Here is a 69,957-nt window from a genome sequence, read left to right on the forward strand (position 1 = left end):
CGAAAGGGCCACAGGAGACCAATGGAGCTAGGCAGGGATAGAAAAGACTTCCCTTCCCTTCCCAAGAGTCCCGTTAATCTCACTCATGGGACGTTCCAGCACCGGGTGGGATCAAAGCACCAACCTTCCCCTCAGCAACGGAAGGGGGAACCAGCTCTATCACATGGAAGGAGGCTCCCCACCTCTGCTGCTGCCATCCTGCAGCCTTTAATATAGATTTCTTTTAGCTAATGCAATCCCCTCCCCCACTAAACCACCCATGAAACATGGAGACAAGCTGCTGAAAATAAGATCCAGTGGTGCAATGGGTTAGTGCCTGGTACTTACAGAGCAGTGCTAGGTGGAGTCATGCTGAGGTTGTGAGTTCAAACCTCACCTACAGCACTAGCTTCCTTTAAGCAAATGGCTTCTGCCAATCATTTTGCCCTGCAGAAAATACAATTGCAGCTCAGACGACACCAGCGACCCCTTGCTTTACAGAGAGCAGGGCAGATTCCACAGATCTACCAGGCTCTGCTCTCCACCAGCCGCCTGTGTCAGGAGGGGTCAGGCAGAGCCCAGCGCACTGCCCCCGACTCCCCCTCAGTCTTTGCTCCCCAAACCACCTGTGTGCTCTCCCTCTTCGCTGTGAGACTCAAACCCTGCCTGGCTTTCTGTATGTTGGGGGGTTTTTTTTGTCTGTCGTGTTCATGTGCATGTGGGTCCTGTGTGATTTTTGTAGATGCCTTGCATAGTTTTGTGTGAATGCATGGGTGTCTGTATGACTTTTGCATGCAGATTGTTTTTTGCTAAGTATTGTTTTGGTATGTGGTTTTTGTGCTTTCCTGTTGTGGGCTTTTGCTGTATTTTTTTGGTTTGGATTTGTTCTGTTTTGTGTGGCTTCCCCTTATGTGTATATGGCTCTGTGTGCTGTGTGGGTTTGGTTTTTGTTTATGTCTGTGCTGTCTGTGATGTTCTCTTTCTCTCTATTTGTCTCTCTGTTTGTATCTTCATGTGTAAATTCACTGGAACTTTTCAAACTCTCCACAGCTTTGCCAATTTTCACCAGGAATTTTACTCATTAACAAATTCTCACTTGTTCCCTACCAGTTGGTGACCATTGCCCCAGGGGCCTGTCAGTCTCAGGGTCCTGATTTCCCATTGACCCTTCCCCCTTCTATTGGGACTGGGAACTAGCCAACCAAAAAAACCCCACTCAGTTTTAGTAAAGGGCCAACAGTCCTGGGTCTGTGAGGGAGGGAGAGCTCAGTGGTTTGAGTATTGGCCTGCTAAACCCAGGTGTGTGAGCTCAGTCCTTGAGATGAGCCATTTAGGGATCTGGGATAAAAATCTGTCTGCGGATTGGCCCTGCTTTGAGCAGGGGGTTGGACTAGATACCTCCTGAGGTCCCTTCCAATCCTGGTATTCTATGATAGGGTCACCAATGTTCAGAGAAACTAGCACAAGCTGGGCCCATGGTGTAATGGTTGGCATGCTGAAATCTGAGTTCAAATCTCAGTGGGACCTTGTGGTAAATCCCTGGAGATCCAAGCGCTTTTCTATCTCCAGCTGTATAAAAATGAGTTGTTTACCTTTTGCTGAGTGACTCATACCCACTGGAGCCAGGTCTTTGGTTGGAATGGGGTCTAGAAGTGGCTATGGTTTGACTGGGTGTTTGGGATTTCTGATGCCCACAAGTTTGGCCCTTGTGCTTTCTACCACACTTTTCCTCTTGCCCACATGGCGCTTGAAGAAAGGAGTGTCAGGGCCAGGTTTCATAGTCAGGGAAAGGCAGGAGGGAGGAAGAGCCCCAGGCTGGAGCTTGCACCCCAGAGCCCTCACCCCCGTGCCCCAGCCCAGAGCTTCCTCCCACACCTGGAACTCCTCATCCCTGCCCCCACCCCAGAGCCACCACCCCGTCCTGGACCCCGACCCCCTGTCTCAACCCACAGCCCCCTCCTGCACTCTGAATCCCTCGGCCCCACCCTGCAGCCTGGAGCCCCCTCCTCCACCCCAAACCCCTCATCTCCCCACAGCTCCCACAGGCAGACCCTGGAGCTCCCAGCAGCCATGGGTGGCCGGGGAGCCCCCACAGCCCCACCCCACTGCCTATGGACCCTGCAGCTCCTAGGAACGGACCCCAGAGCTCCCAGCCGCTGCGGATGGACCCAGGATTTCCCAACAGGCCTTGATGGCGGGAGGACCCTGCAGCCCCACGTCATTGCTAACAGACCCTGCAGCGCCGAAGCCCCTGGAGCTCCCGGCCGCCCCAGGCAGGAGAGGAGCCCCCAGCGCTCAGACACCGCAGGCAGAGCCCGGAGCTCCCAGTCACCGGGGCGGGGGGGTGAGGAGAAGCCGCAGCCCCCGGCCAGTGCAGGTGGCCCCGCAGCTCCCAGCCGCCACGAGCGGGCGGACGCCAGAGCCCCCAGCTGCCATCGGGACCCCCCGGCCGCCCCAGGCAGGACCCGTCACCCCGCGACCGGCAGGAAACAGCCACGCGCGGAAGCGCCTCGCGCCCTGTGACCCCCCCCCCCGTACTGCGGCTTCTCGCGGGCGGCGCTGAGCTCTGAGCGCACAAGGCCCTGGCGGCTCCACCCCGCATCGCTGTCCGACAACGTCACCAATGGGAGATGAGCCTGTCAGAAACGTCAGTTGGGGAGGGCCCAATGGGAGACCAGCTTTCAGAGACCCGCCCCGCACAAGGGCTAATGAGAGATTAGCTGTCAGAAAACACTAGGCAGGACAGCACCAGCCAACCAGGAACTGCCCCTCATCTCAAGGATCCAGACAGCCCCGCCCCCACCTATCCTACACCCCACAGCAGCAACCAGCGCTGGGGGGCTTGTGTCACGCCCCCCCAGCAACCCCCAAAGCAGAGTCTCAATTCCCCTCCCCCACCACTGCTCTTCATTAGATAACAAGAACCCCACCCCACAAGGGGAAAACACTTTCTGTTGTTTTCCACAGCCAACCATTTCCCTCCCTTTCCCCCGCAGCCCCTTCCCCATGTCTGGCCACATGCTCCCAGCTCAGGGTGACCACACACCCCATCGGGGCAGGCTCTGCTCAGCCCGGCTCCCCACAGCCTGCACTAAACATGTGGGGCCCAACCCCAAAACTTACTCCTATTTTACCCCAATGGCCCCAAACTGCCGCTTTTAATATGCAAATAAGGTGCTGCCACGCTCAGGCCACACCCGAGCTCTGCCGTGGAGCCACCCAGCAGAGAACCAGGTGATATTTAAATTAGCCAGGACGCTGCTCAGTCATTTCCCTCTGCTCCCAGCAGGTGGCGCCGGAGAGCTCCGAGCTCGCTCACTTCCCTTTCTCGCGTCGGCTTCAGCCCCCGGGTTACAAACGCACCAACCGGGCAGCAGGAGTGTGGGGCTGCTCCAGGGTGACCAGATGTCCCATGTTTAAAGGGACAGGCCGGTTTGGCTGGACTTTTTCTTATATAGGAGCCTATTGCCCCCCACCCCGTCCCGTTTTCCACAGTTGCTTTAAGGTCACCCTCTGGGGCTGCTCTGCGGGGACGGACTTGCACACTTGGGATGTTAGTGCAAAAAACTCCTCCTGGGCTGAGTAAAGGGCAGAGACCTGCCCTCAGCCTGTACTGAGTGGGGGGGTCACCCAAACCGACCCTCACTCGCCAGGCAGGTGTCTGCCTTCCGCCCGGGGAAAAGGCAACACGCCCCCATTCCCCAGCTCTGCGTGGGCGGAGAGCCAATGAGAACTTCTATTAAAAGGGAAAGAGACTCAAGCCTGAGTTTGGGAGAACCCCACAACCACATTCAAATCTACGCTCATCAGCCAACCCCACCCCCCCACCCCCGAGTACGCTGGGCAGTGCTGTGCCTCAGTTTCTCACCTTGCAGTGTGACAGGCCAATCCAAGGTTCCTTTAAGAGACCCCTCTGCTCTCCTTCCCCCAACCCCCACTCCCCTTGGGCAGCAAAGCCCCAGGGGTGGGGGAGGCAGCGAGTGATACTTCAGCTTCTGCTGCCACCACTCCCTCAACTGGCTCTCAGTTTGCCCTGTTCACTCTGCGTCGCTGCTGCTCCATGGCATTGTCCGTCACCCTGCTGCTGAGAGCTCCTGTGTCGCCACTTCCCCTGCTGCCACCTGCCTGTCTCCTGCAGCCTCTGCGTGGCCACCTAGTGGGGGAACCTCGCTACAAGTGCAGCCTGGGCAGCCTCTTTCCTTGCAACACCATGGGCAGGGCGTGAACCACCAGCTGGGGGAGCCTAACGCCCTGCCCCGCCCCTTCCACCTGAGGCCCCGCCCCTTCTGCGAACACCCCTGTGCCCAGCGTACACCAGCCCTTAGATCCCTCTTGGTATTTCAATGCAGGCACTGAGCTGTGAGAGGAAAACATCAGCTCACAAACACAGAGACTGAATTCCCCACATTTAATCTCGCTGCACTTTCCAGAAAGTCAGAACATTCATTTAGTTCTTGCTAGGACAGAGAAAAAAATAATTGACACTAAGTTTTTGGCTCGGTTAAATAAAATTGTGTTTAATTAACATAGTAAAAATATGTCCTGATTCCGCTAAATAACACCACAACGTGAAATAAGAAGAGACAAATCTTGTCAGTGACGCCTAATTTCACGACTAATCTTCCCATTATTAATTTCCACACTGCCTCCGTTGAAGGTCTGGCCACCTCCAGTGTCACTGCTCTGTATTCAGCTTCCCCTTAGAATTGTTCTCGGACATTCCCAAATTTGGAAAATGTGCAGTTCAGAACGTGAATAGTGACCCCGGCTCCTTCCTGCACCTGCTCTACATTGCTCCACAGCAGCTTCTCCACCTGCAGAGTCACCCCAGCACTGCAGTGCAGCCGCCCAGGGTTTTGCAAAAATTAATAATACAGAGTTTGGAGGAAAGTAAACATTTGTGAGTTGTGGAAATAGCAAAAGGCAACAGTTGTGGTGTTACAAGAAGGGCAGTTTTTGGTTTAATAATAAAACCCAGTTATATAAATGTAACTGTATGTGCAGCTCTGTGTACTCACGTTGGATGGAAGCTTAGTAATTAAATTATACAAGAGGGTCAGGTAAAGTGGCTACTTCCACCACTGTGTTTTGTCCCGAGAAGCCTTTACAGCCATTCTGAGGGGAAATGGGCCCTTTGGCCACAGAAATGGTCTATAGGGGACGGCTGCAGGCAGCAGGCGGAGAGATAATCTCATCAACATTAGTTGACTCCTGGGTAATGTAAGCAAAATCACTAAAGGAATCTCCGGGGTTTCTATTGGCACTTAACTTGCCTGCCCCTGGCTGTCTCTGGTTGTACAAGATGGACGTGTAATCGGGGTACAGTTGTGTAAAAAAAATTATTGCAGTGCAAGGGATGTTAGACAAAACAAAATGGTGTGTGTAATTGTGTAAGGTTTTAAAAACCTAAAGTGAGACTTATAGTTTGTAATATAATGTTATGAAGGTTAAACTATGGAAGGAATGTGCATTTTCCCAGGATGTGTGCAGTGTATATTGGAGAAGGGATAAAAGAAATGCAAACAAAACATGGTACTTAATTCAAACCCTATTAGGGTTCCAAAGGGAGCCACAATAGGTTGTGGGGTTTTTTTCAGAACTGTGTGCTTTGAAGCAGAAGATGAAAGTGGAAAGTAATCAGAACTCGGGTGGAAGTTGATTGTGTCCCTTTTAAGACAGTCTCTGAGCTGCTGATGGCTTTGGATCCAAAAGCCAAGCCCGAAAGCCGGTGTGAATGCAAATGACCTAGCTGATGGGGGAAGGAGAGAACTGCCCATCAGTGGCAGCACAAAGGAGCTGCAAATAATGAATACATCTGGTCAGCAAACAAGCTACTGGAAGACTCAGATTGTGGCCCTCCAGGAAAGGGAGGTGAAAAAACAAGTCAAGCCTGAAAATAAGGGGGACAGGTTAACCCTAAGGAGTCTTTCAGAGTAGCAGCCGTGTTAGTCTGTATCCGCAAAAAGTCTTTAAGGTGCCAAAAGTACTCCTGTTTTTTTTCCTAAGGAGTCTGTGTTTCTCTGTGTGTGTGTGTGTGCGTGCATACGTACAGTGCTAAAGCTGTCTCTCAGCTATTACCTGAGAATAAACTTAAAGCTTGGTGCAGCAGATAAACTATTGCAAACTGGGTCTGTTGTACAAGAGGGGAAACTGAGGCACACCACCTCATGAATTTCATAAATGACCCGTGAGTGGGGTAATTCACTATCTGACTATAGAACAAAATAAGGACAGCCTGGAGGGAATTCTTCTGTTTTTCCTGCAATTAGCAAGGAAATTTGTAAAAGGAAGTGGTATTATTATTATTAAGCACTAATCTGTCCCCACCAGGGGTGTGTGTGGAAATTGTTTCTTTTGTTTTTCAGACACTCTACAAGCAAGCTGGTGCCAGCAAAAGACTAACCCAGAATACCATGAATCTATGTTTTGTGTTGTTTGTCTGTGGTGTTTGTCTTGTTGTTAGCATTGTTGTGTTTCAATGAACAGAAAACCTCATGACATGGGTGAGGATGGCTTCAAAAGGCTGACCTGGGGGAAGATGTGTATGAAATGCAAAATGCTCGACTAGGAGGCCAGCACCTGTGTAATAGCTACCGTGGTATCTGGAAGTGAATCGGCAGCTAAGGTGGGCCCCACAAGCCCAATGGGAATAATGAGAAGGGGATTTGCTCGCTGGGAATCAATGGAGGGGTGTGTAAAATGGTGTAAATCCAGAGAAGATGTTTGAATGTGCCCCTCCCTGATGGCCGTGGAGGAGCACACCCAATGGCCCGTGGCAAGGGGTGGACAATTGGGTGTACTGTGTCTGAGGTGTTTTGCTGGAAATGTACATATTACTGGGGGCACAATTACACCAGCCCAGGGGAGGGCAAACTTTTTGACCTGAGGGCCACATTGGGGTTGCAAAACTGTATGGAGGGCTGGGTAGCAAAGGCTGTGCCTCCCCAAACAGCTTGACCCCTGCCCCCATCCACCCCCTCTCACTTCCCGCCTCCTGACTGCCCCCTCAGGACCCCTGACCCATCCAACCCCCGCTGCTCCTTGTCCCCTAACCGCTCCCTCCCAGGACCCCCACCCCTAACTGCCCCCCAAAACCCCACCCCCTATTCAACCCCCCTTCTCCTAGTCCCCTGACTACCCCCCAACCCTTATCCACACCCCCGGCCCCTGACAGGCCACCTGGGACTCCCATGCTTATCCAACCCCCCCACCCAGTTCCCCATCCCCTGACAGCCCCACCGAACCTCTGCCCCTTATCCAACCCCACGGCCCTGGCCCCCTTACCATGCCGCTCAGAGCAGCATGTCTGGCAGCCACATCACCCAGCCAGAGCCAGACACGCTGCCATACTGCTCTGCAGGAGCGTGCAACCCTGCCATCCAGAGCGCTGCCCATGCGGGAGCGTGGCTGCAGGGGAGGGGGATAGCGGAGGAGGGGCCGGAGGCTAGCCTCCCCAGCCGGGAGCTCAGGGGCCGGGCAGGACGGTCCTGCGGGCCGCCGTAGTTTGCCCACCTCTGAACTAACATCTAACACACATTTGAACCTCTTCTTTTCACGCCGTTGCTCATTCTCAGAGTCTGCTTTGTCTCCAGACAGATCCATTCTCTTTCAGGATGGCTTTCCTCTTTCTGTCTGTTTCACTCATTGAGGTGTTGGAGTAAACACTCCCCTTCCTTCTATTCTCAGACAAACACTAGTATTAATTGTTTGCTACTGATGGGTTTAGAAAGCATTTGTGGAGTGGAAGATGCCATTTCTGGGGAATTGTTCTCAAAATCCAGTACTTTGTGTTCCAACATCTCCCAGCTTCCTTGGTGAAAATAAGTGTAAGCAGAGTCAGGATGAGCTCTACCCTGGGGAGTGCAGAAAGAAGTTTCAAATATTCACATTAGCATTTCAGTTATTTGCATGGGCACTCCCACCGCACTTAGCATACCGCAAAGCAACCTGGGATGGTTATTTTCACAGCTATGGGAGCCCCAATTTTGTTGTTATTGGGGCAGGAGCAATAAAATGTTGTCATGCCGATTAAATAAATGAGGAACTACAAAACTGTCTTATGATAGAGGGTTTCATTGTCAACTAAATAGCACTTGCTAGACAAGGGACATGGGTTCCAAAACCCAGTCAAGGAAGAGAGGCTGGGGACAGATATCTGTATTGGGTGGTGCAGGCTCTTTGTGTGAGCAAGGAGCACCAGTTCCACCTGTGCCTCTCTCCACTGTGGGATGTCAGAGTTAATTTTTGGTTTCTTTAAGAATCTAAATGCAGGTTACTGAGCTGAATTCACTGGTACTGGGGCTCTCCTACTAAGAGCTGCAATCATTGAAGAGCTGGACTTGCTGAGCTGAGAGTACTGCGCTGATGAGTGGGGGAGCTTGAAGCCATACTGTGAAGCAGAGCTGCTGGCAGAATAGAGCAGTTTGTGCAGCCACTGGGTGAATGGAGCCAAGCAGCTCGTGAGGACGGCTGGAGTGGCTCACAGGACAGCTGGTGGACCAGAGCAGCTGGCAGAGCAGAGCAGCCCACAGAGCAAGTGGAGCTGAGCTGTTTGCGGAGATGACTAGTGGAAGCAGAACCCCATGAAGAGGCAGGGCAGTTGGCCCTGAAACCACATAAGGTGCCCCTTTCTACCCAGGCTGGTGAGGGGGACCTCTGCAGAGAGACTCTTGAGCTCTGGGGCTGCACTGACTTGAGACAGAGACTTTTGGATTGTGGGAGTTTTGGGACTGTGGGTGATTTGGGGGTTGCTGGACTCAAGGGCCCCGAGAGAAGGATATGGCCCAATTTGCTGGAGTGGGTCTTTGCTCATGGTTTGACCTATGAACTCTAGCTGAGGTATTTTCCCAATTTAATGCTTGTTGTTTGTCATGTAATTAAACCTTTTCTGCTACACCAAGACTCTGTGCTTGTGAGAGGGGAAGTATTGCCTCTTCGAGGCGCTGAGGAGTGAGTGTAAGATTTTCCCAGGTCACTGGGTGGGGGCTCGAGCTGGTTTTGCATTATGTTGTGGGGAAGGGACCCCTATGTATTGAACTCGGCCCTTGCTGCTATCGTTTCGGCCTGGCAGAAGGGTTACATAAGGACAAGGTTTTCTTGCAATATACAGGAAGAAGGTAGTTTTTCACCCCAGATGGGACTTGAACCCACAATCTCTGACTTAGAAAACCATTGCCTTATCCATTAGGCCACTGGGGCTCTGGTATACAAGTAGAAAGACAGATATTCCCTCTCATAAATGTACATTCCTCACATTCACTTGGAAGCCAAATACCCTCTTTATGCGCCTTACAGAAATGTCTGCATCCCCTGGCAGCAAGGCAACTAGGCAGGTGGCTGACAGAGCTGAGCACCACCTTTCTGCTGGCCATCTTTAGAGAAGAAGCCCTCCCACGTCCCTGTACGCTGTGCAAAGCTCTTGGCCTGCCTCATGCCTCGTCAGGAAAGCGCGGCCATGCGGCCCAAGCCTTAGTCATGTCCGCAGCCTGGCCCGCCCAGCCCCGGCTGACAGCGCGCAGAGCCACGCGAGTCAATGGCAGGTCGAGTTGGGAGCCTCGGCTCTTTCCCCTGACAGCCACACACACAGCGCTGCCTAGCGCCCCCAGAGCCTCCCTCGTGTTCTCCCGCAGCAGCCGCCTGCCGGTGTGGGTGGGAAAAGGGAACCAGGAAGCACTGCAGCCTCATTCCAGGACAGGAGGCCCTCACCACACCCAGGCCTGCCTCTTGCCTTCAGCCCAGGCAGCCAGAGGTGCCGGGGAGCTCCCTGGCAGGCCGCTTCGCCTCAGCCAGGAAATAAGGAAAAGGCGATGAATGAAGAAGTCAGGAAATAACAAGGAAATGAAGAGGTTTGTTGAACGGGTTTCTGCCCAATAAGCTGCCCCTGCACAAAGAGGGATGAAAGGGCCTGCTAAAGCCTGGGATTGAAGCAGGGACCTTTAGACCTTCAGTCTAACGTTCTCCCAACGGAGCTACTTTGGCAGCTGTGTGGCAGTATTTTGGCCTGTTGCTTCTCCGCCCGGGAGGTTTTTGCAGCAGTTGCACACAAAAAGGACGTCATTGGGAGCGGCCCATGAAGACAAGACTCGCTTTTGCCTGCCTTGCTCGGCTTGACTTGCTGCCTCACCCTGTTCCTGCCCTAGTGCCCGGGTTGACCAGGTGGTGGAAGGAGACTGGGGGCCAGTGGTGCAGGGAGGAAGTTGAGCTGGACCCTGAGCTAGACTAGACCCTGGCGGTGAGAGTCTGGCCACCACTTGCTGCCCCACCCTGTTGTCCTACCTTCCCCCACTGGGCGTCATGTCGGGAGGGAAGTGGGGCTTCTGCCTCCCCTCCCCGATTTTCACACTGCAGAGGAGTGCTACTGAGTGGAAACGTCCTGTGCCCATAACACAGAGGTCGATTAATCAAAACCCTCTTCTGCCAGCACCGCGCCTCCTGCTTCCTACACTGGTCCTGCAAGCAAGGGAGCGGCTGGCACAGCACCAAGAGTCTAACCTGTGTGGCAGGAGGTGGCTGAGGCCCACAGCCTGCTGGGGAGCTCCCAGAAGTTATTAATGGACAGAGACTCCTCAATGCCCTTAGTAACAAGGGTTTGGGGGTCACCGAGGCCAGTAAGGGGGTCACTATGTCGGCCTTATAACCCTGGGTGTCAGGTCACTGTGCAGCTTTGATCTAGAGCTCGGATCCCAACAACCAACCAGCAGCCCACAGCCTCCCCCTGGGTCTGCCCCACCTGGTTACTCCTTACAGGCCGACCTTACCCCCCTTCCAGCCCCGGATTCGCCCCCTAATCATCCTACTGCCACTCAGAGCCACAGCCGTGGAGGTGCTGAAGGAGGGAGGGGTGACTCTAGGGTGGGGTTCTTCTCTAACGATGGCTGGCAGAAAGGTGGTGCTCAGCTCTGTCAGCGACCTGCCCAGGTGCCTCGCTGCCAGGGTATGCAGACGTTTCTGTAAGGCCCTTAAATGGGGTATTTGGCTTCTGAATGAATGTGAGGAATGTGCAATCCTGAGAGGGAATTTCCACCCCTTTTTTCAGAGCCCCAGTGGCCTAATGGATAAGGCATTGGCTTCCTAAGCCAGAGATTGTGGGTTCAAGTCCCATCTGGGGTGAAAAGCTCCTTTCCTCTCATGTATTGCAAAGAAACCTGTGTGTTATTTTCACCAAGGAAGCTGGGAGATGTTTGAATACAAAGTACTGGATCTTGGGAGCAATCCTGCAGAAATGGCATCTTCCACTCCACAAATGCTTTCTAAACCCACCAGCAGCAAACAGTTCATACTAGTGTTTGTCTGAGAATAGAGGGAAGGGGAGTGTTTACTCCAACACCTCAGTGAAAGAACAAGGCTGTTCTGAAAGAGAATGGATCTGACTGGAGACAAAGCAGAACCTGAGAATGAGCAACAGTGTGAAAAGAAGAACTTCAAATGTGTGTTAGGTGTTAGGTTGGTCTGGCAAATTTCAAGAAAATACCAGTGCTGGTAGACTGCTGCAGACACTGGCTGTTTCTGATCTTTTACTGAGAGTTCATTGAGAAATATTTTCCTTAACTATGTTATGGAATATTGGGTGGGCTATGAAGGCACCATTCCTCCTGCTTTCGCCCTTCGAGACAACACAGCTACATGGCATGTGGCCAATGTGCACCTTCCAGTCAACTGCTAGAGAAGACAACACAGACAGGGATGGCAGCAGGGCAGACTGGAGCTGCACGGAGATGGTGGGACCAGGTCTCATCAATGGGGAGGTGGCCACCCCACCATGCACAAGGCTGAGCCAGCAAGTGTGGTGTGTGCGTCACTGTGCCCCTACTCACTGCACATGGTGGTGGAGGGCAGTTACTGAGTTCGGTTGGTCTGGCAAATTTAGGGCTTGGCTACACTTGCAGAGGTAGAGCACTGGGAGTTAAACCACAGCAGGGAAACCGCTGCCGTGTGTTCACACTGACAGCTGCAAGCGCACTGGAGTGGCCACATTAGCAATGCCACAGAGAGCAGTGCACTGTGGTAGCTATCCCAGTGTGCAAGTGGCTGCAATGTGCTTTTCAAAGAGAGGACAGGGGGTGGAGTGTGACAGGGAGTGTGTTGTGTGTACATGGGGGGAGCAACAGTGTGTTTGGGGGGCTGAGAGTGTGTCAGCATGCTGTCTTGTGTGTTCAGACAGCAGCAGACCCACCCCCTTTCTCACACACACACTAGCAGCATTCCACACTAATGGTTGCTTTGTCCCCAAGCAGATAAGCAGTCTGCTGTCAGAAACAGAGCTTTGAAAGAGCATCTCCCTCCCCCACGCAGAGTGGCCAGCATAGGGCTTGAACCCATGACCTTGGTGTTATTAGCACCACACGCTAACCAGCTGAGCTAGCCGGCCTACAGGAAGCCCTCCGTTGCCTGACCCTTTTGGAAGGAGTCACCGGCTGGCGCGGGGAACGATGTGGCCTCCGTTATCAAATGGATGGATCAAGACACAGCTTACCAAGGTAGGGGAATTAGCTCAAGTGGTAGAGCGCTCGCTTTGCATGCGAGAGGCAGCGGGATCAATGCCTGCATTCTCCAGCGGCAAGGCAGCTGCGGGACCTTCTCTTGCCCTTTTTTTAGAAGCCATGGACAGTCAGCCGGCTCAGCTCCTCCAGTGGCCTCCATCCAGTGGCTGCAAAAGCAGCAAAGAGTCGTGTGGCACCTCACAGACTAACAGACGTATTGGAGCATGAGCTTTTGTGGGTGAATCCCCACTTCGTCAGATGCGTCAGTGTCGGCCTTTCCCAAAGAAGTGCCTGGAGGGTCTTTTTCTGTGTGACCACATGGCCTAATGGGTAAGGCGTCTGACTTCAGATCAGGCGATTGAGGGTTCGAGTCCCATTGTGGTTGTGCAGTTTTACCTTTGGGCTGAAAGTCCTGCTCCCTTCAGGGCTGGAACCTCTTCTTGGCCGCTCAGGCCAATGCTCTGGCTTCAGCTAGAGCCCCGGGAAGGAGTTGGGGGTTGGGTGTCACAAAGGCTGGGGCATTAGCCCCAGGTGCTTCCAGTCTCGCCTTTGCCATTCCTGACTTGCCAAAGAAAATGGGCGGCTGCCCGGGCTAGCGTGTGGAGCAGTTTCCCTCTTCCAAGTGTGCGCCTGTCCCTGTGCTGGAGGGTACTTGCTATATAGCACCTTGGGAGCCTGGGTGTTTCTCTGCTTCTCACCAGCTGGGGAAATGCCTCTTGGGGTAAAATCTCCTGCCCCACTGCCAAAGTGAGCACCTTGAGTGGGAACGGTCAGAGGCCCAACCAGGGGGGCTGGCCCTGCTTTCCTACCGTCTTTGATAATGGCCACAGAGCATCAGCAGCCGCCCCGCATGCTGGTCTGTGGTGGCCTTCAGTGGGGTTTGGCATGGCAGGGAGCAGCCTGGCTGGGTGTTTTTGTGCCTGTCTGCAGGCTACACATAGGCATGGTCCTGCCCTCCTCTGGCCCTACCCTCGGTTGTTCTGTGGCTTTTAAGCCTTCCCTTGGAGCTGTCAGCACCAGCCGCCTCTGCTCTAGGTGCCCAGAGGAGGAGAGGGGCTGGGCTCCAGCCTGGGAAACCTGGCCCTGGCACTGCTTCCTTTACATGCCATGTGGGCAAGAGGAAGAGCTGCAGCTACAGGGACCAAAGTTGTGGACGTCAGGTGAAGCAGCAAGAAACCCAACATCAGGTCAACCCGCAGGAATCTCTAGCCAGACTGTTAAGTTCTAGGACCCCAACCTCTAGCCGCCAGCTGGACCAAAGACCTATCACCAGTGGGCATCAGTGACCCAGGAGGAGGAGAAAAAAAAATCACTCTAGTTCAGCCAGGAAGAGAGTAACGAAGCACATTGAGCTCCAAGGCTCTGCAGCAAACCAACATACCTACCAGAGGTCCCACTGAGATTTGAACTCAGAATTCAAGATCCTGAGTGCTGCCCATTACACCATGGGACCTGCTACTGTTTTGTTTTCTAGACCCCTGTGACTCTCAGCTGGCTGGTTTGCACTCTGCACTTATTGCTTCCCACCAGCGGCTTCCTCTCGCAGGACTCTCTCTCCTCCTCCAGCGACTGTGGACCTGCACTACCGGATCCGTGGGTCCTGCCATGAGTCCCCGTATCCCCCTGCTTTGTCTCCATTCCCTGCAGGCTGCAAAAATGTCAGGGGAGGCTGCTCCTCCCTTCACTCGGTGCTCCTGCTCATATCAGCCAGCTGCAGCATCATCTCCTGGAACTTGGGCTGCTGTCACTTGATCCGGTCGTACAGTCACACGCTGACTGGCTCCCCTGCCTGGATGCTCTTGTGGAAATCCCACAGGCGACGCTGCAGGACTTGGCACTGTTGGTTTCTTTAATGTTGTGGTGTTTGCACGACTGCCAGAACTCCTCCCTCACTGACTCCCACCAATCCCCCTGGTTGCCACAGAACCCTCTGATGCTTTCCCGTTCTGCCAACACCGCCAGGCCTCGCCCCCCTGCTCCTTTATCTTGCAAGCTCTGGATGTTCAGCTTCACTATCCTCTGCCCTGGGTCAGGGACAGGGGCGGGTCCAGGCACCAGTGCAGCAAGCTGCGGGGGGTGGCCTGCCGGTCGCTGTGAGGGTGGCAGTCAGGCTGCCTTTGGCAGCCTGCCTGCAGGAGGTCCCCTGGTAATGTGGATTAGGCGGCATGCCTGCGGGAGCTCTGCCAGTGCCCCAGCTGCAGCAGCAATTCGGTGGTGGTACGCTGAAGGCACAGGACCGGCAGACCTGCCACAGGCATGCCGCCGAATCCGCCTTACCAGAGGACCTCCGGCAGGTGTTGGGATAGATCTGTATTACATTATATACTAATGTTAGATGTGTAGAAAGTGTGACTAGAAAGGAGCAGTGTGACGGTGCTGCCCATCAGAGCCAGCTGAGGTCACTCAATCAGGGTGAACTGCAAACAAAACGGGGCAGACAAACCCCAAATGCTGGCGGTTATTCCAATACTTAGATTTACCAACCAGCACAAAACAGCTTCTGTAGCACCTCACACGGAAGCCCCAGCAGCTGCTAAGGTGAGTGATGTCCGTCTCCTGGCCGGAAGTCCCTTCGCGTCTCCTCCAGGTAGGGGCAGGGGAGGGGAGGGCTGCCAGGCACGGCATGGCCCCCTCCCCTCCTGAGGTGCTAAAGCACCAGCAGCTTGCACTGCTGTTATGCTGTAGCCCTTAGGCGGCAGCAGCAGCAGCAGCAAGGGAGAGAGACGCGCGCTGCGCGCTCTTTACGTCAGGCAGGGAAGCTCCAGGGCGGGGGGAAGCTCCAGCCCTGGCGGCGGAGGCGGAGGCGGGGGGGATGAGAGGCGGGGGCGGGGCACTCCAAGCAGGGGAGAAACCTAGCTCCAAATATTGGTGGAGCAGAGCCCCTGACTGTGAATATTCCTGGGGCTTTAGCCCCAGGAGCCCGTATAAGTTGGTGCCCCTGGCCTCCACGAGTGCCGCACTCTGACCAGCTGAACCAGGCAAGCCACGGGAAGCTTCTCAAGGTCTTCCCCTGGTGTGGGCTTGGATGCAAAAAGCACCTGGCCATTCATCAGCTGTTGCAAGAAGTGTGCAGAGTAGGAGTAGTGATGGGGCTGTAGCTTTCCACAGCATCTCAATTTGGGCAGCTTTCCATTCCCCTTTTCTGTGTAATGTCCCTCCCACGGGTTACACTTGCGGAGCTGTACGACTCCGGCAGGGTGGCCATTTAGAAACCTTTTCCTTGCTTTTCTTTTTCGCCTGGCCCCAGCGTTAGGACCGTTTGGGTGTTTCAGTGGGTGTGTTTTCCCATTTGGAGGCATTTGGAAGTTTGGAAGGGGAGCCGAAAGAGGAGTCTTTTTCACAAGCAAGTTGGCTTTCTGCACAGGTAGGGCCCTTGGCCGTAAAGCTTAGCTCCGTCAGTGCGTCTGCATGGGGTTCCTCCAGTGCCTCAAGAGCCCGTGCTAAACTCTCGGTGTGGGCGTTTGGCTTGCGCCAGTCAGAGAGCCGTGCCTGCGTCTTCTCAGGGCCGGCTCCCGTGAGGCGCGCATAACTTGGGAGGAAAGGGGTAGAATAGGAAGCAAGTGAAGCTGACTTCGAGTGGTGGTGCCCCTGGGCGGAGTGGTCCTCCTGCTCCTTCCTGTCGGAGGGGTGGGCTTGGGGGGTCTGGCTGTGGGCGGTGGGAAGATGGTGTCCAGGGAAGTCCCAAAGGTCACCCTGCGCCGGCGGAGTGTGAAGCCTCTCCCCTAGGTTGGGGTGCCGAGTATTAAGCCTTCCTCTGTGGCTTGGGCTGGGGAGCGTGATCCGGCGTCAGGTCCATTTGGGTGGAGCTGGCGGCCGGCAAGAATTCGGGCCATCAGGTCAACCCTCTGTGGACAATGTCGGGGAAGCCGGCAGGCCTGTGATTTTGGCTTGGCGGGCGGGCAGCTCAAGCCTGGCCTCCTATGAGCCTGGAAGGCAGCCGGCCGGGCTCACCCGTCTCCTCCCCGGGCCCAAGTTCCTTTCAGGCAGCAGGTGGAGCGAGGAGCCCAGGGAGGTGTCAGGAGCTTGGTCCTGCCCAGCGCCTGCGCCCAGTAGGGCTCTTGCCTGCTCCTGGCCCACCTGGTTTTGGCCTCTGCCACCCCTAGCAGTCAGCCAAAAGAGCAGAAACCACCCTCTCCCTCCCGGAGTGGCCAGCATGGGGCTTGAGTCCATGACCTTGGCGTTACTAGCACCACGCTCTAACCAACTGAGCTAGCTGGGTGACGGCAAGCCCTGCCTTGCCTGACCCTTTTGGAAGGAGTCACTGGCTGGCGCGGGGAACGATGTGGCCTCCGTTATCGAATGGATGGATCGAGACACCACCTGCCAACGTAGGGGAATTAGCTCAAGTGGTACAGCGCTTGCTTTGCATGCGAGAGGCAGCGGGATCAATGCCCGCATTCTCCAGCTGCAAGGCAGCTCCAGGACCTTCTCTTGCCCTTCTTTTAGAAGCCATGGACAGTCAGCCGGCTCAGCTCCTCCAGTGGCCTCCATCCCTCTCCCCGCTTGGCCTCCCAAAAAGCCAGCCCTTGCGGAGCACAAAGCTCTTCCTCCCCGGCCCTTCTCCCCCTTGCGCTGACTGGGAGGCTGGAGACAGCTGGGGGAAGTTAGCTCAAATGGAAGAGCAGGGGAGAAGTAGTCAGACCCAGACACACATTCTCCAGCCTGCTCTGCTCTGCTGGGCTGGGCTCTAGTGGGGGACCTGCACCTTTCTTTCTGAGCTCTCACTGGAGCACAATCCCTTTCCTCCTCCCTCCCTGCTAGTCTACGCCAAGCTCATTGGCCGGGAGGGAGAGCCACTCAAATACAGAATTACTCACATCCCAGGGGTCCATGAAGGGAATGAGGAGATGGGCGGGGTGGCACGCGATACCAGCTCAGCTGAGACCATGAGACCTCGCAGCCTCCCGATCTCAGGCAGCATGGCAGCTGTGGAGCAGAGCACGCAGACAGCTTGGAGACAGCCAAAGCGGGGAAGGGCTGTGTTGGTTTGCAAGAGGCAGGGGCGGCTCTACAAATTCGGCCGCCCCAAGCAGTCATGCCCGGGAGGCGCCCCTGAGCCGCGGGAGCAGCGGACCTTCCGCGGGCATGACTGCGGAGGGTCCGCTGGTCGCGCGGCTCGGCTGGACCTCCCGCAGCTGCGGGCGGTTCGCTGGTCCGGCGGCTCCGGTTGAGCTGCCGCAGGCATGCCTGCGGGAGGTCCACTGGAGCCGCCGGCCGAGCGTCCCCTCCGCAGTCATGCCTGCGGCAGGTCCGGTCCTCCCGGGGCTCCGGTGGACCTCCCGCAGGCATGACTGCGGCAGGTCCGCCGGCCCAGCCTGCCGCCCCCCCGGGAAAGGGCCGCCCCAGGCGGGTGCTTGCCCCGCTGGGCTCTGGAGCCGGCCCTGGCAAGAGGGAGTCGGTGGCTGTCTATCCTGGCGGAGGCAGGGTCGTTTTGCTGTATGCTGGGCCGGGGGCCAGGGAGTCTGCTAGAGTTGCTGAGCTGGGCCTGCTCCTGGCTTTGCTTGGGTTAGAGGAAAGTGGTGAAGATAGGAACGGCCCTCCTGGGTGAGACCGATGGTCCAGCTAGGCCACTATCCCGTCTTCTGACAGTAACCGATGCCAGGCGCTTCAGAGGCAATGGCCAGAGCAGGCAATCGTCAAGTGATCTATCCCTGCCTTGTCTTCTGAAGTTTGGTGCTTGTTTCAGGGGCTAACTCTCAGCCCAGACACACTCCAGGGAGGGAGCGTTGGTGTTTGTGCCGAGGAGCGTGGCTGGGACTCGGACCCCCTTCCCCAGCTCTGGGTAGCGCCCCCCTCCCCATTTCAGGCTGTGTTCTGCTTAAGGCCACAGAGCCCTTGCCTTTTTTTGCCCGGTGCCTGAGAGTCAGGCCAGCTGCGGGGAATTAGCTCAAGCGGCAGAGCGCTCGCTTTGCATGCGAGAGGTAGTGGGGGACGCTGCCCGCATTCTCCGAGCCTGTCGACTAAGGGCTCCTGATGAGCGTGGTGGACGGGAGAGTCGGCCATCTGACTTTTGGCCTTGCTGCCCGTAGCGGTACGGCCGAAAAATCAAAAGCCATCCTCCCCAGGCCCACAGCCACCCAGGGGCTCCTCTGCACCATCTTCCCTGAACGGGTAGAAGTGGAGCCTGGAACTGAGCTGATGCGCTGAGGGTTATTTGCACTGTGTGCTTCACATGGAGGTGAAAACACGGGGCACAGATCTTTGAGCACAACGCTTGTCCTGAGGAATGGGTGAGTGGGGTGGGGGCTGCATAAAGAGAGACCGGCTCTCCCTGGCGGGGCTGCAGCGGCTCTTCACAGGGGCAGTCCCACTGCCCAATTGGTACCAGAGTTTTGAAAGCCTCCTTTTCTGGCCTGGCTCCCCTCTCTTTAGGGAGACTGGTGACCCCAAACTTCCCAGAAACCATCATAGTGAGGCCAACCTGAGCACAGACACCTGCTCAGCACCCCGGGGTGCAGCCCTGAATTCCGGCAATCAGTTACGCTCAGCTGCCCACCTAACAAGCATTACACGCAGGAGCCTTCATGCCCCGCGTGTTCAGGTCCCTCCCAGCGCCAGCTTTAAACTCCGCGGCTCAGTTCTAAGCGTTGGCCAAACGGGGGCAGCCTGGAGCTCAGCCAACGCCTCCCGTTGCTGGTTGCGTTTCCCGCTCCTCGTGGCAGGTTCACACCCCGCAGGCAGATCTCTGAATCGGAGCCGAACCGTTCCCCAAATCCAGCGCTTTAGCAGCAGCTTTGCTAGGAAAGCGCTGACATCCTCAAGTAACGTAAGAGCCAGAGCGCTGTGTCCAGGACCTTCCATTGGGCCCCTCACCGTGGTGTCTGTCAGGCGCAAGGAGAAACCAGGGAAATGTTTTCATGGCGTTTAAGGGCAGAAGGGGCCATTAGCTCAGCTAGTCTGACCCCCAAATAACACAGAATTACACCATGACACATACTGATCCCACAGACCTTAGATAGATCAAAGCGTTTCAGCCCTCAGGAAGGAGGCTAAACTGGGTGCCAGAGGCAGCGAACAAGGGGCCCCCAAGGCAATGGCAGGGAGCTGATGAGGTGAAATATGCCCAGATGATCCCAGCAGGCGACCCACCCCCATGCCACAGAAGTGGGAGTCCCTGTTCCTCCTACCCTTAAGAATCTCTGGTGGTAAGTGGGTCCCCCCAGTTCCCCAGATAAGAATCCTCCATGTGGTTTCCCTGGCTTTACCTCCAAATAAGAACATTGTGTGGAGGGAGTGGGAGGAAGGTTGTCTGGCAGATATGTAAAGGGGGACTGTGTCTCCCTGTCAGGCCCAGGCTCCTGGGAGGAAGTGATCTCAGTGTGTCTGGCTGTCTCCATTCCTCCCACCCATAAGAATCCCTGGTGTGGGGGTGCACCCTAGACCATTAAGGATCTCTGGTGGGTGGGTGTCTCTCTGCCCTAGTCAGGATCTCTGGGGCAAAGAGACTTTGACTCACCCAGGCTGGGCTGCCATCATGGAACAGACCAGGTCCTTCTGTGGAGGGTTTGCGTTCCTCCAAGGCCGTGATCTCAGTGTGTGTGGGTGTCCCTGTCCCTTCAACCCTTAACAATCCCTGGTGCGTGGGTGCGCTGGGCCCCATTACAATCCCCTCTGTCTTACCCCCCATGAGGGATCCGGTGGATGTGGGTGTTCTCCACGCTACTGGGGGTGTCTGGTGCCCCTGTCCCTCCTGGTTAATAGTGGGGTGTGTGGGTGTCCCCCAGCCCGTTAAGGATCCGTGTTGTGTGGATGCCCCCATTCTTCTCATTAAGAATGGTGCAATGGAGCATATGGGTGTGTCCCCCACCCCATGAACTAGCTCCCGTGTGTGGTTCCCCTGCCCCCATCCAGGCTCTGTGGTGTGTGGGTGTCGCTGTTCCTCTTTTCAAGATCTGTGTGGCAGGGGGCCGTCCCTCCCCCCAAGTCAGAATCCCCAGCGTGTGGGTGCTCCCATCCCCCATCCAGGCTCTGCGGGGGGTGTCTGTATAAAAAGAGACCGTGTCTCACTGTCTTGCCCGGCTATGCTGCAGGGGCTATTCACAGGCACGATCCCACTACTGATTGGCACGGGAGTTTTGACCTGCTCTGTTTCTGACCTGGGCCGGTTCACCCCTCCTTAGGCAACTTGGTGACCCCAAGCTCACCATATTGATGCTGACCTTAGTGCGGACACCCAATCGGCACAGCCCCCTGCAGCCCAGTACTCCTGAGCTCAAGCGATCCGCCAGCCTCAGCCTCCCCAGGCGCTGGGATCACAGGCACCAGCCACGGGGCCCGGCTTGTTTTGTAGCTTGGCAGCTCCAGCTTTAAACTCTGGTTGTGAGCTCTGTGCCTTGGCCAGACGGGGACAGCCTGGAACTGGGAAATGCTCCTGCTCCCCCCACCCCCGTCTCATGTCGAGCTGCAGGCGCCGCTGTCGTCCCAGGTAAGATCCCGGATGTTTCGGTGCTCCCCATCCCCCCGCCCAGGTGTCCGGGTACCTCTGCCCCCCATACAGAATCCTGGGTGTGTGGGTGTCCGTCCCTCTGCAGAGGATCCCGGAGCGTGGATGCCCTTGTCCCCCCCTACACGATCCTGGGTGTGTGGGTGCCACTCTCCCCCCAGTAGATCTCTGCTGGGTGGGTCCCCAGGGTGTGAGTGCTCCCATCCCCCGATACAGGCTGTGGGGGGCGGTATAACTGGCTCTCCCTGTCCTGCCCAGGCGGTGCTACAGCAGCTGTTCACAGGGGCAGCAACCCCACTGTCAACCTGCAGCTTTAACCTGCTCCAGGGGTGACCTGCTTCACCCTCCTGTGGGAGCCCGGGGACCCCGAACTTCCCAGAATCACCTGATTGATGCCGAGCTCTGGGATCCACCCACAGCAGCTGGGAGCTGTGGGGTCCATCCATGGTGGCATGGGCCTGTGGGAGCCCCTTCCGACACTGGTGGCTGATAGCTGTGGGGCCCCCACCGGCCGACAGCTCCAGTCTTGCTGCCCCAGGGCTGAGGTGGAAAATGTCACTGAGATCTCTGAAAGTCACAGATTCTGTGACCCCCTTTATATAATCTTAGCCTTAATCGTTATTGACTGTGTCTCTCAATCTAGTGGTCTGCTCTAGCGCAGATGGGACAGGGAAGACAGAAGCTCACCCCCCAGCACAGGTTTGGGCAGAAATGGCTCTTGGGCTATTTGCTGTGCATGCAGAGGACTTGTCCAGGCCGGTCGAGCAGCTCAGCCAGATGAAGAGCTGGAAGAAGGAGACCTGAGCAGCCTGGACATCCCACTTTTTCTCCACAGCCACTGCCTGTCAGCAGGATTCCTCCTTCTCCTCCTCAGTGAGACCAAATCTAAGCACCTAGATAGCTGGTCTGTCCACTGCACCCCAATCCCTCATGCCTGAGCCTCCCTGCCAAAGTCCTGTACCTGGCTCCAGAGAATTGTCTCACATCTCGCTGGGAACTCGACTTCTTGTGCCCAGAGAGTCTCGGACCCCCTCAGTAGAGGACCAGAGAAACACAGTGTCCGCCTTTTCCAAATAAGTGCTTGGAAAAGTTTTGCTTCTGTGACCACCTGGCCTAATGGATAAGGTGTCTGATTTTGGATCTGGCAATTGAGGGTTCGAGTCCTTTCGTGGTTGTGCTTGTGCAGTTTTACCATTGTGCTGAAAGTCCTGCTCCCTTCAGGGCTGGAACCTCTTCTTGGCCGCTCAGGCCAATGTTCTGGCTTCAGCTAGAGCCCCAGGAAGGAGTTGGGGTGTGGGTGTCACAAAGGCTGGGGCATGAGCCCCAGGTGCTTCCAGTCTCGCCTTTGCCCTTCCTGACTTGCCAAAGAAACTGGGCAGCTGCCCAGGCTAGCGTGTGGAGCAGTTTCTCTCTTCCAACTGTGCGCCTGTCCCTGTGCTGGAGGGGGGTTGCTACATAGCACCTTTGGAGCCTGGGTGTTTCTCTGCTTCTCGCCAGCTGGGGAAAACCCTCTTGGGGTAAAATCTCCTGCCCCACTGCAAAAGTGAGCACCATGAATGGGAACCCTCAGAGGCCCCACCATGGGGGCTGGCCCTGCTTTCCTACCATCTTCTGATGTTGGCCACAGAGCATCAGCAGCTGCCCCGCATGCTGGTGACCTTCAGTGGGTGTTTGGCATGGCAGGGAGCAGGGTGTCTTTGTGCCTGTCTGAAGGCAACACATAGGCATGGTCCTGCCCTCCTCTGGCCCTGACCTCAGTTGCTCTGTGGCTTTTAAGCCTTCCCTTGGAGCTGTCAGCACCAGCTGCCTCTGCTCTAGGTGCCCAGAGAAGGAGAGGTGTTGCAGGGTCACTTTTACAGATGCCCCTTCCCTGCTACTGCCCTTGCTCAGCTGGGCAGAGGAGCTTCCATCCCCACCTGTCATTCCTGAGGGCCACCCTGCCTCACTCTCTTCCTACTGTGTTGGGAAAGACAGCTCTCATTTCTCCTTGTTTTCTGACTGCAGAGCCCAAGCTCAGGGACTCACCTTGGGTGCAGGCACTGCTGTGCTCCCAGAAAACAAGCCACCGCTGCACAAAGAGAGATGAAAGGACCTGCCAAAGCTTGGGATTGAACCAGGAATCTTTAGATCTTCAGTCTAACGCTCTCCCAACTGAGCTACTTTGGCAGCTGCAGGATAATATTTTGGCCTGTTGCTTCTCTGTCCGGGATGTTGTTGTCAGCAGTTGCACACAAAAAGGACAGGAAAACGAACGGCTGCTCCACACCCCCACCGGAGGAACCCGGCGCCCTTAGCTGTGGGGAGTAAGAAGTGGCTGTTGGCTGACAGGGCCTGTCCCCGAGGAGCTGGAACAGCAGCTGCCGCCTCCCCCTCGGCTCCAGGCTGTGGGAAATGCTCATTGCCTGGCTGCATGGGCGGCTGCTGCTCCGTGCTCTGGAGAGCGTCTGTATTGCTCTGTCAACCCCCCGTCTTCACTGAGCCAGTCTGGTAAGGTCCCAAGTGCCCCCTCCGGCCTGGCAGCTGAGAGTCTGTGCAGACATTGGCCCCCCTGCCAGCCCCACAGGCAGCAGCAGCACCAGCCCCCCCACACCACAGGGGCACTCAATGCACTTCCTGTGGGGAAATGGCTCCTTGGCGTCCAGCTGCTAGAGTGAGAGCCAGGAGAGAGCAGTGTCTGGCTCACCGTGGGGGAGAGAAGAGACCTGGTGAGTGCAGATCTCCCTCAGCCTCCCCCGCAAGGCTGGTCAGTTGTATTGTCACTGTGATAGTCGGTGCTTCCCTTCAGGGCCGGCCCTAGAGGGATCCGGGGTCTGGGACGAATCCCCCCTTTCCTGCCCAGGCCCTGCCTCCACCGCACCGCTTCCCCCAACCCCTGTCCCTCCCCCACCTCTTCCTGTCTCTGCTCCTCCCCCTCCCCGCCCAGCGCCTCCTGCACCCCACTGAACAGCTGATCACTGGCAGGTGCTGAAGGGGAAGAGGAGGAGCTTGTCGGCAAGGCCTGTAGTGGGGGCGGGGGGAGCTGGCTGCCAGTGCCAAGCTTACCAACAGTGCCAAGTCCTGCAGCATCGCCTGTGGGTTTTCCACAAGAGCATCCAGGCAGGGGAGCCAGTCAGCGTGTGACTGTATGACCGGATCAAGCGACAGCTGCCCGAGTTCCAGGAGATGAGGCTGCAGCTGGCCGATATGAGTGGAAGCACCAAGTGAAGGGAGGAGCAGCCTCCCCTGACATTTTTGCAGCCTGCAGGGAATGGAGACAAAGCAGGGGGATGCAGGGACTCAGGGCAGTCGCTGGAGGAGGAGAGAGAGACCCGCCAGAGGAAGCCGCTGGTGGGAAGCAATAAGTGCAGAGGGCAAACCAGCCAGCTGAGAGTCACAGGGGTCTAGAAAATGAAACAGCAGCAGGTCCCATGGGGTAATGGGCAGCACTCAGGACTCTGACTCCTGGAATCTGCGTTCAAATCTCAGTGGGACCTCATGGAGATGTGTTGGTTTGCTGCAAAGCCCTGGAGCCCAATGTGCTTGGCTACCTTTATGCTGGGTGGCTGATGCCCACTGGAGATAGGTCGTTGGTCTGGCTGGTTCAATGTGCTGGTGGCTATAGGTTGGGGTCCTAGAACTTAACACTTTGGCTAGAAATTCCTGCGGGTTCACCATATGTTTGTTTCTCGCTGCTTCACCTTTGGTCCCTGTAGCTGCCACACTCTTCCTCTTGCCCACATGGCATTTAAAGGAAGGAGGGCCAGGGCCAGGCTTCATAGTCAGGGCTAGGCAGGAGGGAGGCAGAGTCCCAGGCTGGAGCCCAGCACCTCTCCTCCTCTGGGCACCTGGAGCAGAGGCGGCTGGTGCTGACAGCTCCAAGGGAAGGCTTAAAAGCCAAAGAGCAACCGAGGGCAGGGCAAGAGGAGGGGAGAACCATGCCTATGCGTGGCCAGCAGACAGCCACAAAGACACCCGGCCAGCCTGCTCCCTGCCATGCCAACCCCCCACTGAAGGCCACCCACAGACCGGCACTCGTTCTGCGGCCAGCCAGCATCACAAGGTGGTTGGAAAGCAGGTGGGGCCTCCAACCGTTCCCACTCAAGGGGCTCCTTTTGGCGGTGGGGCAGGAGATATTTCCCCCAGGAGGCTCTTTCCCAGCTGCTGAGAAGCACTGAAGTACCCAGTGTTTGCTCTTGCGGTGAAAGGGGTTAATATGTTTAGGCGGCCTGGCTAGCTCAGCTGGCAGCACCACTGGCTCTTACTCTGAAGGTTGAAGTTACAATTCCTTGTTTGGGTGCTTGGGGCTCCTCTTCAACAACGCAACACACAATCTGCTTAAGCCCCCACCCAGTAACCTGGGGAAACTAACCCTGGCCACTGGGTGCCTCTAAGAGGCGATACTTTCCCCACTCACAACCACTGAGTGTAGAAAAGAAACTTTAAGAAAAAGGAGGAAAATCACCTTGTATTAACTTGGGAAAACACCACAATCAGGATTCATAACACAACACTATGAGCAAAACACTCCCCCACAGCGCGCTGGGCAGTGGTCTTTTGCCTCGGGCTCCTAAATCCAGACACCAGTAGCTCTGTGGATGTGCCCCTCCCTTCACTGCACCTCACCCACAGCTGCTGTCCTGGATCAGTGAAAACCCAGAGTTCACCTCTCACCTCCTGGGGGGAAAGCCCCTTTCTTCCTCCGCTATCTGGCCACATTGCCGGCCACTTGCCGTTCCCCCCTGTCACCGCTCTGCTGGCCACCCTCTCTGCTCTGGGACGTCTTGTGGTCCCACCAGGAGTGGGGCAGGCTCCCTAAAAGTAGCAGCCACCAGAGCCCGAACAGTAGCCCCACCCCTTCCACTCAATGCCACACCTCTGCCCCCCCTTCTCCCCAAGGCCCCGCTTCTACGCTGCCTCTTCCCCCAAGACCCCACTTCCCGCTCACTGCTCTCCGCCCCCTCCCCACCCTCGCTCGCCCTTACGGTCATTACAAAGTGGCAAGGCAGAGCCCTCCCATTTTTAAAAGTCCTGGGGTGTTGTTCCCCCCTGTTCAGGCACCCCTGGGTCCCTGCACTTCACACAGCTCTCCCTGATTTCAGCTGTTAGTGAGGGAGCCTCACTGCTAGCGCAGACTGGGCAGTTTGTTGCATGAGAGACACTGTCCCAAAGCAGGACTAATGCTCAGAGCTGGTTATCAGTGATTTGAGATCTGTTGGTCTGCAGCAAGACTCTCCATTGAGTCTTAACCAGCTCTGTTCTTACACAGGGAAGAACAAAAGGGTCAAATGGGGCCTGGAACCCTTAAGAAGAATCCACCCCACCAAGTACAACACTTGTCGCTACCTGCTCTCAACCCCACTGAGAATGTTTTGGGGTCACAACTTGGCTTTATCAGCCTAGGGGGTCTCAAAGAATCACAGCTAACAGATGCTCCAGTGGCGCAATGGGTTAGCGCACAGTATTTATAGGGCAGTGCTGAGAGGAGCTATGCTGAGGTTGTGAGTTCAAACCTCACCTGGAGCACTAGTTTTCATTAACCAAGTGGCATCACCCCCTCATTTGGCCCTATGGAATGTAGAATTCCAGCCCAGGGGAACCTGAGGAGGAGTCAATAAAGGCCCCCTTCAATTATTACCTCCTCTCCAGAGCTCAGGTCAGAAGCTGCAATCCTTTCTCTGCCACCAGCCCCTGTGCCAGGATCCCTCAAGCAGAGCCTGGAGTCCTGCCCAGGGCGTCTGTACTATTGACAAACACTAAGTGACAGGGACAAATCCCGCCTGGTGCGGGGAGCCAGGTTTGCTCTTCAAATTCTGTCGTTGGTACATTTCCAGGCCTGGGAATGTCCCACAACAGCATTTAATGGGAAGTTGCCTGCAGAACAGTTACACTGCACAGAGCTCCTGTGGAGGAGGGGTGGGAATTAGTAACATTTTGAGGATCGTTTGGGAAATGAGCCTTTGCTGACAAGGTTTGTCTCTGTTCATATTTCACCTTCAGGTGTTATGTTGAGGGATCTTTAGTATATTTTTGTGAGGTTAATAACTATCTCCTCAACTTTATTTACTCAACTTAAAAATTGGTGTCACTTGATTTTTGTATCTCCCTGTGACAATACAACTGACACGTGTGGGTTTCTACAGGGGGTCATGATGTTAAAGTTGGGGAATTCAGTCTCTGTACTTGTGTCGGGGGAGTGTTGCTTTTTCACAGCTGCCTCACTGCCAGGCACACCGGGTTGTTAGCTGCACCCACTGTCCTTGCCAGGGGCCCCTGCTGAACCCTGGGCAGCTGCACTGCGGTGTTGGGGTGACTCTGCAGGGGGAGAAGCTGCTGTGGAGCAATGTAGAGCAGGTGCAGGAAGGAGACGGGGTCACTATTCACATTCTGAACTGCACAATTTTCCAAATTTGGGACTAGATTCATAGACTTAAGGTCAGAAGGGACCATTATGATCATCTAGTCTGACCTCCTGCACAATGCAGGCCACAGAATCTCAGCCACCCACTCCTGTAACAAACCCCTGACCTATGTCTGTGTTACTAAAGTCCTCAAATCGTGGCTTAAAGACCTCAACGTGCAGGGAATCCTGCAGCAAGTGACCCGTGCCCCACGCTGCAGAGGAAGGCAAATGTCCAGGAACAATTCTAAGGGAAGGTGAACGCAGAGCAATGACACTGGCGATGCCCAGACCTCAAATGGGGGCAGCGTGGAAATTAATAATGGGAAGATCATTTGCGAAATTAGTCGTCACTGACAAGCTTTGTCTCTGTTCCTATTTCATGCTGTGCTGTTAGCGGAATCAATACAGATTTTTTTACTATATTAATTAAACACTTAATTTTATTTACCCAAGCCAGAAACTTAGTGTCACTTATTTTTTCTCTGTCCTAGCAAGAATGAATTGAATTTCATGACTTTCTGGAAAGTGCAGCGAGATTAAATGTGGGGAATTCAGTCTCTGTGTTCGTGAGCTGATGTTTTCCTCTCACAGGTCAGTGCCTGCATTGAAATACCAAGAGGGATCTAAGGGCTGGTGTACGCTGGGCACTTCACTGGCAGAGCAACGTCTCTCAGGGTGTGAAAAACCCACACCCCCCAAACCCATAGGGTTAAGGTGACCTAAGCCCTGGTTATATAGTGCTAAAGAAAAGGAAGAATTGTTCTGTCTATGTAGCTATTACAGGGATGGGAAAACCCCTCCAGTCACTGTTTACTCCAAAGTGCTATAGCAGTGCCACTGCAGCATTTTAAGTGTAGACAGAGTGAAAGTAGATCTGGCTCCAGTTTGCACTCTGGATGCTCAGGCACTAAGTCAAGTCTACAGTAATAATAACAACAACCACACAGTGCTTGTGTAGTTGGCAGGATTTGAACCTGCACAGGGAGACCCCAATGGATTTCTAGCCCATCGCCTTAACCACTTGGCCACAACTACTTGATGTACACCTGTCTCATTACATGATGATTCTGTTCTCACTGAATTATCACTTCAAATTGTTTGCCCAGACCAGCTTCCCCAGCAAACTCACAGCTGCACATCAGTGTAAGTGTGTCCTTGGCTGAACAGCGAGAATCCCTGCCCATTTCCCTTCCGGCTGGAGCAGGATGAGAGTGTGTTTGTGTTAATGACATTGCTGTAGATTGTTGTTCATTCCTCACTCTGACAATTCAGACAGCCCCTTTCCTAGGCAAATCTCCAGCACATCGTTCCAATAGCAGGGGGCAGGATTTCTCTGGGGCACTAAAATATTTCAGAGGGTTGGTGGATGAACTCAGCATTGCATTCCACCCTTGATGTTTCCTGGACTAACAACAGCAGCAGAAAGAAAGAGCCGAGCCAATATCTCCCTGGCAGGGATGCAGGTGCCAGGTCCCCTCTGTCTGACCATTGCCATTGCAGGAGAGAAGGGGTCACTGGAATCGAATGCCCTGGCTCAGACCAGAGACACAGGGAGGTTTTGCTGTTCACGGATCTGTGCAAAGGAAATTGTGTCTCTGTGTGAAATTGAGGCAGGACATGAAACACCCAATGCCCTAAGGAATGTGGGTGAAGGGCTCGGGCTGAGCAATGATTTAACAGGGGTTTGTTTCAATTTATTGGCCTGATTAAAACTATGGCTAAAAGCCCCCTGTACCAGGGGCTGCGGGACAGGACAGGCAGTTCTGCGTGGAGTGTTCAGAGCTGTCCCCTATCTGCCCTTTCTCTGCACCGCCCCTGCTCCCAGAATGCACCAGGCCCTGGACTGAACTCTTCCCCTGCCGGCCGAGCTGGTTTCGTTTCCTGTGATCCTGTTGGCTTGGCAGGGGGGGAAGTGACAGTCCCACCCCAGAGCCAACGCCCCCCCTGTCACCCAGCCCCCTGACCCCCAGCAGTGCAGGTCAGCCAGGAGCTGGGCCCTGCCAGGCACTCAGGGGCGTCTCCCCTGCAGCTGGGGGCTCTCCCCAGCGTGGTCTGTGGGAGCTCGCGCACTAACAGGGCAGCGGCAGCAGCCACATGGTGGGTTGGGCTGGTGACCCGGGTCCATCTCCTGGGGTCGGCTGGGTTCATGCTCAGGCGACTGGCCCCAGCCACCGGCCGAGCCCCACGGCCACGCTGCTGCTGTTACCGCACTAGCCCCTCACGCCCCCATTCCCTCACTGAAGCCAGGAGAAGGTTTGCAGGGAGGAGGTGGGAAGGGTTTGACCCCAATATCCCAGAGCTGATTCTCCCCACAAAGGGGTGTGTGCATGTGGTGGGTGCCGTGTGCAACGCCCTGTGCCCATGAGGAGGGGACCGGAGCTCTGCCGGCAGGAAGATTTATCCTGCAGGAGCCCTGCCCCCCTCCCCCAGGGGTTCCCCTGGAGCAGAGAAGCTTTGAATCCTCGCTGGAGACTAGAGACGCCCGAGCAGCACGAGCTGCCTGGCAGAGGTTCTGGATCAGGGCCTCACGGGCACATTGGGTTCATTCCCTCAGGGCTGCCCTGCCCAGTGCCAGGGCTGCTCTCACTCCCCAGCACAGAGGGGGCTGCAGGCTCTTTGCCAAGCTGGGTCCCAGCTCAAGGCAGATTTAACACTGGCAGGGGGCCCAGGTATGTGCTGGTGCCGCTCAGGGAGGGAATCTGGGCCAAAGCCTGATTAGAAATTGGGTAACACTGAAGTGGGACTAGAAAGACCCTTGCTGGGATGTGGCGGGTAGGTAGCCCCCATTGTGTACCGTGCCCTCGCCGAGAAGTCTCTGGGAGAGTGGATTCTTCCTGATGGGCCACCAGCACGTCTCGTTGGTCCTGATGTCGGCTGCTCCTTTGTTGATACTGACAAGCTAGTTGTGGGCCTTCCCCACTCACCCCATAGCTCCGGGATGCACAGACAGCAATACTGGTGTGGAAGAAACAAACTCCACTCTCAGGTTTCAAGATCCTTAAGATCACTGACTTGCCAACATAACAAGGAAGTGGGGGTATAGCTCAGTGGTAGCGTGTTTGACTGCAGATCAAGTGGTCCTTGGTTCAAATCCAAGTGCCCCCTTAAAAGCCTGGTCCTTCAACAGAAATAATTATTTCCATTTTCATTATGTTCAGGAGCTCCACTGACTAGGGATGCCTGAAATGAATGGAAACACTCAACATTTTCCTGTGCAAATGCATAAAAACCTAGCAAACATGTCCCTCCAATGAAGTCCGTTCCAATCCTCTAAGTGTCTAGTTTGTGTTTTCATCAATGAAACAAAGGCACATGAAGACACATTTGCAGGTCCTTGGCCTCCATGGGCTACAATGTGCAGAAGAACAAGAACCACATCCACTTGGGAGGCATGGACTAGTCTGTATTACATTTGGTAAGTAAGTTGCCATTGGGACTGAAAACTCTACTGGAGGTGGACAGGAGCCTGTTGCAAAAATAAAATAACCAAGATTTACCAAACTCCCTTTTACACATTCAATCCTCTCTTTTTTCTATTCTATTAAACTGGGAGCAAGTTACCAGTGACCCAGGGCTGGGGCGGAAGGAGGGTGCAGGTGGGGGGAGGAGCCCAGGGCTGGGGCAGCAGGGGGTGTGTGGGTGGGGGAGCACTGGTAGGGGGGAAGGGGAGAGTCAAGAGCTGGGGCAGCACAGGGTGTGGGGGGGGGAGAGCCCAGGGCTGGCTTGGCAGGGAGGTGAGGGTCAAGGGGTAGAGCCCAGGGCTGGGGCAGCAGGGGGGTTCGAGTGGTGGGAGGCCCAGAGCTGGGGAGTCAGGGGGTGCAGGTGTGGGGAGGGGAGAGCCCAGGACTCAGGCAGCAAGGGGATGGGGGGGCAGACAAAAATTTTTTTGCTTGGGGAGGCAAAAAACCTAGAGCCGGCCCTGCCTCCACCTACCGTGAGGTAGGTAGGAGCCAGGGGTGGCTCTAGGAATTTCACCGCCCCAAGCATGGCAGCACTCCGCGGGGGCCGCTCTGGCGGTCGCCAGTCCCACGGCTCTGGTGGACCTCCTGCAGACGTGCCTGCGGAGGGTCTGCTGGTCCCGCGGCTCCGGTGGAGCATCCGCAGGCACGCCTGCGGGAGGTCCACCAGAGCCGCCTGCCGCCCTCCCACCAACCAGTGGAGTGCCCCCTGCGGCATGCCGCCCCAAGCATGTGCTTGGCGTGTTGGGGCCTGGAGCCGGCCCTGGTAGGAGCGGATCATTAGTATCCCTACTTGATAGAGGGAGAAGCTAAGGCTGAGAAAGGAGAATTGACTTGTCTTAGGTTACACAGCCAGTCAGTGGAAGAGTTGGGAGTAGGACCCAAGAGCCCTGATTTTCAAACTAACAATCGGATCTTGAATTTCATCCATTGAAATAATAATGGATGAAATAAAGCACCTGAATAAAGTGCTCTCAGATGAGCTCCACACCAACAACAGTGCACAGTAATTATTCAGCAAGTATTTGAGGAGAACTGCAATGTTAGAGAGAATCATGAACTGCTCAGAGACCATTAATGCAGCGAAGCAGCAAAATTCATCAAACATAGAACTGGTTATGATTTATTTCCTTGGTCTTAAAAGAGAACAACAAGGACCTGAGTCTCCTCCCTGTCAATAACCCCCTGCTCAGCCAATCAGGGTAGAGACAGGACGGGAGGCTGAGGGTTCTCACCAGAGAGCCCAAAGGATGGCCCAGGTCACCGGTGGGGATCACTGCCCGAGCACTATTTCAGCCCCACATTTTTGGGTGGACCTCCCAGAGTGGGAGCTGCAGAGCACTCCCCTGCAACACACACACACACACACACACACACACACACACACACACACACCCCGCTCCTGCTGTTGGGAGGGGAACATGAGAAAGGACAAAAGAAGCAAGAGACGAAGAGAAAGGAGGGAGGGATGGATAGAGGAAAAGGTGAAACAAAAAGGACAAACCTTAATGTCCCCACTGATTCTATGGGACAAAATCCCAGGTGCGCAATAAAATTCTGCCTCCTTAAGCTCGTGTTTTCCATGCCTAGAATTCAACTGTCACCTGATGGATCAGACCGAACAGGTTTCAAACCTCGAGGAGGCTCTTACCTTCTAAACAGGGACGGCTGTTTTCTAGTAAAATCACTAAAAGGGAAGGAGAAAACTCGAAAGAGGTTCCTCCTGGTGCTCACATCTGTGAACCCGAATACTCTCTCAGTCCTCAAAGAGAGACCTGGAGAAGGAGACTTGCTGAAGCAAAGCAACAGGGGTCTCTGAGGTTTCCCTGGCTCCTCACCCCTGTCCTGCCTGGCTGATGTCAGCATCTCTCTGTGAGGTCACCACCTCCCCACCACCTTTGACCAATAGTCTGAGGTCCTGCAAAAGGCCTTTGTGATGTCACTGCCACACTCCTCCCTTGCTGTGCTAATGTCCTGCCCCTGGCCAGGCACTTTGGAGGTTTGAGCTACTCCCTGTGGATCACCCCACTCAAGGAGCGTTCGTTCTAGGCAGCAAGCCGGCTAGACAGGAAAACATCAGACGCTGCTCCCAATGCTACACTCAGGGCTGGTCTACACTAAGGGGAAAAATCGATATAAGATACGCAACTTCAGCTACGTGAATAACGTAGCTGAAGTCGAAGTATCTTATATCGATAACTTACCCGTCGTCACGGCGCGGGATCGATCTCCAGGGCTCTCCATATCGACGCCGCCACCGCCGTTCGCGGTGGTGGAGTTCCGGAATCGATATAAGCGCGTTCGGGGATCGATATATCGCGTCTAGATGAGACGCGATATATCGATCCCTGAAAAATTGATCGCTACCCGCCGATACGGCGGGTAGTGTAGACGTAGCCTCAGTTTTTCAGAAATTAGTCGACTTTATGGCCAGAAGAGACCATTAGAGCATCTAATCTGACCACTTGAGGATCACTTGAGCTGCAATCAAGCACTCTACCACTGAGCTATACCCCCACAATGACCTGAGTAGGGAATCATGATTTCCAGGACTTTGAAGGACAAACCCTGATTCATCGAGCTCCTTTGCCATTCCCAGACCACAGGTGGTTTTAAAAATGGGGTTTGATTAAACTTCTTAAATGTGGTAAACACCACAGCTTGCACACCTACCGATATTGCTTCTCCCACTGACACAGCTGCCAGCTCTTGCAAAGTGGCTTAACTACACCCACAGGAAAACTCTCTCCCCTCAGCACAGAGCAGTGGTTCTCAAGCTGTGGGTCAGGCCCCCAAAGTGGGACGTGACCCTGTTTTAATATGGTTGCCAGGGCTGGCATTAGACTTGTTGGGGCCTGGGGCTGAAGCCAAATGTCTGAGCCCCACCACCCAGGGCTGAATCCTTCAAGCTCCGGTTTTGCCCTCCCCCAACTGGGGCAGGGCTCAGGCTTTGTCTCCCCTGCCTCTGCCAAGGGTGGAGGGGCTTGGTCCCTCTTTCCAGGGCCATGGAGTAAGTATTTTTTTTGGCAGAAGGGGGTTGCAGTGAAAGGAAGTTGGAAAACCCTGGCATAGAGCCTCTGAATATGTCTAGACTTGGCTCCCTGTGGCAGATCAGAGAGAGAAAGTGCAGCCATGGAGACACCACACACCAGCCTTGCCTAGCAGGCAAGAATCAAACCTCCACAAACAAATGCCTGTTGCTTTCTAACCCATCTCCCTAAGCCCTCAGCCACCACCACTTAACAAAGGGGCTTTTCTACACTATGGTTCTGGTCTCACTGAAGGGTCATTTCCAGTTGTTTGCTCAGACCAGCATTAGGGAAAATGGTGCCCTGGGCAAAGCTTGTACTTTGGCACTTCCCCGTTGCCCCTGGACGATCCCCACTCCCCCTTTACCGCTAGCTCCTGCACTCCCAACCCTTGCGCCTCCTTCATCCCTAACTCCTGCCCCCTCCTGTGCCCCCTTTGCCCTTAACTCCCTGGGCCACCAGCCATAGCCCCTCTCCTGCAGCCCCTTCACATGGCTCCAGTGCTGGGGGCCCCGCACTTGTTCTCCCTTTCCCTGGGCTTTGGCATCACTAGCCCCTGATTAGCCAGTAGGGTTCAGTGGTTCCCAAAATGTGGGGCATGACTCCTAGGGGGACACAGAGGAACATTCATGGGGGCACCTCAGGGCCTGAGCCAGCCCCCATGGAGGGAGCAGCACTCAGCCCCACTCTGCCCCAGCTCTTCCCCAACCCCACCCTCAGCCTGGGGCTCTGGCTCCCAGCCTGGCCTCAACCCCCTTACCCCTGTCTGCAGCCCTCTCCCCAGCAAGCAACAGCCCCACTCCCAGCCTCGGTTTTCGACCATGGCTTCCGAGGGGCCACAGCCATGGCTAAGAGGGCGCAGTGTGAAATGTTTGGGGACCAGTGGTTTAGGGTGACGTTCTCAATCACTTCTACAAAGTCCAATAAAAGCTATTCCTCACCCACCTACCGCTCCATCAGGATGGACTAGGTATGTTCTGCTGCCCTTCACTCATGCAGGAAGGATAATAACATTTCATTCCACTCAATCCTAAAGTGATTTGTAACCCACCACCAGCTGAAACTGGTCATTTTGGGAAAGTGGCCCCATCATGCTGCATAGCTAGGCAGAGTAGGTGTGTCTGTGCAAACATGGTCTGTTCCTGAAGTCTTTCCCCCAGCTCCTCACTAGATGTGAGGGGGGTGCTCATTCAGCCCCTGCTTCCGCTTAGTATTTAAAAACGCCTTATTATCCCTAGCTCTGCTGGCCTTAGATTTCTCCTTCTGTCCCTTTTCTAACAGCTCAGATGAGGTGGCCGAGTGGTTAAGGTGATGGACTGCTAATCCATTGTGCTCTGCAAGCATGGGTTTGAATCCCATCCTTGTCGGATGCGTTTAGTTTTCACCCCTCCTTTGTAGACAACCATCTCCCCCTTTGGTACAATGACAGCTCAAACAATGTTGCTTCTTGCAAACAAAAACCTTCTCAGAAACTCAGAACTCCCTTGCTTTAAATAAAATGTCTAAATCCCAGATTTCTTAAAAAAAGAAATTCTCTAGTGCTGTATTTCTTAGTTTTTATCTCAAAAGGGAACATCCTCATCTTCTCCCCCAAACACCCTGGGACCTGTCCAAATTATTAAAATACCCTCAACCCGAGCAAGGCCAGAGCAGTGAACCAGAGCTAGTGTCTAGGCCAAGCTGTTCTGAAGGAGGCAACTCAAACATTTTCTCCCTGGTTCCCTTGGCAAGGTCTGACTGAGAAAACAAAATTCCCCAAACTGAAAATTTTCTGCTGAAAAACTAATACTAGTCTGTTTGGGGACTTTGGTTTGCAAGTATTATTGTTATTATTCTCTTCTGATTTCTGAATCAGTTCAGTCTTTGTCCTCCAGGTGTGTTTCTACCTGCTGAGTTGTGGGGGAGAGAGGCCAAGTCATGATGTCTCTTCCCCTCTTTCATAGTTTCTTCCAACTTGCGAGGAAGCTCCTTTGTTACCATGTGAGTCAAGCAGTGTCCATTGTCTCTGTGCTATCTTGGAGAAGTCTGCATTGTACACGGTTCCTGGGCTAGTCCTTAGGAGTGTGGATCCCTTCAATGGGCCAGCAGCGAGTCTGGCTCCTCCCTTGTCACACCTGAAAGGCTGGTGGGGGGCATTTCTCAACCTCATAACATATTTCAGTAACACACACAGAGCAAAACTTCACAACTTCCCAACCAATGCGAGCACACACAATCCAACACAATATTAATGTTCAACAGATCAAGACTTTTGAAATGATACATCACAAGGCAGACTTTGAACAAACCATGTCATCATTTATGAGAGTGGTGAATATGGGGCTTCCAGGTGCTGCTCTGAGCACAGCGTGCCACACCTGGGCTTACATTACAATGGAGACGTACCCTTAGAGTCCATCTCTCCTGGGATAAAGATGGCCCACACCTGACTCTCTGCCAATCCCCACTGGGCCCTGAGAAGTGTTGTTCGTGTTTGTATTCTATAAAGCAGAGGAGCAGATGAAGTTTTGCTCCCAAGGTGTGTGTGTGATTCTTTGGACAGGTCTACACTACAAAATTAGGTTGGTGTAATTACATTACTTAGGCTGGCAATGCAGTTCTATCAAGCTAATCCCGGTATAGATAGTGGCTCAGCTGTCAGAACTTTCTGGAGCTATGAAAGGGGAGGGGCCCATGGCTCTGTAGCAGGAATGCAGGGCTGGTGAGTTCATAGAATCATAGAATCTCAGGGTTGGAAGGGACCTCAGGAGGTATCTAGTCCAACCCCCTGCTCAAAGCAGGACCAAACCCAACTAAATCATCCCAGCCAGGGCTTTGTCAAGCCTGACCTTAAAAACCTCTAAGGAAGGAGATTCCACTACCTCCCTAGGTAACCCATTCCAGTTCTTCACCACCCTACTAGTGAAAAAGTTTTTCCTAATTTCCAGCCTAAACCTCCCCCTCTGCAACTTGAGACCATTACTCCTTGTTCTGTCATCTTCTACCACTGAGAACAGTCTAGATCCATCCTCTTTGGAACCCCCTTTCAGGTAGTTGAAAGCAGCTATCAAATCCCCCCTCATTCTTCTCTTTTGCAGACTAAACAATCCCAGTTCCCTCAGCCTCTCCTCATAAGTCATGTGCTCCAGCCCCCTAATCATTTTTGTTGCCCTCCGCTGGACTCTCTCCAATTTATCCACATCCTTCTTGTAGTGTGGGGCCCAAAACTGGACACAGTACTCCAAATGAGGCCTCACCAGAGCTGAGTAGAGGGGAATGATCACATCCCTCGATCTGCTGGAAATGCCCCTACTTATACAACCCAAAATGCCATTAGTCTTCTTGGCAACAAGGGCACACTGTTGACTCATATTCAGCTTTTCATCCACCGTAACCCCTAGGTCCTTTTCTGCAGAACTGCTGCCCAGCCATTCGGTCCCTAGTCTGTAGCAGTGCATGGGATTCTTCCGTCCTAAGTGCAGGACTCTGCACTTGTCCTTGTTGAACCTCATCATATTTCTTTTGGCCCAATCCTCTAATTTGTCTAGGTCCCTCTGTATCCTATCCCTACCCTCCAGCGTATCAACCACTCCTCCCAGTTTAGTGTCATCTGCAAACTTGCTAAGGGTGCAGTCCACACCATCCTCCAGATCGTTAATGACGATATTGAATAAAACCGGCCCCAGCACCGACCCTTGGGGCACTCCACTTGATACCGGCTGCCAACTAGACATGGAACCATTGATCACTACCCGTTGAGCCCGACCATCTAGCCAGTTTTCTATCCACCTTACCGTCCATTCATCCAGCCCAGACTTCTTTAACTTGCTGGCAAGAATACTGTGGGAGACTGTATCAAAAGCTTTGCTAAAGTCCAGAAATAGCACATCCACTGCTTTCCCCTCATCCACAGAGCCGGTTATCTCATCATAGAAGGCAATTAGGTTAGTCAGGCATGACTTGCCCTTGGTGAATCCATGCTGACTGTTCCTGATCACTTTCCCCTCCTTTAAGTGGTTCAGGATTGATTCCTTGAGGACCTGTTCCATGATTTTTCCAGGGACTGAGGTGAGACTGACTGGCCTGTAGTTCCCTGGATCTTCCTTCTTCCCTTTTTTAAAGATGGGCACTACATTAGCTTTTTTCCAGTCATCCGGGACCTCCCCCGCTTGCCATGATTTTTCAAAGATAATGGCCAATGGCTCTGCAATCTCATCGGCCAACTCCTTTAGCACCCTCGGATGCAGCGCATCCGGCCCCATGGACTTGTGCTCGTCCAGCTTTCCTAAATAGTCCCAAACTACTTCTTTCTCCACAGAGAGCTTGTCACCTCCTCCCCATACTGTGCTGCAGAGTGCAGCTGTCTGGGAGCTGACCTTGTCTGTGAAGACAGAGGCAAAAAAAGCATTGAGTACACTAGCTTTCTCCACATCCTCTGTCACTAGGTTCCCTCCCTCATTCAGCAAGGGGCCCACACTTTCCTTGACTTTCTTCCTGTTGCTAACATACCTAAAGAAACCCTTCTTGTTACTCCTAACATCTCCGGATAGCTGCAACTCCAAGTGTGATTTGGCCTTCCTGATTTCACACCTGCATGCCTGAACAATACTTTTATACTCCTCCCTGGTTATTTGTCCAATCTTCCACTTCTTGTAAGCTGTTCTTTTGTGTTTAAGACGAGCAAGGATTTCACTGTTAAGCCAAGCTGGTCGCCTGCCATATTTACTTTTCTTCCTACACATCGGGATGGTTTGTTCCTGCAACCTCAATAAGGTTTCTTTGAAATACAGCCAGCTTTCCTCGACTCCTTTCCCCGTCATGTTATTCTCCCAGGGGACCTTGCCCATCAGTTCCCTGAGGGAGTCGAAGTCTGCTTTTCTGAAGTCCAGGGTCTCTGTTCTACTGCTCTCCTTTCTTCCTTGTATCAGGATCCTGAACTCTACCATCTCATTGTTGCCGGCCCAAAAGGCCTGAGGCAGCAAACAGTGGTTCGTTGCCCGGTGTGCTTCGTTCCAAATAACACACCAAGGTGGAGAATGCAGAAAAAGTTTATTTGAGCCCAAATAAAGGTGCAAGGGAGACATAGCCATCTCAAATCCTGCACACAGACATAAGCTGTGTGTCTCTTCTTATACATGACTTCAGCCAGGCATCCTCATTACCCCCCCCTTCCTCTAATCCCCTCCCATATAGTAGACACATTGTATAACTAGTGATTACATTAACAGGTTAAATCATTCTTGACAGCAAACAATTCATCTGTTAGTAACTTTTCAAGGCTGTTACCTTGGTTTACTTTTGAATTTATTACTTTGCTCTCCCTCCCCTCCTCCTCTTAAGCCAGATACAAACAGGCTTTCAGTGTTGCACTGATAAGGAGCAGTTACACATTCCATTCTCAATTCTAACCTGGGAGTTCAACTAAAGTTTAATATGGAGGCACTCTGGATAAGCATAAAATAACTTTGGTCCATTCAGGCCTGGTACAGAAAGGCTTCATTAACACTGTGGTTTTCCACCCTCCTGAGTTATCTAGGGCTATGCCTAATGGCACCAACATCATGGTCACTGCCTCCTAGGTTCCCATCCACTATTGCTTCCTCTACTGTTTCTTCCCTGTTTGTGAGCAGCAGGTCAAGAAGAGCTTTTCCCCTAGTTGGTTCCTCCAGCACTTGCACCAGGAAATTGTCCCCTACACTTTCCAGAAACTTCCTAGATTGTCTGTGCACTGCTGTATTGCTGTCCCAGCAGATATCGGGGTGATTAAAGTCACCCATGAGAACCAGGGCCTGTGATCTAGCAACTTCTGTTAGTTGCTGGAAGAAAGCCTCATCCACCTCATCCCCCTGGTCCGGTGGTCTGTAGCAGACTCCCACCATGACACTACCCTTGTTGTTCATACTTCTAAATTTAATCCAGAGACACTCAGGTTTTTCTGCAGTTTCATACTGGAGCTCTGAGCAGTCATACTGCTCTCTTACGTACAGCGCAACTCCCCCACCTTTTCTGCCTTGCCTGTCCTTCCTGAACAGTTTATATCCATCCATGACAGTACTCCAACCATGTGAGTTATCCCACCAAGTCTCTGTTATTCCAATTACATCATAATTCCCTGACTGTGCCAGGACTTCTAGTTCTCCCTGCTTGTTCCCCAGGCTTCTTGCATTTGTGTATACGCACTTAAGATAACTCGTTGATTGTCCCGCTTTCTCGGTCTGAGACAGGAGTCCTCCCCTCTTGCAGTCTCCTGCTTGTGCTTCCTCCCGGTATCCCACTTCCCCACTTACCTCGGGGCTTTGGTCTCCTTCCCCCGGTGAACCTAGTTTAAAGCCCTCTCACTAGGTTAGCTAGCCTGCTTGCAAAGATGCTCTTCCCTCTCTTCGTGAGGTGGAGCCCATCTCTGCCTAGCAATCCTTCTTCTTGGAAGACCATCCCATTGTCAAAGAATCCAAACCCTTCTCTCCGACACCATCTGCGTAGTTCATGGTGGGCTACTGGTGGAGGCCAGTTATGGTGATATAATGACCAGCAGCATTTACAGTGACATTTGTCACTTTAAGTTCGCTGCAAAAAGCACTAGGCCTCTCTTCGAGGTGGTTTTATTTTGTCACCAAAACAGGGCAATTTTGTCGCCACACACACACACACACACACACAGAGCTTGCAAGGAAAACCTCACCTGCTCCTCTGCTTTGCAGAATCCAAACACAAGCAAAGCTTTTCAGGCCCCAGTGGGGATGGCAGGGAGTCAGGTGTGGGCAGACAGTGTGCTGTTGCCACAGGCAGGCACCATGGCTTAGCTGGCTAAAGCACCTGTCCTGTAAACAGGAGATCCTGGGTTCAACTCCCAGTGGTGCCTTATTGACTAACTCTTGGGCAACCTGGTATTGGCTACTGTAGGAGGACAAAACACAGAGCTCTTTGGTCCAGCCCACTATAGTTGTTTAAATTATACTCACAGGCACTGATAACAGACTTACTGAAAGTTTGGGAGTTAAGAGCTGATAGGTCAGTGGTCCAGCCTGTCACAGATGACCCCCTCCCTCTGGAACAGGGGCAGGTCTGGGCTCTCACACCGAATGGCTCATTGTGGCTGGCAGAACCTGTGGGCAGCTCATTTAGTTTACACCGAGGGTTGAGTCCTGCTTTGTGCACCGTGTGTGAGAATGAAAATCCTAAACCGCCCTTTGAAATAACGAAAGCAGCAGGACATGTTATTGTCCCTGCCCCAAAGCAGACAGACCAATGGAGAAATGCCGTTGAGTCCAGGGTAATACTCCACTGCCATTTTACCTTTTTCACTTGCTAAACTCCCTCCCAACCTTGAGGGCTCCCAGAGCCCAGTATTGAGCCTGAGCCGAGATGTCTACGCTGCAAATTTACCACCCCACGGCCCTAGCCTGGGAGCCTGCACTGGCACGGGACAGCGCTGGGTGTTTCATCGCAGTGTGGACATAGCCTAGCATTATGTCTACACTGCCATTAACACACCCAAGTCACTATTCTCAAACCCTGGTTTAGTTGATTCAGGCTTGTGGGGCTTGTGCTGCAGGGTTATAAAATTACAGTGTAGACACTTGGGCTTGAGACCAACCTCCGAGACCCCACGAGGGGTGAGGGTCTCTGAGCCTGGGCTCCAGTCTGAGCCCCAGGAGCCCAACTCAGATCATCCAGGCCAGCCGGGCCAGCGGGATTTTATCACAGTCTAGATGCCCTCTCAGGGTATGTCTACACTGCAATGTAAGCCCAGGGTTAGCAGAAGTCATGTCAGCAGCCCCAACACATAAACATAAACCACGAGAGAAAGTCCCACCCCCAAATACGCTGGGCAGTGTCCTTCTCCCTACGGTTCATAAGTCCAGCAACCAAAAGTCCTTTAACATGAGCCATCCCCTCTCTGCACCCCACTCACAGCTGTTGTCCTTAGTCAGTGCAAGCCCAGAGGTGCCTCTGTAGAGTTCACCTGCCAGCCTGGGTGGAAAAGGGGGAAAATAAGAAGGCACCGTACTCACTCTGTTGTCTAGGGACTCACTTATCCCTCCACTGCCACCCTGTCCTAACGTTGGTCTAACACCTAAATTTTAGTATTAGGACCCAAGCCATAGCCCACTTGGCTTTCCATGTCCCCTGCCTAGCAAGTGCTATTGAATAGAGGGTGAGTCCCTCAGTCGGGGTCTGCCAAGCACAGTTGTGCTGCCCTCGCTTCACACAGCAAGGATAACAACCCTTTATTTCTCCTGCCCCTATAATATGGAGACTGGGAATCCAACACCAGCCAAAAGTGATCATTTCGGCAAGCAACCCAACCTATTTCCAACATACTGTAAAATCCACATGCAGCCTCATACACGAAACCTTGCAAGAAAATCTTCCTGAGGGGGTCTGAAGCACCTGCTGCTGGAGGGATGGAGGGAGCCATGGGTTGGGATTGAGGGGCACTGGGAAAAGAGGAGACATGGGTTTAGGCTGAAGAGCATCCTCGTTTGAGGATCCAGCAGGACAGGGGAAGGCAGCAGGTGATTCTAATTCCTTAGGGATATTCTGTGTGTTTGTATGTGTGTGTGTGTGCAGGGGAGGAACAAGCTCTATGCCCAGAGACCTTTATTCCTCCAGGCTGCAAGGACAGAGGGGCTGTCAGGAAGTTGCCCCTACAAACCCACACACAAAAAGGGCCTTCTGAGGAAAGGGAATATCCTGAAGAGAAAAAGTAACATCAAAGACAGTTTACGATCTTTATAAGTAGTTTATCATCTGACCAGGGACTTGAACTCTAGACACTCAGATTAAAAGGCTTATGTTCTGCCAACTGAGCTAGCCAGGCTCACAAAGCAAAAGAGCAAGTTGGTGCAGAGGAGAAACTAGTCAAGAAAACAAGAGCGGGAAACAATAGGGGAAACCTGCTGCTCTCTCTGGCCCAGTTAACACTACGAGTTTATATCAAATTTAGCAGCGTTAAATCGCATTAACTCTGCACCCGTCCACACAACGAAGCCCTTTATATCGATATAAAGGGTTCTTATTACCGGTATCTCTACTCCTCCCTGACGAGGGGAGTAGTGCTGAAATCAGTATTGCTATTTCGGATTAGGGTTAGTGTGGCCGCAATTCAATGGTATTGGCCTCCAGGCACCATCCCACAGTGCACCATTGTGACCGTTCTGGACAGCAATCTGAACTCGGATGCCCTGGCCTGGTTGACAGGAAAAGCCCCGTAAACTTTTGAATTTCATTTCTTGTTTGCCTAGTGTGGAGCGCCGATCAGCACAGGTGACCATGCAGTCCCAGAATCAAAAAAAGAGCTCCAGCATGGACCGTGCGGGAGATACTGAAGCTGATCTCTGTTCCAATAGACGAAATGCCAAAGCATTTGAAAAAATCTCCAAGGCCATGATAGACAGGGACTCAACACAGTGCTGAAACTTAAGGAGCTGAGACAAGTGTACCAGAAAGCCAAAGAATGAAATGGATGCTCACGGAGAGAGGGGCGACTGACGACTGTAGCTATCCCACAGTTCCTGCACTCTCCGAAAACCATTTGAATTCTTGGCTGAGTTCCCAAAGCCTGAAGGGTCAAAAATATTGTTGCGAGTGGTTCGGGGTATATGTCGTCCCTCCCGGTGAAAGCAAACAGAAAAAAATTGTTTCTCACCTTTTTTTTCCCCTTCCCTTCCGGAGAGCAGACAGTATGGTAGGACTGATATCCATCATTGTCATTCCATGAGTGCTCCTGGCTGGCTTCGGTGAGGTCACCTGGGGGTGCCTGGGCAAAAATGGGAATGACTCCCAGGTCATTCTCTTCTTTAAGCTTTGTCTAATGGAGATTCAGTCCTGCCTGGAATATCATAGCAGCTGGAGGCTGCCCTCCCCTCCCCCCTTTAAGCTCTACTTGCAGAGGCAATAAAGTCAGTGTTGTTTCAAATTCCTGCATTCTTTATTACTTCATCACACAAATGGGGGGATAACTGCCACGGTAGCCCAGGAGGGGTGGGGGAGGAAGGAAGCAACAGGTGGCGCTGTTGCAGAGGTACCCCCTAGAATGGCATGCAGCTCATCATTTCTGTGGCATGTCTGGGGCTCTGACCCAGAGCAGCCGTTTGCTTCTCTAGTTCTTTAGTAGACTTGCTTGATAGTCTAGACAGGACTGATTCTCCCTTTAGACAAAATTTAAAGAAGGGAATGACCTGGGGAGTCATTCCCATTTTTGTCCATGCTCCCCTGGCCGATCTCACCGAGGCCAGCCAGGAGCACCCAGGACAGCAGCAGATGGTACAGTATAATTAGTAACTGTCATTGTCAACTTGCAAAGCAGCAGACGGGACGGTATGGCTGGTAACCATCTTTGCTAACTTGCAAAAGGCAAGCGGATGCTGCTGTGTAGCGCTGCAGTACCGCGTCTGTCAGCACCATCCAGTAGACATACAGTGATGGTGCAAAAAGGCTGAACGGGCTCCATGGTTGCCGTGCTATGGCGTCTGCCCAGGCAATCTGCCCAGGAAAAGGGCGCAAAATGATTGTCTGACGTTGCTTTCATGGAGGGAGGATTGACTGACGACAGTTACTCAGAATCACCCGCGGCACTGTTTTTCCCCGTCATGCACTGGTATCTCAACCCAGAATTCCAATGGGCGGGGGAGACTGCAGGAACTATGGGATAGCTACCCACAGTGCAACGCTTCGGAAATCCATGCTACCCTCGGTACATGGACGCACACCGCCAAATTAATGTGCTTAGTGTGGCTGCGTGCACTTGACTTTATATAATCTGTTTCCAAAAACCGGTTTCTGTAAAATCAGAATAATCCCGTAGTGTAGACATACCCTGACACAGCTTTAGAACCCTCTACCCACTATACGGCCAAGAGACAGCAACTCTCAGATCCTGTGTGGATTGTCTAATGGGCTTGGGGCCAAGAGCAAACTGCGTACCCCCTGCCAGAGCAGGAGAAGTAAAAATAGGGGCTTCCCCTAAAAATGGGAAGGGAAGAAAAGAGAAGCAGAGAAGAAAGGGGAAAAGGAAGAGAACTTGCTGACACTGGACCCTACCTAAATTCTGAAATAGATTACAAGAAAAAAAAGAGAGAGAACAGCATAAAGAAATGCTAAAAATCTTTCAGTAAGTACTGAATTAGACACCTTTAAAACACCACTTTCACACTACCTTTACTTTTCTTCCAAATTCCACCAAAACAAATTAAGATTTGCCACAAAACAGAACTGAACAAAATCTTTAAACAAATTCAGATAACAAAAGAGAAAACCAAAACACTTATTTTTAAACTTATTTTATAAGGACTAACTACTCAGTCTGTGTTCTCTCCCTCTCAGTCTCTCAAAAGGAAAGCAAGAACAATCATCAATTGCAAACAGCAGGTGCACTAAAGCAACACTGTCCACTCACTTCATGCTCAGAAGAAAACACTTAACTTCTCCTTGTGGTTAGCGAGATCAGACACTTTCAAACACACTTCTCTAGTTACAAACTATAGAAATGATTCCTGAAAGTACAGTCTTAACAAAACAGTGCTCGGCTACACACCCAGGCTAATGTGCACAAGCTTTCTTCCCACGGTTAATGTTTTCATACAACGGGTTTCACCCCCAGCAAATTAAAGAACAAAAATCTAAAACCAGGTCCCCATTTCATTAAACACAATTGAGACAGCTTTAGAACACTGGCCATTAGAAAATGTTTATGTCGCTATTTACAGAAACACACCTCCTGATTAGCATGTGGCGCTCCTAGCAACTAATCAAACCCTCTTGCTTTGTCATACCTCTCACAGGCTCCTCCATACCACATGACAGTTTGTCAGGCACAGACAATCCAGACAGGTCAGCCCTTTCTAGCATGCTCCGCAGCTGTTTCTCTCTGGCTTGCTCTCAAATTCATCTGCACTAGAAGTTTTTGCAGGGTTCTATGTTACCGGTGGTACCTGCACCAAATCAGTGGCTCTCAACCTTTAGAGACACCTGTACCCCTTTCAGGAGTCTCTTACATACCCCCAAGTTTTACCTCACTTAAAAACTACTTGCTTACAAAATCAGATGCAATATTTATAAAAATAAATCACTTGAATATAAGTATTGTACTTACATTTCAGTGTATAGTATAGAGAACAGTATAAACAAATCAATGTATGAATTTTAATTTGTTACAAATTTGCTAGTGCTTTCTATGTAGCCTGTTGTAAAACTAGGCAAATATCTAGATGAGTTGATGTACCCCCTGGAAGACCATTGGATACCCCTGTTTGAGAAGCACAGCACTAAATCACCCTTACTTTTAGAACTGGTGCCACTTGAACCAAGGCATTCTGAACCATTTCAGTGCTAGTGGACAGTGGCAACACAGCTGCACCAGGTCTGTTGTTCCTCCCTGCACAATTCCCACTTGGAAAGAAGATATCTTCTGGTCTGACCCTATTTACCATTGTGAGCTGCATAGGCAACTTTCTCTGTGTTATGTGAGCACAATCCACACAATATATACTCCCTGTATGGCAGCAGCCATGGGTGGCGGGGGAGCCCCCACAGCCCCACACCACTGCGTAGGGAACCAGCAGCTCCCAGCTCCTACGAGTGGACCCCAGAGCTCCCAGCCGCTGTGAGTGGACCCAGGATTTTCCAACAGGCATTGATGGCATGAGGACCCTGAAGCCCCACGTCATTGCGAATAGACCCTGCAGTGCCGAAGACCCTGGAGCTCCCAGCGCTCAGACGCTGCAGGCAGAGCCCGGAGCTCCCAGTCAACGGGGGGAGGAGGGGGTGCGGAGAAGCCGCAGACCCCGGCCATTGCACATGGCCCCGTAGCTCCCAGCCACCGCTGCCATCGGGACCCCGCGGCCCCCGGCCGCCATGGGCAGAGACGTCACCCAGCGACCAGCAGAAAAGAGCCCCCCCGCCGGTGCTGCAGCTTCTCGCCAGGCGGGAGGCGGCGTCGCTGCTGCGGTCTCTGTTCCTCCGCCCGGCAGCGGGACCCGCCCCGCACGGCCTCGCACCGCTTCTCGCGGGCGGCGCTGAGCTCTGAGCGCACAAGGCCCTGGCGGCTCCGCCCCGAATCGCATGTCAGACAACGTCACCAATGGGAGATGAGCCTGTCAGAAACGTCAGTTGGGGAGGGCCCAATGGGAGACCAGCTTTCAGAGACACGCCCCGCACGAGGGCCAATGGGAGATTAGCTGTGAAAAAACACTAGGCAGGCCGGCACCAGCCAACCAGGAATCGCCTCTCATCTCAAGGACCCAGACAGCCCCGCCCCCACCTGTCCTATGCGCCAGAGCAGCAGCCGGCACCAGGTGGCTCATGTCGCGCCCCACAGCAACCCCCAAACCAGAATCTCATTTCCCCTCCCCCACCACTGCTCTTCATTAGGTAACGAGAACCCTGCCCAGACACCAAAAAAGGGGGAAACACTCAAATAAAGAACCTATCAGATATTAAACTGATAAGAACAGACACTACACTTGATCTTAGCCCCCAGTGCCTGGCTGTGATCGTATAGTGGTTAGTACTCTGCACCGTGGCCGCAGCAACCTCGGTTTGAATCCGGGTCACGGCATTGCTTTTTGGTGGGGAGGGGCTATCCTGCAGCACGCCTCGTGGCTCAGTCTGAAGGCATCCGTTTGCAAAGAGAGCCATCAGCCGGTCCTTAGTTTCTGCTTGGTAAAGGCAAGTCAGTGGGGTCCATAGGTCAGAAAAAGAGTCCCAGGACTTCTTGCTGGGCGCCAGGGTCCAAAAGCAGCGCATTCCCTCCTGGAAAGGGCTGTGTTTCGAATGTCCGTCCAGTGCGCGTTGAAGGGAAGGATCTGCGTGCCTGGGAAGCTGCGTCCCTCCAGAGGCGCTTGAGAAGCCAAAGGGGCCGTGGGTGAGTTTGTGATGAGGTGAGTGTGAAGTGTGGAAGGGGGAGGGTGGCAAGAGGAGGTTTTGAGAGGAAAAAAGGTGCTGCTGAGCTGGTAGGTGAGGGCAAAGTCCCAGGCGGGTGTTGTGTGAGGAGCTGTGTAGGCCCGGAAAGGCGTCCTGCTGGGCAAGGGCAGGTGAGGAGGGCCAGGGCTTTTCCCAGGGCTGTTGCTGCGGCCAAAGCCTTTGGGAAGCAGAAGAGGGCCAGGGGTGTTGCTGCCTGCTGGGGCCCATGTGATGGTGTTGGTGTACGCTGACCATAGCTGGTCTGTGGGAGCTGGGTCCCCTCCCCATGCCCCTTTCCTCGTTAGTATAGTGGTGAGTATCCCCGTCTGTCACACGGCAGACCGGGGTTTGATTCCCTGACGGGGAGGGTGACCCCTTTTGAAGGGGGGGCAAAGAAATCCCTGGCCTGCCCACCACATGCCTTGCATTCTCCTTCTACGGCCACTTCCCTTCGCACCCCGCACTGATGACTTTCACCTCCAGAGAGACAATTACCTCGCAAGGACACGCTCGCCCTAGCCAAAGCCTCTCCCTGGCCTTCCGCCCCCGGGCCCAGCTTCGGGGCCTGCACGTGGGGGCACGTTTCAGAGCGGCAAAGGGAAATAGGCTGGCCAGGGGCATGAGGACAATGGCCCAGACAAACGGGGAGGGACTTGATCCAGGGGTGGAGGAAGACAGAAAAAGGGACAGGCATGGGATTGGCTTCCTGTCTTTTTTCCTTTGCTCAGCATTTTACCTGTGACTGTAATGGGGAGACTTGAGAAATACCTGTGGCCGCTGGCGAGGTAGGTGGCCTCCCCAAGAGCGCAGAGCTGAGCATTTTCTGCTGGGCTGCTGCTTGTGGCCCCAGTGCCTGGCCGTGATCGTATAATGGTTAGTACTCTGCGCCGTGGCCGCAGCAACCTCGGTTCGAATCCGGGTCATGGCATTGCTTTTTGGTGGGGAGGGGCTATCCTGCAGCAGAGCGGCAAAGGGAAATAGGCTCGCCAGGGGCATGAGCAGTGATTTCCCAACACCTCCCCCAGTTTTGTGAACTAGTTACATGCCAAACCTGGTGGCCGAACTTCGCGACTTTGTCCTCACCCACAACTATTTCACATTCCGGGACAATATATATCTTCAAGTCAGCGGCACTGCTATGGGTACCCACATGGCCCCACAGTATGCCAACATTTTTATGGCTGACTTAAAACAACGCTTCCTTAGCTCTCGTCTCCTAATGCCCCGACTGTACTTGCACTACACTGAAGACATCTTCATCATCTGGACTCATGGAAAAGAAGCTCTTGAGGAATTCCACCATGATTTTAACAATTTCCAACCCACCATCAACCTCAGCCTAGATCAATTCACTCAATGGTCCATTTCCTTGACAGTACTGTGCTGATAAGCGATGGTCACATAAACACAACCCTATACCAGAAACCCACTGACCACTATACTTACCTACATGCCTCCAGCTTCCATCCAGGACACACCACATGATCCATTGTCTATAGCCAAGCTCTAAGATACAACCGTATTTGCTCCAATCCCTCAGACAGAGATAAACACCTACAAGATCTCTATCAAGCATTCTTAAAACTACAATACCCACCTGCTGAAGTGAAAAAACAGGTTGACAGAGCCAGAAGAGTACCCAGAAGTCACCTACTACAAGACAGGCCCAACATAGAAAATAACAGAACACCACTGGCCTTTACGTTCATCCCCCAATTAAAACCTCTCTAGCGAATCATCAAAGATCTACAACCTATCCTGAAAGATGGTCCCTCACTCTCCCAGATCTTGGGAGACAGGCCAGTCCTTGCTTACAGACAACCCCCAAATCTGAAGCAAATCCTCACCAGCAACCACAGAACAACAACTCTAACCCAGGAATCTATCCTTGCAACAAAGCCTGATGCCAACTCTGTCCACATATCTATTCAAGTGACACCTTTATATGACCTAATCACATCAGCCACGCCATCAGGGGCTCGTTCACCTCCACATCTACCAATGTGATAAATGCCATTATGTGCCAGCAATGCCCCTCTGCCATGTACATTGGCCAAACCAGACAGTCTCTGTGCAAAAGAATATATAGGATGCAAATCAGACGTCAAGAATTATAACATTCAAACACCAGTAGGAGAACACTTCAACCTCTGGCCGTTCAGTAACAGATTTAAAGGTGGCAATTTTGCAACAGAAAGCTTCAAAAACAGACTCCAACGAGAAACTGCTGAACTTGAATTAATATGCAAACTAGATACAATCAATTTAGGCTTAAATAGAGATTGGAAATGGCTGAGCCATTACACACATTGAATCTATTTCCCCATGTTAAGTATCCTCACACCTTCTTGTCAAACTATCTTAAATGGGTCATCTTGATTATCACTACAAAAGTTTTTTTTCTCCTGCTGAGAATAGCTCATCTTAATTAATTAGCCTCTTAGAGTTGGTTGGGCAACTCCCACCTTTTCATATGCTCTGTGTGTATGTGTGTGTGTGCATATATATATATCCTCACTATATGTTCCATTCTATGCATCCGATGAAGCCATTTATCAACACTGAATTTCATCTGCCATTTTGTTGCCCAATCACCCAGTTTTGTGAGATCCCTTTGTAACTCTTCGCAGTCTGCCTGGGACTTAACTATCTTGAACAGTTTTGTATCATCTGCAAATTTTGTCACCTCACTGTTTACCCATTTTTCCAGATCATTTATGAGTATGTTGAACAGTAATGGTGCCAGTACTGATCCCTCTGGGATACCACTATTTATCTCTCTCCAGTCTGAAAACTGATAATTTATTCCTACCCTTTGTTTCCAAGATTTTAACCAGTTACTGATCCATGAGAGGACTTCCCTCTTATCCCATGATGGCTTACTTTTCAAAAGTCAATTTAAATTAAATACATTTTTTTTAAATTATATATATTTTTAGAAATCTAGACCTGTTATGTGTAACTTGCATTATCCTTATGTTAAATTTGCATTATCCTAACAAAACATTTACTTTATTCACATCTCTTTTATATATCTCATTGGCTCTGACACCCCCCGTGTAAATTCAAACACCCCCCCTAATTTCAATTCCTGGGGAAACTACTGAACCCTGGCCACTGGGTGCCTCTAAGAGGCGATACTTTCCCCACTCACACGCACTGAGTGTAGAAAAGAAACTTTAAGAAAAAGGAGGAAAATCACCTTGTATTAACTTGGGAAAACACCACAATCAGGATTCATAACACAACACTATGAGCAAAACACCCCCCCACAGTGCGCTGGGCAGTGGCCTTTTGCCTCGGGCTCCTAAATCCAGACACCAAAAGCTCTTTGGATGTGCCCCTCCCTTCACTGCACCTCACCCACAGCTGCTGGCCTGGTTCAGTGAAAACCCAGAGTTCACCTCTCACCTCCTGGGGGGAAAGCCCCTTTCTCCCTCTGCTTTCTGGCCACATTGCCGGCCCCTTGCCGTTCTACCCTGTCATTGCTCTGCTGGCCACCCTCTCTGCTCTGGGACGTCTTGTGGTCCCACCAGGAGCGGAACAGGCTCCCTAAAAGTAGTGGCCACCAGAGCCCGAACAGTAGCCCCACCCCTGCCACTCAACGCCACGCCCCTGCCCCACCCCTTCTTCCCAAGGACCCGCTCCTACACTGCCTCCTCACCCCAGACCCCTCCTCCCTCTCACTGCTCTCCGTCCCCTCCCCACCCTCACTCGCCCTTACGGTCATTACAAAGTGGCAAGGCAGAGCCCTCCCATTTTTTAAAGTCCTGGGGTGTTGTTCCCCCCTGTTCAGGCACCCCTGGGGCCCTGCACTTCACACAGCTCTCCCTGATTTCAGCTGTTAGTGAGGGAGCTTCACTGCTAGCGCTGACTGGGCAGTTTCTTGCATGAGAGACACTGTCCCAAAGCAGGACTAATGCTTAGAGCTGGTTCTCAGTGATTTCAGATCTGTTGGTCTGCAGCAAGACTCTCCATTGAGTCTTAACCAGCTCTGTTATTACACAGGGAAGAACAAACGGGTCAAATGGTGCCTGGAACCCGTAAGAAGAATCCACCCCACCAAGTACAACACTTGTCGCTACCTGCTCTCAGCTCCACTGAGAATGTTTTGGGGTCACTCCTTGCCTTGATCAACCTAGGGGTCTCGGAGACTCATAATTGACAGGTGCTCCAATGGCACAGTGGGTTAGCGCATGGTACTTATAGTGCAGTGCTGAGAGGAGCTATGCTGAGGTTGTGAGTTCAAATGTCACCTGGAGCACTGGTTTTCATTAGCCAAATGGCTTCACCCCCTTATTTGCCCCTGTGGAATGTAGAAATCTGGGGACACTGAGGCAGGGGAGAAGTCAAAAATGCCCCCTTCACTTATTACCTCCTCTCCAGGGTGCAGATGAGAATCTACAATCCTTTCTCCTCCCCAGCCCCTGTGCCAGGATCCCTCAAGCAGAGCCTGGAGTCCTGCCCATCCTTGACCCCTGAGCCTGGAGGGAGAGGAGCAAGGAGCCATTGTTAGAGGGCTTTCCCCTCCCCCGCCCACTTCCCTGGCTCTTGTCAGGCAGACAGCAAGCAGCAAAAGACCAGAAGTCGGAAGCGCAGACAAAGGGATGTTTACTGGGGTTAGTTTCCAAGCAAGCCGATTCCGAAGCCCTTCACACCAGTCGGGCTAATCTCTATAGACCGACAGAGTCTGTCCCACGTTGTTCCCTTCCCAGCTCTGACACCGCAGAGCGTTTACCCCACATCCCTACAGACAATTCTTTCCTGGGTGCTGGCGGGTGAGTCCTGCCCACATGCTCAGGGTTTAGCTGATCGCAATATTTGGGGTCAGGAAGGAATTTTCCTCCAGGGCAGGTTGGCAGAGACCCTGGGGGGTTTTCACCTTCCTCTGCAGCATGGGGCACGGGTCACTTGCTGGAGGATTCTCTGCACCTTGAAGTCTTTAAACAACGAGTTGAGGCCTTCGCTAGCTCAGACATAGGCCAGGGGTTTGTTACAGGAGTGGGTGGGTGAGAGTCTGTGGCCTGCGTTGTGCAGGAGGTCGGACTAGATGATCATAATGGTCCCTTCTGACCTTAGAGTCGATGAGTCTATGAGCTCTGACACTGCAGACTGTTTACCCCACATCCCCCTTCCCAGCTCTGACACCGCAGAGCCTTGGCTGTGTCCCTGTTCCCCGTTCTCTATTCCCATCACACCCCCCCGTTAGCATGATTCCAATTTCCTCTTCCACTTCCTGTCTGACCCCAGTTTACACAGTAATATTCTCAGCTAGACCTTAACCAATCATTGTAACTAACCAATTCTAACCTATTGTAACAGAATTCTCTAACCAATTACTTCCCACTCCCCTAATTAACTTACACCCAGCAAAATTAACTCGGCAGCAGCCAGAAACAATCAGAGAACCAGACAGATTGACAATAGAAAAGTGGGGGCCAGAAAGAGAAACCCTACAGAAATGAGGGTTTCACACCCACAACCATTGAGAAGGGATTTCTTGCCAGACCGGATGCTCCCTTAAGATCTGTTTCGTTATCTGGTGATGGGCACTATCGGGACAGGATCGTCTTCCTAACAGCCCAACCCCACCTTAGTTCAGTGTGACGGGTTTGGGAGGTGAGGATGGGACCGTTTGCTCCCCAGCTTATGGCTGCCCCTGCTGCTTAGCCAAAGGCCTTCGCCTACGAACAAGGCTCAGACTCTCCGAGGGAGAGAAGACCCAGACACAGGCAGACTGGGATTTTGAGTCTTTGTTTTATACCCGTCACTAGCTAAGTGATAAAAATACACCTAAGTTCTTAAAGTCTAGGCCTGTGCAGGCAGCCTGAATATCTCTATTCTAACAGCCATCGGCCCCTGTGGGAAAATGATCTATTCAGGGTTGTCCCTAGACATTTTGGTGCCCTACACGGCACCCCCGTCCCCCAGCCCGAGCTGGCAGAGCGGAGCAGGCTGGGGCCAGGTCACTCTACTTCCCGCCGCCCGGTAATTGCAGGGCAGGCCTGATCCCACACTCATGGGGCGGCGGAAAGTGGAGTGATCCGGCCCCAGCCTGCTGCACTCTGCTCCCAGCCTTGGAACTTGGGGGGGAAATGCCCCCCAGCACTCACCAGTGGCGCGGCTGGGAGCTGGTGGAGCAGAGCAGGCTGGGGCCAGGTCGTTCCACTTCCCACCGCCCGGTGAGTGCAGGGGGTGCCTGATCCCTCCTGCCGTCCACCGGGATGTAGCTCAGGGGACGGGACAGAGTGGGGGGGGATGGGGTGGAGCAGGGGTGGGAAAAGGGTGGTGGGGGCAGACCAGGGGTGGGGGGCTGTGGGGAAGAGGCGGAGCAGGGGCAGGGGCAGGGGCAGCTTTCCTGGCCGGCTCAGCCAGCCGGGGGATTGAGTTCGCCGCTGGAGCAGTACACAGCTGCGTAGGGCACCAGGAAATTTGGGGCAATTTGGTGCCTCCACGTCCCTTAACCAGGCAGTGTCCCTGTAGTGTGGGCTGTCTGCATAGGTCCTTTCTCAAGCTCTCTCACCCTCTTGCCTTGAGTCTCCTGTGTCTCTGCTTTCTAAGCACAGACTAACTCTGGCTGTTCAGAGGAGGGGAGGACCATGCCTATGCGTGGCCAGCAGACAGCGACAAAGACCCCTACCCAGCCTGCTCCCTGCCATGCCAAACACCCACTGAAGGCCACCCACAGACAAGCATGCAGGGCGGCTGCTGATGCTCTGTGGCCAACATCAGAAGACAGTAGGAAAGCAGGGCCGGCCCCCCTGGTGGGGCCTCTTACCGTTCCCACTCCAGGTGTTCACTTTTGCAGTGGGGCAGGAGATTTTACCCCAAGAGGCTGTTCCCCAGCTGGCGAGAAGCAGAGAAACACCCAGGCTCCCAAGGCGCTATGTAGCAACCCCCCTCCAGCACAGGGACAGGCACACACTTGGAAGAGGGAAACTGCTCCACACGCTAGCCCGGGCAGCCGCCCATTTTCTTTGGCAAGTCAGGAAGGGCAAAGGCGAGACTGGAAGCACCTGGGGCTCATGCCCCAGCCTTTGTGACACCCAACCCCCAACTCCTTTCCTGGGCTCTAGCTGAAGCCAGAGCATTAGCCTGAGCGGCCAAGAAGAGGTTCCAGCCCTGAAGGGAGCAGGACGTTCAGCCCAAAGGTAAAACTGCACAAGCACAACCACAAAGGGACTCGCACCCTCAATCGCCTGATCCGAAGTCAGACGCCTTATCCATTAGGCCACATGGTCACACAAGAAAAATCTCTCCAAGTACTTCTTTAAAGAAGACGGGCACTGTGTTTCTCAGACTCAGGTCATCTACTGAGGGGGGTTGAGACTCTCTGGGCACAAGAAGTCGAGATCCCAGCGACACGTGAGACTTAATTGTCTGGAGCCAGGTGCAGGGCTTTGGCAGGGAGGCTTAGGTAAGGGGGATTAGGGTGCAGCAGACGGACCGGCTGTCTAGGTACAGAGATTTAGCTGCACTGAGGCACAGGAGGAGGAGGAATCCTGCTGATGGTCAGTGGCTGTGCAGAAAAAAGGGTGTTGATTCCCCCATCCTAAATGGGCTGGTTGGCTTGACCCTTCTCCCCTCTGCGGAGCATGGTGGGGACTGCAGCTCACCCCTTGTGGGGCAGGAGGGCACAGGTGCAGGGTGCTGGGCTCTGATGCACCTGGAAGGCAGCTCCGGTGGGGTGGGGTGGGGTGGGGCAGAGCAGGGCCTGTGGTTTACGTTCTGCGTTGCCTGATGCTGGGCCATTGCACAATCCCCAGCCATGCCGCACAGCGCGCCCCGAGAGGGGCAGGGGGCCAAGCAGATGATCCAGCACGAGGGGGGAGAGGATGTGTGGTTGGGGGGAGGAAAGGCCTTGGGCTGCACTGGGGGAGCGCAGAGCAGGGGTGACACCCCAGAAACCTGCAACAAAGGGATGGACAGGTGGGCTGGGTGGATAGAAGAGGCAGCGAGCCTAAAAGGGGAGTGGGGTCTAGTGGTCAGAGCAGGGAGGGGGCTGGGCGCCAGGGACCTCTGGGTTCTATCCCTGGCTCTGGGAGCAGAGGTGGGTCTAGAGGTCATAGCAGGGGGACTGGGAGCCAGGACTCCTGGGTCCAATAGTGGCGGCTGCTTTTTCCTGTGTCTCCCTCCCTACAGATCCCAGCCCAGCCCCCTAGCAGAATCTGACTGGGGGAGGGGGTTGCCCTGCCACTCCAGACTCGTGATTCGAACCCTTCTCACCATAGGCTCTGACATCACGGAATCTCCCCCCCAAGACAGAAAGTAGGAGCCCCTCCCTGCATGTGGAGGAAGCTAGTGAGTTTTTTGGGGGTCTCTGGCAGAGGTGACGGCACCCACCAGACACCCACTCATGGTTGCAAGGAGACCCCCCTGCACAGCTCCCTGCTATGAGGGGCTGGGGGTGCCCAGCCAGGGTCAGGAGGTGAGATGGGGTTGCAGTGGCAGGAAAGGGGCAGAGCTGGGGGTGGTGCCAGGTCTGGTGCTGGCTACACGGGGAAAAACCACACTGCTCCCCCATAACACACACACACACACACACACATCTCCTGGTCTTGGGAGGGGAACAGGAGAAAGGACAAAAGAAGCAAGTGTCGGAGAAAAACTCAGTTCTCGCTTTTTCTTTGGGTGCAGCAAAATCAAATACTTTATTATTTCTCTAGTAATTACAATAGAGGGAGGGAGGGAGTGCCCTAGGACACAGGGTCGCCCCAGTCCCGGACAGGTCTCTCAACTGGTAAACAATTACAGCAAGCCTTTATACCTTTGTTACAGACAATAACTAGCAATAATACAGACAATAAAGAGCAACAACTGCATTTTGTTTATACATAAGCCATCCTGCTATCTTGTTTTTCTCACTCCTAGAAGACACCAGTCTGCATATTTGGTTATCAAGTTGCAAGGTCGTAATAACTTTTTACACAGTTTCTTTCCCTCTCGCCTCACACCATTCTCGCTTCTGCAAGTCTCACGTCATTGGGGTTACAGTGTGGCCTGACTTTTGCTAACTATTAGCTTGACTCTTGCTAACTGACTGACACGCATTAAGATCCCCTTCAAATCCTTGTTAATTCTTTCCCTGCTTCCACACAAGAGACAAAGAGAAAGGAGGGATGGAGGAAAAGGTGAAAGCAAAAGGACAAACCCTAATGTCCCCAGTGATTCTAAGGGACAAAATTCCAGGTGCAGAATAAAATTCTGCCTCCTTAAGCTCGTGTTTTCCATGCCTAGAATTCAACTGTCATCTGATGGATCAGACTGAACAGGTTTCAAACCTCAAGGAGGCTCTTACCTTCTAAACAGGGATGGCTGTTTTCTAGTAAAATCAGGAAAACGGAAGGAGAAAAGTCGAAAGAGGTTCCTCCTGGCGCTCACGTCCGTGAACCCGAATACTTTCTCAGTCCTCAGAGAGAGACCTGGAGAAGGAGACTTGCTGAAGCAAAGCCACAGGGGTCTCTGAGGTTTCTCTGGCCTCTCACCCCTGTCCTGCCTGCTTGATGTCAGCATCTCTCTGTGAGGTCACCACCTCCCCACCACCTTTGACCAATAGTCTGAGGTCTTGCAAAAGGCCTTTGTGATGTCACTGCCACACCCCTCCCTCGCTGTGCTAATGTCCTGCCCCTGGCCAGGCACTTTGGAGGTTTGAGCTACTCCCTGTGGATCACCCCACTCAAGGAACGTTCGTTCTAGGAAGCAAGCCGGCTAGACAGGAAAACATCAGACGCTGCTTCCAATGCTACACTCAGTTTTTCAGGAATTAGTCGACTTTATGGCCAGAAGGGACCATTAGAGCATCTAATCTGACCCCCTGCATATCACAGGCCTCCTGTATGACACAAGAGCTATTTTTGGGGCAAACACATTCCAGAAAGGCATCTAGCCTTCATTAAATGACATCAGGAGATGGAGAATCCACCACTTTCCTTGGTAGCTTGTTCCTGTGGTGAAACATCCTCGCTGGTTAATTTTTGTGCCTTAGTTGTAATATGAATTTGTCTCTTTTCACCTTCCAGCCATTGGGTCTTGTTATGCCTTTCTCTGCTCGATTAAAGAGCCCATTAATACCCAATATTTTCTCTCCATTAAGGCCCTTCAACACTTCAATGAAGTCACCTTTCAATCTTCTCTTGATAAGCTAAACAGGTTGAGCTCGTTCAATAGCTCCCTAGAAGGCAGTTTTCTCCAGCCCTCAGAACATTTGGTGGCTCTTTGCTGCCCCAGCTCCAATTTCACAACATCTTTTTCAAATGAGGACACCAAAACTGGAGGCAGTATTCCAGTATCAGTCTCACTGATGCCGTGTCACCTCCTGTGACGTTATTGACATAATCTGTAACTCTATAGATCATCGTTGGGACCACTGTTCTATATTTGCAGCCAATATTGTAGAAAGGTTGTCGTGTAAGGGGTCTATGGAGAGGTTCTGATTGGCTGATTATAATGATGCTATCTCTAGATGTGTATCATTTCTGTAGTTGACGTTATGAATCTTGGCTCTATGCTGCCCGTATTTCAAACTTGTGCTCTGCTTCCAGGAAACACCCCAGACAAGTTGGTGTCAGTTCTGTCTAGCCTGTTTGATGGCTCATTGTTAAATGTTGATGGCCCATTGTTAAATGCTGCATTTTGTTCTGAAGTGACATGTACCCAGTCAATATGGGGATAATTGAAATCTCCCACTATTATGGAGTTCTTTATTTTGATAGCCTCTCTAATCTCCCTTTGCATATCATCCTCACTATCACTGTCTTTGACAGGTGGTCGATAATAGATCTCTATTGTTATATTCTTATTAGAGAATGGAATTACTATCCATAGAGATTCTATGGAACATGCGGTTTCATTTAAGATTTTTACTTCATTTGAGTCTACATTTTCTTTAACATACAGTGCCACTCCCCTCCCCACCCCCCGAGTATGACCTGCTCTGACCTTCAGATATATTTTGTACCCTGGAATGATTGTGTCCCATTGATTATCCTCACTCCACCAGGTTTCTGTGATGCCTATTATGTCAATATCCTCTTTTAACACGAGGCACTCTAATTCACCCATCTTATTATTTACACTTCTAGCATTTGTGTACACGCACTTTAAAAACTTGTCACTGTTTATTTGTCTGCCCTTTTCTGATGTGTTAGATTCTTTTGTGTGTGAATGCTTCTCGTCTGATCTGGCCCCTACTTTATCCTCTTCCAGCCTCTCTTCCTGACTAAAACTAGAAAAATCTCTATCACTAGACTCTCCTCTAAGAGAAGTCTCTGTCCGACCCACGTGCTCCTCTGCAGCCATTGGCTTTCCCCCCATCTCTTAGCTTAAAAACTGCTCTGCAACCTTTTTAATGTTAATTGCCAGCAGTCTGGATCCACTTTGGTTTAGGTGGAGCCCATCCTTCCTGTATAGGCTGCCCCATCCCCAAAGTTTCCCCAGTTCCTAATAAATCTAAACCCCATCTCTCTACACCATCATCTCATCCACGCATTGAGACTCCGAAGCTCTGCCTGCTTACCTGGCCCTGCGCATGGAACTGGGAGCATTTCTGAGAATGCCACCATAGAGGTCCTGGATTTCAGTCTCTTTCTTAGCAGATTAAATTTGGCCTCCAGGACGTCTCACCTACCCTTCCCTATGTCATTGGTATCTACATGTACCATGACCACTGGCTCCTCCCCAGCACTACACATAAATCTATCTAGATGCCTTGAGAAATCCGCAACCTACGCACCAGGCAGGCAAGTCACCATACGGTTCTCCCGGTCATCACAAACCCAGATATCCTTGTTTCTAATGATCAAATCTCCCATTACTAACAGCTGCCTTTTCTTAATGAGTGGAGTTCCCTCCCGCGGAAAGGTAACCTCAGTGCAAGAGGCTCTTCCAGATAGTGTTGGGGTGAGGGTCCCAACTATGAGAAGCTTTCCCTCTGCTCCCGTTGACTGCTCTCATTCCCTGGGCCTTCCATCCTCCTCAACAGTGCGGGGGGGCTGTCTGACCGGAGTTGGGACAATTCTATAGTGTCCTGGAAAGCCTCATCAACATACTTCTCTGCCTCCCTTAGCTCCTCCAGTTCCAACACCCTGGCCTCCAAAGCCTTCACACGGCCTCTGAGGGCCAGGAGCGCCTTGCACCAAATGCACACATACATATATGACATAAGAACGGCCGTACCGGGTCAGATCCAAAGGTCCATCTAGCCCAGTATCTGTCTACCGACAGTGGCCAATGCCAGGTGCCCCAGAGGGTGTGAACCTAACAGGCAATGATCAAGTGATCTTCCTCCTGCCATCCATCTCCATCCTCTGACGAACAGAGGCTAGGGACACCAATCTTACCCATCCTGGCTAATAGCCATTTATGGACTTAACCTCCATGAATTTATCCAGTTCTCTTTTAAACATTGTTATAGTCCTAGCCTTCACAACCTCCTCAGGTAAGGAGTTCCACAAGTTGACTGTGCGCTGCGTGAAGAAGAACTTCCTTTTATTTGTTTTAAACCTGCTGCTTATTAATTTCATTTGGTGACCCCTAGTTCTTGTATTATGGGAATCAATAAATAACTTCTCCTTATCCACTTTCTCAACATCACTCATGATTTTATATCTCTATCATATCCCCCCTTAGTCTCCTCTTTTCCAAGCTAAAGAGTCCTAGCCTCTTTAATCTTTCCTCGTATGTGACCCTCTCCAAACCCCTAATCATTTTAGTTGCCCTTTTCTGAACCTTTTCTAGTGCTAGAATAGTTCTTCTGCATGACATCCCAGTAGAGGGCTCTCTGAGTGGGGTCCAGCAGAGCCCACTCTTCACTGGTGAAATACAAAGCCACCTCCTCGAAGGTCACCAGCCCCTGAAAGAGCAAAAGGCCAACACTCAATACCTGCTGCCCCATTCACAGCCCCACTACTTGTGAGGAGAAGAGCCCATCAAAGGGAAGCCCTGGGTGGCTTGCAGTCAACAAAGTCCCACCCCCACCCTGGTCAGAGCATCCAGGAAACATCAGAGTGAGGGGACAAAGAGAGAGCCCCTTATCTCTCCCAGCAGATCCATCACACACCTACTAGCCACAGACTGATAGAGGAGAGGGAGCCCCTAGCAGGGACCAGGGAGAGCTCCCTGGTAGGAAGCCCAACACCCTCCTCATTGTGAGGAGCTGGATATGAAGGGAGGGGAATCTCCCCTAACCCTCACTGGTGGGTGCCCCCTTCATATCTCACAGCAGCCACTGGTTAGTCGGGTCAGGCTCCAGCACTATGAGTCTGGTCAGTTTTCCCAGCCCCATTCACGTGGGTTATTTTCTGCTCCACAGACTAGAGCATTTACACCTCCGAACCTCATGGGTCTGTTCCTAGAATCTAGGCCACTTATTAAACAACTCCCAGCAGGTTTGTCACACGCTGCCCTCCTCCCTTTCTCCACCCTGTGCATTTCCTGTCCTGCTCCAACCTCCAAACCAGACTGTGCAAACCTTCCCATCTCCACTGTATTTGCTGTCCCTCTTCCTCCTGTAGGAACCCACCAACCCCCCCTCAAAAAAATAATCCCTACCTGAGCTGGCTCCACTGCAGCCATTTCTCTTCCCTGTGTCATGGGAGGATGGGATGAGCTGGAGAAAAACATGGACGTCATTCTGCAGCCCTGGCAGGGCAAGAAGGGCAGTTGTGGAGGTTTCAGAACAGGCTTTAGTTAATTTCACATCACGAGTCCCCCAGGCCCTTTCCCTGCACACAGACATCGTAGACTCCGCCATGCTGGGAACATGCTTGATCTCTTTAATTACAGTGTAGACCTGGCCCCTCCTGCCAGGCTAAGCCCACAGAGACATTTTTAACCTCCCTTCTCCCTCCCCTCACCCCGTAACAAAGTCTCTGAACACAAGGCTAGAAAAGAGCAGAACCAAAGGAGTCACCGTGGGGGATTCCCTCAGACAGTGACCCCAGGGCAGCCACACCCCAGCAGGGGGAATATGGAGTCAAGAACTGGTTTCTCCTCTGTCTGAACCTTTTCTTGTTCACTGGAAAGTGATCACTGGAAAGTGGTTCTGTCCAGGGATGCTGCAATACATGTGTCTGGGTGGACTAGAGAGCTGGAAATCTCTCCCCCCACTCATTTCTCCCACTGCCCCTTTCAGTGTCTCCTTCCCCAGTCCTCTCTGCCTGCCCCTCTGGCTGGGACAGTCCCATTCCTGGAGGCTTTGATCTCCCAAGGCTGGATTTTCTCCTGGCAACTACTAATGGGAGGAGAAATGGGGGGGAGGGGGCTGTTTGTGCAGAGTCACTTTCTTGCCAGTCCCCAGCACTTTTCCTGAGGTCTGTTACCTGGAGTCTGTGGTAGAATTTGTATTAACAGGGCCCAGGGCTGCCCTAGGGGGCTAGGACAAGCGGAGAAAGTCATCACTTTGGCAGGGCAGAAAAGAAGCTTTAATTAAGGTCACTTCCCAGCAGAGAGGCCCCACTGGGGGAACAGCAGCTGCTAAGCCTGGTCTCCCAGATCACAATGGAGGCTGCAGCATCTGACCCAGGAAGCTGAACCCCAATGTCCTGAGCAGAGAGGGACAGAGCCTTTGAGCAGCTTCCCTCCTTTAGCTCTCTGGGGAGAGCAGCTCTGCTGATCTCAGTTGCCCCACTGTCCATCCGGAGTCACTCCTTGTCTTTCCATGCAGTGACTCTGGATTAACGATGGAGTTGCGGGGGGGGAAGGTCGGTGGGACGCGGGCGGGGGGGGGTGGGGAGTTAATTGGCTCCTGTCCCTGTTGGCGCCTCTCGCCCCCGGTACAGAGTCTCTCCGGTTCGGCCCCGTTTCTCTCTCGGGGTCTCGCTCGGGCTGTAACATCCGGGGAGATTCGCCCCCCCCCCCGTGATCCGCTCTCTCGGCTCCCCTGTCCCCCCCCCCCGGTCTCTCCAGGAGTCTCCAATGTCCATTTAAAATCTCTCCCATGGGGGGTCCCTCCCCCGTTTTACCTGCAGCGATTTGTCCTTGTCTCGGTGGGAAATTGTTGCCCTGGGTCAGGCCCCAGCACGTGGCTGCCCCTGGCGGGGGGTGTGTGTGTGTGAGATGCCGGTTCTCTGCCAGGGCGGGGACGGGAGGGGCACGTGTCCCCCGTGGGGGCTGCCCGGACCCCGGTTTCCCAGTTACTGCCCCCAACTACCAACACAGCCCCCAGTCACCTGCCCATCCCCCACTGCTGCCCCCTTCCCTCATCCAGGGACCTGCCAGCTCCCCCCCCCCCTTTGCCCTCTTAAAGCAGCTCCTCAAGGGGCTCCCTGCTGCCCATGGGAATGTATATGTATTGGATGGTAATATAAATAATATAAATAATAGTAATATAAAATCCAGTCCAACAGCCCCCCTTTTCCCTCTAGTTATTTAACAGCAACATAAAATCCCATCAGATCTTGGTGGTGTTCATAGACTATCAGGATTGGAAGGGACCTCAGGCAGTATCTAGTCCAACCCTCTGCTCAAAGCAGGACCAATCCCCAACTAAATCTTCCAACAGATTTTTACCGCAGATTCCTAAATGGCCCCCCTTAAGGACTGAACTCACAACCCCGGGTTTAGCAGGCCAGTGCTCAAACCACTGAGCTATCCCTTCCCCCCCCCATGTTATCAACTGTGTAGTTTCTGACACGTATTCTCTGCAAATCTCAAAGACTGATAAAAATTATCCTAAGCCCCACTTTTTCTCCAATTGTCTGTTTCTAAATGACTATGGCCTGAGATTTTTCCCTGTCTCTCTAATTATAAAAAAGTAAGAAAATCTCAAATTTACACCTTTTCTCAGATTCCTGGACATGGATATAAAATATTGGCAAATGTTGCCCATTTTCTCTCTATTCAGTTATCAGATATTGATGTGAAACACTCAGATTTTACCTCGTATCAACAACTGAGATAAAATCCCTCTGATTTTCCACTTTCCTCTCTAAACGGATTTAATACCCATCAAACCCAGAGGCCTCCCCCTGTTTGGGGGATCAGTGGTTCCCAGCTGGTAACAGGAGAGTCGGTTGGACCCTTTTCTTTTCTCCAGCTGGCACTGGGTGAGGAGGTCACTCTGAGTGCAGCCTGGGTCCAGAAGTGTCCCAAAGCCCATGACAAATGGTCTCTGGGAGGGGCTGCTTCCCGCAGTGCGAAGATGTAGCTAGTGACAGGGCATGGACCTTTCTTGCCCTCCAGGCCTTCCATTCTCCTGTTGAAGCAGCACCGCCCAGGGATCCCTCTGCCCGGGTGACTGGCCAGCAGGGGGCAGTGATAACTTTCTATCCACTTAGCAGACACAGTGAGGTAACTGTTGCTGGGGTAGGGGATGGGGTGTCTGAGTGGGGAGATTGCAGCTGGAGCTGAAGGGGCATTGTGGGAGGGGGAGGCCTCTGGGTGACTGGGCAGGGGGTTCTGGAGGTTTGGGGGGGTGGGTTCTGATGTGCCCAGCCCTGAGGCTGTGGGTCCTGGAGGTGGGTATCACTGGGGACTTGTTGGTGCAGAACAGTGAGGGTGGGCGTCTCTTGGGGAGGCGGGGCAGGGGGCTGGAGGGACCCTGGTGCTGTGCCAGGGGCTCAGTCGTGCCCAATGCACAGAACTGGGTGGGGGAGTGCCAGGCGCTAGGTCGGGATGCCCGGCAAGCAGAGGGAGGAGTCCCGTTGTAAAGCATCAGGGGGTCCCAGGCAAACGGCCTGGCAGGTCCTGCTGGAGGACAGGTGGGGGTCCTAGGCAGGCAGTAGGGGAATCCTGGGCAGGCAGTGAGGGACTGAATTCCCAGTGAGGGGTCCCCTGGGGGGGTGGTCCCTGGCTGTTGGGGGCTCTTGGTGGGGGGAACCTTTAGGATTCCCAGCCTGCCAGTGATGGTGTGGTGGGGGTTCTCTGGCCAGTGGGGTGCTGAGGGGTATCTGGATTCCCTGTTCAGGGATTTTGGGGTTTGGGTCCCAGGGAATATCTGGTGGGACTCTGCCTGCGGGGTCTGGGCTCTGGGTACTGGGGGTGTCTGGGGGGCCCTGGATGGAGGCTCTGGGGGCTGCTACTAACCATGCTCCTTCTCTCTGATCAGCTTGTGCCAGAATCCTGACTCCAAGCACATCCCAGCATTCCCCAGCCAGGCCCAGTCACCATGATAACTTTCTAGCCACTTATCAAACATCTTGAAAACTCCAGGACCTTCCAGTTCCATTGGGAAAATTTGTGCCCCGAGTCCTTATACTAGATCTTGGGGGTGCGGCAGGTGGGAAGGGGGCTAGAAATGCCACACAATGGTCTCTTCCACAGTGTTCTGGACTCATTCATTCTGAAATCTGGTTTCATTGAGACCATTGTTAATCCAGAGTCACTGTATGGAAAGACAAGGAGTGACTCCAGATGGACAGTGGGGCAAATGAGATCAGCAGTTCTCCCTGTGAGGAGGAGCTCTCATTAGCTGCTCTCCCCAGAGAGCTAAAGGAGGGAAGCTGCTCAAACGCTCTGTCCCTCTCTGCCCGGGATATTGGGGTTCAGCTTCCTGGGTCAGACGCTGCAGCCTCCGTTGTGATCTGGGAGACCAGGCTTAGCAGCTGCTGCTCCCCCAGCGGGGCTCTGTGCTGGGATGTGACCTTAATTAAAGCTGCTTCTCTGCCCGGCCCAGGGGATGACTTTCTCCAGCTGGTCCTAGCCCCTTGGGGCAGCCCTGGGCCCTGTTAATACAAATTCTACCACAGACTCCAGGTAACTGAAAGTCCTCTGGGAAAGTGCTGGGGACTGGCAAGAAAGTGACTCTGCACAAACAGCCTCTCCTCCCATTAGCAATTGCCAGGAGCAAATCCAGCCATGGGAGAGCAAAGCCCCCAGGAATGGGACTGTCCCAGCCAGAGGGGCAGGGAGAGAGGACAGGGGAAGGAGAGTCTGAAAGGGGCAGTGGGAGAAATGAGTGAGGGGGAGAGATTTCCAGCTCTCTAGTCCACCCAGACACATGTATTGCAGCATCCCTGGGCAGAACCACTTTCCAGTGATCAGGAAAAGGATCAGACAGAGGAAAAGCTGGTTCTTGACTCCATATTCCCCCTGCTGGGGTGTGACTGCCGGGGGGTCAGTGTCCGAGGGAATCCCCCACAGTGACTCCTTTGGTTCTGCTCTTTTCTAGCCTTGTGTTCAGAGACTTAGTTATGAGATTGGGGGAGGGAGAAGGAAGGTTAAAAATCTCTCTCTGGGCTTAGCCTGGCAGGAGGGGCCAGCTCCACACTGTAATAAAGAGATTGAGCATTTTCCCAGGATGGCAGAGTCTAGGATGTCTGTCTGCAGGGAAAGGGCCTGGGGGAATCGTCCTGTGACATTAACTAAAGCCTGTTCTGTAACCCCCACAACTGCCCTTCTCACCCTCCCAGGCTGCAGAATGACGTCCGTGTTTCACTCCAGCTCATCCCATCCTGCCATGGGACAGGGGAGAGAAATGGCTGCAGAGGAGCCTGTTCAGGTAGGGATTGTCGGGGGGTTGCTGGTGGGTTCCTGCAGGAGGGAGAGGGACAGCAAATACACCGGAGATGGGAAGATTTGCACAGTCTGGTTTGGAGCCGGGCAGGAAATGCACAAGGTGGGGAAGGGAGAAGGACAGCTTGTGACATTCCTGCTGGGGGGAGTTTAATGAGTGGCCCAGATTCTAGGAACAGACCCATGAGATTAGGAGGTGGAAATACCCCAATTTGTGAAACGGAAAATAACCCTCCTACATGGGGCTAGGAAAACTGAACAGACTCCCAGTGCTGGAGCCTGACCTGACTGACCAGCCGCTGTGAGATATGAAGGGGGCACCCACCAGTGAGGTTTAGGGGAGATTCCCCTCCCTTCATACCCTGCTCCTCACAATGGGGAGGGTGTTGGGCTTCCTACCAGGGAGCTCTCCCTTGTCCCTGCTAGGGGCTCCATCTCCTCTCAGTCAGTGGCTAGTAGGCATGTGATGGATCTGCTGGGAGAGAAAAGGGGCTCTCGCTTCATCCCCTTAACCTGGTGTTTCCAGGATGCTCTGAGTGGGGTGGAGGTGGGACTCTGACTGTGATCCACCCAGAGCTTGCATTTGATTGGCTTCTCTCCCCCACAAATAGTGGGGCTGTGAGTGAGGCAGCAGGTACTGAGTGTTGGACTCTTGCTCTTTCAGGGGCTAGTGACCTTCGAGGAGGTGGCTGTGTATTTCTCCAGGGAAGAGTGGGCTCTGCTGGACCCTGCTCAGAGAGCCCTCTACAGAGACGTCATGCAGGAGAACTATGAGAATGTGACCTCGCTGGGTAAGGATTCCTGTCCCCTCAGTTCTTGGAAGGGGAAATGAAGAGATACGGTTCATGCCAGCCCCACAATGCCACCTCTGCTCTGTCCTGTCTCTGCATCACCCCAATATGCCAGTGACCCACACACTGCCACAGACCCTCCCCTGCTGCAGAACACAGGAACAATATTGCACAGTGTCAAATATCTCCTGTTTGCATAAGTAAACCTCTTTGAGATGGGGCAACCACATCTGAACGCAGTGTTATGCTCCTACAAAGCACACGGGATCTTTATAGAGGAAGGCGCGCGCACACACACGCGCACACACACACACACACACACCCTCTGCCAGAGCAGTTCATAGTTACCAGTCTGTTGTAGCTCGAGTCAATCTAATGGCCAATTACACTGAGCACGAGTGTGGGGCTGGGCTTTTGTCGGTTGCAATCCAATGCTCCGAGAGTGTGGCAAGATGAACCCAAAGTCCCATGGCCAAGCACCCTGGTTCTTATACGGTTTTTTCCTTTGTTGAAGTCTATGGATTTTGCTGTATCTGTTTGTGATTGGTTACTTCTTAACTGGTGTAAACATTCCAGTGCACCTCCGAGAGGGTCAGCCTGTCCTTTTGTTCTCATTTAATCAATTGTCCTCAGGGGTGCCAGCCTTGACCTCAGGGTCATCAATCTGCCCTTCGTTATGGATGCGCGTTGTTGATTCTTTGATGTCCTTTAAGTCTCTTGACTCCTTCTTCCTTGACTCTGGCTATAACAATGGCCTTTACACCTTCTCTTTTCCTGATGCATACATCCTCATTCACACAAACCCACTGAGAATACAAACAGTAGTATTTTATATCGAGCAAAAAGGCATTGCAAATGAAACCTTGCCTTCAATGTTTCTCTAATCTACTTATCATAGACACAATAGAGAATCCTGTCTCTAACTTACTAAACCTTAAAACAAAGACATGTAGATTTAACTAGAGTGCCTAATTTGTAATACGTAGAGGAAACCATAGTAGACAGTGTAACTTATCCTAAAACAAAAGGTGACCATAATCAGTCAGAAGGATTGTTCTGGTCTGTCATTCCTTTCTGCTATTCAAACAGGGTGGCTGACAGGATGAAATCAAATCGTACATTAAATTCTCACAGTACATTATAAAATCCAGCTCCTACAGCCGTATTCGAGATGTGGACGTACCGTAGATTTATATACAGGCAATATGATACTTTCTGTCTTTTCTATCCCTTGCTTAATGATTCCCAGCATTCCGTTCGCTTTTTGACTGCTGCTGCACATTGCGTGGATGTTTTCAGAGAACTATCCATGACTCCAAGTTCTCTCTCTTGAGTGGAAACCGCTAATGTAGACCTCATCATTTTATATGTCTAGTTGGGATTATGTTTTCCAATGGGCTGCACTATGTGCTATCCTGACATCTAGTACTGCTGAGATTCTGCATTCAGTACTATCCCTGCCCTTCCTGTTCCCTTTCTCCACTGAACCCCACCAGCCCATGGTTACTGTCCCCAGCTTCCCCAGGACTTTCTCATTGTCTCTGGACCTCTCCGTCAGCAAGAAGCAGTGCCAGGGAGACTTGCCCTCTCTCTGGAGTCTTGGATTTCTGGGACATGGATTCACTTTCTCTGTGTTTTGGGAGCCTCTTTGAAATTGAGTGTCTGTGACATTAACTACAGTGCAATCTGGAGTGTTGAACAGCTGTGTCCCCTCAGTTTCCCAAGCTGAGGTGACTTTTACACTGTTTTACTGTGAGAGCAGCCACTCCTGGGCAGTTATCACACAGTCTCCAGCATGTAATTCGCTCCCAGCTACACAGTATTTAGTGCTGCTAGTCAGCGACTCAGGAGTTACAGTGCAGCACAGGAAAACCCCAGAAAATTCTCTGCTCCCAGACTTCCCCCAGAAATGTGCATCTTTCCCTGTCCAGCACACTACTGAACAAGGCAAGCTCATATGAAGTCTGTCATTTCATCAGCGGAAACTGACATGCACCAGCCTTGTTATCCCATGTAGATGAGTGGACTCATCCCTGCGGCACCCCCTGCTGGTGACTTCTGGGAATTAGCTCATTCCAGCTCCGGTGCACCCTCTGCAGGCCAGTGATCCGCCTGTCCTCTGGCCCCCCATGTCCGTCCCTGGACCTGGTGCCCCTTTTACCTGGGGTGCTGCCCTCTGGCAGTAACTCCTCAGTCTTAGGGTCTCCCCTCCCCAGGGAACTCCCACCCACTATTCCCACCTCGGCTCAGTATAAGGCCAGTCATCGTCTAGCCCCACACCCTGGGGCAGGCTGCAGGATCAGCCACTCATCACTGGCAAGGAGGGTTTGGACCTGCTGCCTTTGCCTACCGCTGGGCTGCCCTCTGCAACCCCCCAGTACCTATTGCCTTCTGCTAGGCCTCGGCCTGGGGCTTTCCAGGCTGGAGCTCCCCAGCTCCTCTGCCTTTCCCCAGCCCTGCTTCACTCAGGTACCCTGTGTCCAGCTCCCTGCAGCCAGGCCCATCTCCCTCTACAAACAGAGAGAGACTCTATCTGCCCCTGGCTTCTCTGCCTTTATAGGGCAGCTGAGTCTGTTTGGGGCGTGGCCCCAGCTGCAGCCACTTCCCCCAAGCAGCCCAGCCTAAAAGCTGCTTTCTCCAGCCACAGCCCCCTCCCAGGGCTGTTTTTAACCCTTCAGAGCAGGAGCGGACGTCCACCCCGCTACATCCCAAATGCAGTTTCCAACACACTTTAATCCAAACACGCTAGTTGGATAAAACAATAAAACAAGATTGTTAATTACCAAAAAAAAAGATTTTAAGTGACTACAGGTAACAAGGCATAAAAGTCAGAATTATTTACAAAAGAAATGCAAGATAAACCACAAATAAATTTGTTAGTCTCTAAGGTGCCACAAGTACTCCTGTACTTTTTACAAACTAACATGTAAGTCAGGGGTAGGTAAACTACGGCCCGCAGGCCACATCCGGCCCGCAGGCCCAGCTTGTTCGGCCCCTGAGCTCTCCTGCTGTCCCCTCGCCCCTGCTGTCCCACTGCAGACTCAACATGCCGCGCCACCAGCGCTCTG

The 69,957-nt window shown here is 52.9% G+C and overlaps 9 non-coding genes and 1 pseudogene across 9 annotated transcripts; 5 read left to right on the forward strand and 5 right to left on the reverse strand.

The window, feature by feature from the left end:
* Positions 1-11,015: 11,015 nt before the first annotated feature.
* Positions 11,016-11,088, forward strand: TRNAR-CCU. The gene has a single exon. It is a non-coding gene; the product is annotated as a tRNA-Arg (tRNA).
* Positions 11,089-12,272: 1,184 nt separating this feature from the next.
* Positions 12,273-12,346, reverse strand: TRNAI-AAU. The gene has a single exon. It is a non-coding gene; the product is annotated as a tRNA-Ile (tRNA).
* A 10,648-nt stretch (positions 12,347-22,994) lies between these two features.
* Positions 22,995-23,067, reverse strand: TRNAF-GAA. Its single transcript has one exon. It is a non-coding gene; the product is annotated as a tRNA-Phe (tRNA).
* A 3,242-nt stretch (positions 23,068-26,309) lies between these two features.
* TRNAI-UAU lies at positions 26,310-26,403 on the forward strand. Its single transcript has 2 exons — positions 26,310-26,347; positions 26,368-26,403. It is a non-coding gene; the product is annotated as a tRNA-Ile (tRNA).
* A 1,830-nt stretch (positions 26,404-28,233) lies between these two features.
* On the reverse strand, positions 28,234-28,315 carry TRNAS-AGA. Its single transcript has one exon. It is a non-coding gene; the product is annotated as a tRNA-Ser (tRNA).
* A 1,998-nt stretch (positions 28,316-30,313) lies between these two features.
* Positions 30,314-30,385, forward strand: TRNAC-GCA. The gene has a single exon. It is a non-coding gene; the product is annotated as a tRNA-Cys (tRNA).
* Positions 30,386-35,052: 4,667 nt separating this feature from the next.
* TRNAS-GCU lies at positions 35,053-35,134 on the forward strand. Its single transcript has one exon. It is a non-coding gene; the product is annotated as a tRNA-Ser (tRNA).
* Positions 35,135-40,531: 5,397 nt separating this feature from the next.
* On the forward strand, positions 40,532-40,605 carry TRNAT-UGU. The gene has a single exon. It is a non-coding gene; the product is annotated as a tRNA-Thr (tRNA).
* Positions 40,606-45,041: 4,436 nt separating this feature from the next.
* Positions 45,042-45,257, reverse strand: LOC123360478. The gene has a single exon (XR_006576026.1). It is a non-coding gene; the product is annotated as a small nucleolar RNA U3 (small nucleolar RNA).
* Positions 45,258-47,112: 1,855 nt separating this feature from the next.
* LOC123360477 lies at positions 47,113-47,245 on the reverse strand (annotated as a pseudogene).
* Positions 47,246-69,957: the final 22,712 nt, after the last annotated feature.

The sequence above is a fragment of the Mauremys mutica genome, unplaced genomic scaffold (assembly GCF_020497125.1).
Source record: "Mauremys mutica isolate MM-2020 ecotype Southern unplaced genomic scaffold, ASM2049712v1 Super-Scaffold_100267, whole genome shotgun sequence".
NCBI lineage: Eukaryota > Metazoa > Chordata > Testudines > Geoemydidae > Mauremys > Mauremys mutica.